General features: G+C 45.6%; 9 protein-coding genes and 2 long non-coding RNA genes across 21 annotated transcripts in view, besides 1 other annotated feature; 3 read left to right on the top strand and 8 right to left on the bottom strand.

Annotated features, from left to right (window-relative positions):
* The window catches only part of Pkg21D (Protein kinase, cGMP-dependent at 21D), a 4,646-nt gene extending 3,878 nt beyond the window's left edge, over window positions 1–768 (top strand). The window contains exons 3-5 of the mRNA NM_057865.4: window positions 1–188; window positions 257–442; window positions 499–768. The exon at window positions 1–188 is cut by the window's left edge and continues 1,258 nt beyond it. Of these exons, the coding sequence (NP_477213.1) occupies window positions 1–188; window positions 257–442; window positions 499–661 (537 nt within the window). The 3' untranslated portion in view covers window positions 662–768. The remainder of the gene's footprint in view (window positions 189–256; window positions 443–498) is intronic.
* The window catches only part of CG3544 (uncharacterized protein), a 4,441-nt gene extending 1,856 nt beyond the window's left edge, over window positions 1–2,585 (bottom strand). The window contains exons 1-2 of one of the 2 annotated variants that reach the window (NM_001272913.1): window positions 494–2,585; window positions 1–411 (exon numbers count right to left, since the gene is read on the bottom strand). The exon at window positions 1–411 is cut by the window's left edge and continues 1,856 nt beyond it. In NM_001272913.1, coding sequence (NP_001259842.1) covers window positions 782–2,500 — 1,719 coding nt within the window. In that variant the 5' untranslated portion in view covers window positions 2,501–2,585 and the 3' untranslated portion in view covers window positions 1–411; window positions 494–781. Of the gene's footprint in view, window positions 412–493 lie in introns of those variants that run through there. The other variant, NM_134699.3, reaches the window with a different exon arrangement.
* Window positions 2,586–4,035: 1,450 nt separating this feature from the next.
* Gr21a (Gustatory receptor 21a) lies at window positions 4,036–6,439 on the bottom strand. Of its 2 annotated transcripts, none has more exons than NM_078724.6 (4): window positions 4,873–6,439; window positions 4,740–4,797; window positions 4,480–4,683; window positions 4,036–4,426 (listed from the first exon to the last, which is right to left on the bottom strand). In NM_078724.6, exons 1-4 carry the CDS (start codon window positions 5,622–5,624, stop codon window positions 4,097–4,099), a joined length of 1,344 nt encoding a protein of 447 aa, NP_523448.2. In that variant the 5' UTR covers window positions 5,625–6,439; the 3' UTR covers window positions 4,036–4,096. The 2 variants fall into 2 exon arrangements, with proteins under 2 accessions (NP_523448.2, NP_001259841.1); NM_001272912.1 differs by having other exon boundaries at window positions 4,873–5,645.
* Window positions 6,440–7,265: 826 nt separating this feature from the next.
* On the bottom strand, window positions 7,266–7,748 carry CG13947 (uncharacterized protein). Its single transcript, NM_134698.3, has one exon. The coding sequence runs from the start codon at window positions 7,715–7,717 to the stop codon at window positions 7,358–7,360; it is 360 nt and encodes a 119-aa protein (NP_608542.1). The 5' UTR covers window positions 7,718–7,748; the 3' UTR covers window positions 7,266–7,357.
* Window positions 7,749–9,979: 2,231 nt separating this feature from the next.
* Window positions 9,980–10,385, bottom strand: CG13946 (uncharacterized protein). Its single transcript, NM_144103.2, has one exon. The coding sequence runs from the start codon at window positions 10,377–10,379 to the stop codon at window positions 10,080–10,082; it is 300 nt and encodes a 99-aa protein (NP_652360.1). The 5' UTR covers window positions 10,380–10,385; the 3' UTR covers window positions 9,980–10,079.
* Window positions 10,386–12,903: 2,518 nt separating this feature from the next.
* Window positions 12,904–13,374, bottom strand: CG12506 (uncharacterized protein). The gene has a single exon (NM_134697.2). It carries the CDS (start codon window positions 13,324–13,326, stop codon window positions 13,003–13,005), a length of 324 nt encoding a protein of 107 aa, NP_608541.1. The 5' UTR covers window positions 13,327–13,374; the 3' UTR covers window positions 12,904–13,002.
* A 453-nt stretch (window positions 13,375–13,827) lies between these two features.
* On the bottom strand, window positions 13,828–14,407 carry lncRNA:CR44614 (long non-coding RNA:CR44614). Its single transcript, NR_124008.1, has one exon. It is a non-coding gene; the product is annotated as a long non-coding RNA:CR44614 (long non-coding RNA).
* Window positions 14,408–14,677: 270 nt separating this feature from the next.
* Window positions 14,678–16,405: a mobile genetic element.
* Window positions 16,406–24,521: 8,116 nt separating this feature from the next.
* Window positions 24,522–36,976, bottom strand: GABA-B-R3 (metabotropic GABA-B receptor subtype 3). 7 transcript variants are annotated; one of them, NM_001298625.1, is made up of 11 exons: window positions 36,118–36,312; window positions 33,191–34,190; window positions 32,291–32,434; window positions 31,625–31,900; window positions 30,841–31,092; window positions 29,891–30,253; window positions 29,492–29,793; window positions 28,983–29,121; window positions 27,799–28,074; window positions 27,372–27,690; window positions 24,522–27,242 (listed from the first exon to the last, which is right to left on the bottom strand). In NM_001298625.1, the coding sequence occupies exons 2-11, from the start codon at window positions 33,800–33,802 to the stop codon at window positions 26,008–26,010; spliced, it is 3,918 nt and encodes a 1,305-aa protein (NP_001285554.1). In that variant the 5' UTR covers window positions 33,803–34,190; window positions 36,118–36,312; the 3' UTR covers window positions 24,522–26,007. The 7 variants fall into 7 exon arrangements, with proteins under 7 accessions (NP_001285554.1, NP_722648.2, NP_001245826.1 ...); NM_164387.2 differs by lacking the exon at window positions 36,118–36,312 and adding an exon at window positions 36,521–36,976 and having other exon boundaries at window positions 24,779–27,242; NM_001258897.1 differs by having other exon boundaries at window positions 24,779–27,242.
* A 5,549-nt stretch (window positions 36,977–42,525) lies between these two features.
* Eaat2 (Excitatory amino acid transporter 2) lies at window positions 42,526–49,709 on the top strand. Of its 3 annotated transcripts, none has more exons than NM_058079.3 (8): window positions 42,526–42,725; window positions 43,298–43,583; window positions 45,957–46,121; window positions 46,231–46,564; window positions 46,907–47,476; window positions 48,084–48,413; window positions 48,486–48,600; window positions 48,653–49,709. In NM_058079.3, exons 3-8 carry the CDS (start codon window positions 45,974–45,976, stop codon window positions 48,845–48,847), a joined length of 1,692 nt encoding a protein of 563 aa, NP_477427.1. In that variant the 5' UTR covers window positions 42,526–42,725; window positions 43,298–43,583; window positions 45,957–45,973; the 3' UTR covers window positions 48,848–49,709. The 3 variants fall into 3 exon arrangements, with proteins under 3 accessions (NP_477427.1, NP_001162845.1, NP_001162844.1); NM_001169374.2 differs by having other exon boundaries at window positions 42,526–42,837; NM_001169373.2 differs by lacking the exons at window positions 42,526–42,725; window positions 43,298–43,583 and having other exon boundaries at window positions 45,130–46,121.
* Window positions 49,710–56,356: 6,647 nt separating this feature from the next.
* Window positions 56,357–58,559, bottom strand: Hsp60B (Heat shock protein 60B). The gene has a single exon (NM_080186.4). The coding sequence runs from the start codon at window positions 58,411–58,413 to the stop codon at window positions 56,467–56,469; it is 1,947 nt and encodes a 648-aa protein (NP_524925.1). The 5' UTR covers window positions 58,414–58,559; the 3' UTR covers window positions 56,357–56,466.
* A 3,528-nt stretch (window positions 58,560–62,087) lies between these two features.
* Window positions 62,088–64,936, top strand: lncRNA:CR46260 (long non-coding RNA:CR46260). Its single transcript, NR_133064.1, has 2 exons — window positions 62,088–62,840; window positions 62,906–64,936. It is a non-coding gene; the product is annotated as a long non-coding RNA:CR46260 (long non-coding RNA).
* Window positions 64,937–67,992: the final 3,056 nt, after the last annotated feature.

The following is a 67,992-nucleotide window of genomic DNA, read 5'->3' as shown; positions in this document are numbered from 1 at the left end:
GATGAGCGCGGCTACGTCAAGATCGTGGACTTCGGCTTTGCCAAGCAGATCGGAACGAGCTCTAAGACGTGGACCTTCTGCGGCACCCCGGAGTACGTGGCACCCGAGATCATCCTGAACAAGGGTCACGATCGAGCCGTAGACTACTGGGCTTTGGGCATTCTCATTCATGAACTGCTCAACGGAACGTACGTAACTGACACCACCTCTTGATTTTTTTGAACTCCCCCAAATAATGGTTGTTTTTCGCTTGTAGGCCACCGTTCAGTGCTCCAGATCCCATGCAGACGTACAATCTCATCCTGAAGGGCATTGACATGATAGCCTTTCCCAAGCACATCTCCCGCTGGGCCGTGCAGCTCATCAAGCGACTGTGCCGCGATGTTCCATCGGAGCGCCTCGGCTACCAGACTGGTGGCATACAGGACATAAAGAAACATAAGTGAGTAAAACATATATGATAGAAAGATAGCTATTGATGATGTGTTTAAACCTTAGGTGGTTCCTGGGATTCGACTGGGACGGCTTGGCCAGCCAGCTGCTGATTCCGCCCTTCGTGAGACCCATCGCCCATCCGACGGATGTTCGCTACTTCGACCGCTTTCCGTGCGATTTGAACGAGCCACCGGACGAGCTCTCCGGCTGGGATGCGGATTTCTAGGCCCATTCCGTCGACCTCCTTGACTTAGTAATTGATCACTCTTTAGTTAAATATAGGTTACTTTACTGATTTTCCTAGAAACGTAGAAAGAAAGGAACATGGAAACTATCTTATTGAAGTTTATACATTTGGGTGGAAAAAGTACACACTAGATTTGGAGGCCAGCAGCTGGCAAATTTGGGAGCATCGTTCGATCAGGGGCTTGTAGATCTTATCGCAGCCAGGTGTTGGTTCCGCAGCCAGTTTCAAGCCGGAAGGCACGTCCCTGAAAAACTCGTCGAAGCTGAGTCTCGTCCTACGGCCCGTGGGCATCATGCAGGAATGGCAATTGCAGGCGGACTCTCGGTGTTCGTAGAAGGCGTACCTGGCACGAAAGGCGCATCCTAAAAGGCTGACCTCGACACCGGTTCGCTGGTAAACAGGAGCATTGAATATGTCCGCCACGATCTGCAGGACACTTTGACACCTGGAGTCCTCACCCACCACAATTATCTTTGTGTTCGGTGTGTGGTGGAAGCCCATCTCGTGGGCAATGGACCAGTGGTGCATGATCTGACCCTCGATTAGAGCCCGAACCTCAATCTCCGGTGTGGAGAAGCGGTGTAGGCCACGTATGCACTCCGCCGACATCGGGCTTATGTGCGCATCCCAGCGCAGAGTGCCCTTGGCAGTGGGTATAATCTCCCGGTCCCGGAAGTGCACAGCTACATTGCCATTGTTGCCCGATGGCGTGGCGTCTAGCATTTCGTAGAAGTGCCTCCAACTGCCGCCGGCGACATCCTCACAGATGGCTTTTCGCGTCAATCCTCCGTTTTGGAAGCATAGGAGGCCCATGTATTCGTCCCTTCTTGTCGGATGGCACATCACGTGGCCGTCCTCCAGCCGCGGAGCTTTCTTTAGAGGCATCACTACCACATCACTTGTATCCAGACTGAGCATGAGAAAGTCATTCTCTACCAGTAGCCCTGCCAGTTCCGAGGCTTTGCTCCCGGTGGAAGCGACCACCATGCAGTCCGGCCTGAAGTTCCAGCGTTTCACGTAGTAGTCCCCGATGCGTCCTTGCAGCCGGGACGAGGGAATGGGCTTCATCAAACGCCTGGCAAGGTCAGGAGCACAGGCGTCTAGGCACGCTGCAGACCACTTCTTTTTCCGGATGTCGAGCAGGTTCATCCCCGAGCCATCGCTGTAGTCTATGGAGGCAATGCCTCCGATAAGGAGAGAGGCCAAAAAGCTGCTGATCAGCGAAATCCTGGAAGTTCTCTCGTACTGCTCCGGGCACTGGGTATACACTTTCCGTATTTGGGGACCCGTGAATCTGGTGTACGCTCTGGAGCCCGTTATTTTCGACAGTTCAGCGGGACCCCCGACGGTGTGCTCCATTTCACGGACCTGCACGTCCGTCGAGCTATCCCGCCAAGTAGGCGTTCTGGTCAATTCGAAGGCGCTCTCCGTGATCTGCTCGTGGAGCCGCAGGTTAACGTTCAAATTGCATAGACGCCTCAAGCCCAACTCCGACCAGAAGACGCAACCGTGCTGCTGAGCAGCTCCGGCAATAGAGACCACCGTGTGCATATCCGCTCCCTGTTTCACTAAACAGTCCATCAGCATGTCCAGTGCCTTTACCCACATTACCGGATTGGCCAGGAACTCGCCAGGACCGCCATCTGATAGTATTCCATTCGTTGTCTTGAACTCTGGGAGATCAACGTCATAGCGGATCTGCGCCACATAGGTAACGTTCAATTTGGAGTCGAGGATCAGGGCGCGGAAGAGTTGGGTGCCCAAGTGGAGGCCCAGGTAGCTGTTGCCACTGTAGTCCTGCTTGATGCGGTGGCACATATTCCATCGGTGGAGCTGCAACCAAAATTTTGAAGGAACGAAATTTTTTTTTATAAAACTTCTAAGTTAGACGGGAAGGACGAAGCATGAAATACATTGATAAAGAAATTTGTAGTGCTTATAGGACAATTTTAAGTCAAGTTTCGCAAATTTTTGCCAATCCTAACTTTTTGTCATAGAAAAGTCATTATTATTCGCATAACATTCCAAAAAATGATCGGAGAAAACAGTGATATGCCTTGTTGAATTCGTAATAAAATTTCCAATCGAACTGCATTCCAACTTAGAAATTGTATTTTTTTTTAATTTTTCGCCAAAAATCATGATGTTATTTCCAAAATTTCAAAAATTGGTAAAAAATTTTTTTTTTATATCATTCAAAAAGTTTTTTGGGTGGTTAGTTTAGGTCAATAGCTATTCAAAACAGTAAGAATTTTGGTTGTGAGACAATTTTAAGCCTAGTTTCGAAAAATGATTGCAATGAAAATGTGGCACTTAAGCTAATACTAACTTTTTGTCATAGAAAAGTCATTATTTTTCGCATAACATTCCAAAAAATGATCGGAGAAAAAAGTGATATGCCTTGTTGAATTTGTAATAAAATTTCCAATCGAACTGCATTCCAACTTAGAAATTGTATTTTTTTCAATTTTTCGCCAAAAATCATGATGTTACCCCTTTCCAAAATTTCAAAAATTGGTAAAAAATTTTTTTTTTGATATCATTCAAAAAGTTTTTTGGGTGGTTAGTTTAGGTCAATAGCTATTCAAAACAGTAAGAATTTTGGTTGTGAGACAATTTTAAGCCTAGTTTCGAAAAATGATTGCAATGAAAATGTGGCACTTAAGCTAATACTAACTTTTTGTCATAGAAAAGTCATTATTTTTCGCATAACATTCCAAAAAATGATCGGAGAAAAAAGTGATATGCCTTGTTGAATTTGTAATAAAATTTCCAATCGAACTGCATTCCAACTTAGAAATTGTATTTTTTTCAATTTTTCGCCAAAAATCATGATGTTACCCCTTTCCAAAATTTCAAAAATTGGTAAAAAAATTTTTTTTTGATATCATTCAAAAAGTTTTTTGGGTGGTTAGTTTAGGTCAATAGCTATTCAAAACAGTAAGAATTTTGGTTGTGAGACAATTTTAAGCCTAGTTTCGAAAAATGATTGCAATGAAAATGTGGCACTTAAGCTAATACTAACTTTTTGTCATAGAAAAGTCATTATTTTTCGCATAACATTCCAAAAAATGATCGGAGAAAAAAGTGATATGCCTTGTTGAATTCGTAATAAACTTTCCAATCGAACTGCATTCCAACTTAGAAATTGTATTTTTTTCCATTTTTCGCCAAAAATCATGATGTTACCCCTTTCCAAAATTTCAAAATTTGTTAAAAAAAAATTTTTTTATATCATTCAAAAAGTGTTTTGGGTGGTTAGTTTAGGCCATTAGCGACTTAAAACTGTATAAAGTTTGGTGATGGGACAAATTTGAGGCAAAATCTAAGAAAAATCCTATTAATCTCGATATACATTGAAACCGAAAGCATATTATATTTGGCCCAGCTTGGCGAGAATCATTTTATAGGAAACTAGGCCTGCTGCTGACCAATGCGTCTCTGCTCCGTGATCTTAAACTGCAGCAGGACCACGAGGTAGGTGGCCATGAACGAGATGTTGGTCGTGATCAGCTCGCGGTTGATGTTTGCATACCCGTCCAGATTCATGATGGGCGGGTTCTTGTTTATGGCCACAAGCAGCATCTCCACTTCCTTCTGGGTGGCAGCGTCCACGGCAGTCAGGTTGATATTGAGCAGCTTCGTCTGGAAGTCAAGTCCGACCTTTCGGGAGGCGTAGTGCGCCTCGTTGCAGATAATGTACAGCAGACCCATGCAGTAGAACACGATGACGAACAGACCCACCTGGAAATGTCCTAATCAATATGAGTTATTCCCTGCGTGGCAAGCAATCGCACCTCCTTGTAGGTTGCCCCGTGGTCGATGATTTCGCTGATGCTGCCGTAAGTGGCGATGATCGTTGTGAAGAAGATGACTAGACAGTACATGCCGTACATGTTGGAGTAAGCTCGTCCCAGCTGCTGCATCATGTGGCTCAGATCCACCCATAGATGGCGGTACTCAGTGAGTTTTTGGGCGGGCTTCTCGCCCCGGATGGTTGTCTGGATGTTTCAGTTTAGTAATTTTGTAATTGAGCACTGATAATATGTTATTTTACCTGCAGAGCGTCGGAAAGAGCGCGACTTGCAGTTCCGAATGCATTGCAGTTGATGTACCTTTCGGATTTCAGAAAGGAAGTATTGTCTTTGTGGGGATTTTTCATTTGTTTTTGCCATAGGACAGCTACTCACCACAAGCTGCAGAAGCAGTTGAGCATGGCGATGATGGGGTAGTAGGCGAATGTGTACCACAGCCGGAAGTCCGGCTGCAGGAAGTACTGCGACAGGTTGATGGCGATGCTTAGGAGCCAGGAGAAGACGCACAGCGACCAGGTGAGTGGGTAGAGATTCGGAAAGACGATCGGCGAGCCGGTAGTTTTGAAGAACTTATACTGGTAGTTGGTCCACATGTTCTTGAAGATAGCCACCTGGGGACCGTGCCGCCAGCTGGCCACCGGGAGCAGAAAGTTGGTGAAGAGCAGACTGATGAAAATGACATTGTAGATGGCCTCATCGAAGCGCTTGTCCGGGCTGGTGACGAATTTTTTCACGCGCTCACGCAGCACCAGAACAACAATGGTCGTCTGGCAGCTGTAGATGAAGATGGCCCACATGACCTGCTTGGAGCCCCAGGAGTAGCCCGTTCTAGGCAGGTTCTTCTCGGGCGGATTGCGGTGAATGGGCATTACGCCCATTATCTGGAAAAGCACGAGGAGGCTCTTGGTGGTCTGGTAGAAGGAATCGTGCTTGTCCAGTTCCAGCGGATCGTCAACAGTTTCCTGCTTGCGCACGTACACCTCCTCCATGGCATCACCCCGAGCCATCAGCTTCAGTTTCTCCCGATAGCGCACCTCGTCCTCCAGAAACTGGCGTTGGTTGGGATTCAGCATCGGCACTACCTTCGAAGGCGGCGTTAGGCCACGACTCACTGCCCAAAACGACATCGTGCGATCGAGGAAAGTCATACGGCTTCCCAATGACGGACCTTTTATACTCCTCCACGCAGCCTTGCTATTGACTTTCGATTGAAAGACAAACAATGAAAGGGACACGCCCGGGGCGGCGCCCATTTGCTTGCCCTCCATTAAATATGCTTAAGTCCGGGACATCAGCACGAGCCTAGTCGGGCAGCTTTCCTGCACTCAGAAAAAATGGTAGGGAATGCATTGCAAACATGGTTTTAAACCTTCCCATTCTAGCAAGATTATATAGTGCTAATCAAAAGCTGTGTTCATTTTGTGTATTCACACGGCCTCTGATTTTCTCTCAGTGTCCGCTTGTTGTGGTCATTCTGCTGACACCGACCAACGGGTGACCCCAAACAGCAGGGTAGGATGAGGAGGAGGAGGAGGAGGAGGCGGTGGGCAGCTGAGGGCGACCGAACGGAGAAGGTACATAAAATGCGCTTAATTTGCCGGAAATGAAAGTTTAACGATGTGTAAATGCTTACGAATGCCGATAGAGGCTCGCACTAATGACCAATAAAAATGTGCCACCAACGGGACGGACTGCCAGCTCCATCGCCATCGCCATCTTCGCCTTTGTCCCAATCCTTGACCCTGTCCCAGTTCATCTGGTCCGTCGTGTGTGTGGGTCTGACTTTTGATCTATTTCTGCCTCAGATACCAAAAGGCCCGGCATTAATGGCTCTTAAGGCGCTTAAAGCCAGGCGAGAGTGGACAGGAAATCCATGGCAATGACAGCCGTTCTGGACTGCCAATCCCCTCATGCAACTCCACCGGGATAAGCGAGCTACAAATCTTCCCCGAAGAATGTTTGGAATTTGCGAGGCATATTTAAAGAGTTTCACAGCTTTCGGGGGACTCGCAGCCAACTGTTGCGAGTTCGACCCTGCTTTTTGGCCAGAGTTTTCCCTGTTTTGGCAGCGAAACTCATTTTCATTGCACACAGTTTGGCAAACTCAGCTCTTTTAATGCGAAAACTTTCAAGACAAACGACAAGGGGAAGTGCATAAATAAAGTGTTTAGCTGGTTTTTTATGCCCACGAAGTGTGTGCGCCATGTCACATAATTGCACCCAACTTGAGAGGGCGACTGCATGGTCCATTTAAAACGGGCTGGCTTCATCCACCAGGATGCGGCTTAAAGAACTGATGCAGCGCATCCTAGGATTTGTGGGCTCTTGTTGCTGCCGCGTCCCTTTCGAAGGACGTGCCTATTCCAAGTGTCACAGCAGCCGAGCGAATCTCTCATGGCCGCCGGCTGTCAGCCACCAGGCGGCCTCGGCGAACAAGTTACATTTCGATTTCCGAATCCCGTGGCTTGCATTCCTCCCTCTGCCCTTCCACCATCGCCTTGGTCTGCCATCCATCACGGGGCTGCACTGACAGGAAATCCCACTTTATCTGAATGCTTTATTACACTAGTAAAATTTTCGATCCCACAAATACTTAATTTATGTGCTGTTACAGCAAAAAGGGTGTTCAACACAAAACACTTTAGACTCAATTTGATCGCACTATTAATTTAATACTGCTTTTTCCCCTTGAATCAAACGATTTCTCTCTGTAGACGTAATGCAAGTATCTTGTGCGAAATGGTGCTGAGAAAATGTGAGAAAGATTTACTTTTTGCAGAAAAGACTTTTATTAATATCGAGGAAAGCGCGGAAGAGAACAAGCCAAAAATGGATTTTAGATTGGCTGGAGTCCTGCGCCTTAAGCAGGGGATGACTCGGTGCTGGCTTCCGTGGTTGTGCTGGTGCTGGATTCGGTGGTCGTTGAAGTGGTGGTGGTGGTAGTGCTGTTGCTGGGAAGAGTGGCATTTGGAGGCAGTCCCCACGGTCCCCCGGGTCCACCGGGTCCACCAGGACCACCCTGGGGTCCTCCCTGCGGTCCACCCTGGGGTCCTCCCTGAGGACCACCCTGGGGTCCACCTTGAGGTCCACCCTGGGGTCCGCCCTGTGGTCCACCTTGAGGTCCACCCTGAGGTCCACCCTGAGGTCCGCCCTGGGGTCCACCTTGAGCGGCAGCCACGGCAATCAGTGCGAAGAGGGCGATGATGATGAAGGAACGCATCTTATATCTGTCCGTGGAACTGGTGTTTGATACCTATTCACCAGTTCCACAAGCCTTTTATACTCTCACCTCGCCAGTTCCACCGACTTCGTTACCAGATGGTTTTCGGTGACGTCGTCGCCGATCAAATAAACGTCAGGTGTAATTTGGTAAAACCGGAGCCGGACAAAGAGACTTGAGCTGTTCCAAACGCTAGATGGATAGATGAATGAATATCTGTTTTTCCCCAGCGTCACAGACCAGCTGCTGTTGATTCGATTTCAATACTGCCGTCGTCGCTCTTGTCTGCGTTTGTGCTTGTGTTGGCAAACACAAAGTGTTTGTCCAGTCGACTATTTATCACCATAGAACGTGGTTTGGGTGGTTTTTATAGCTAATGGAGTTGTCGCCTTCTGATTCGATTCCATTGGGCTTGCGGCTAATTCATCAGTTCGACCAGCAGCGGATGCGATTTATGAGTTTGCATGGGTCCTTCAAATGCAGGACCAATAAATAAATGTTAATTTAATTTGCATTGGTCGGGGAAAATTGCAAGGTCTGAAATGCGCACTCGAAAGTGCACTTGAATAAATTCGAGCTGTGAAAATAGAGTTAAACTAGTGCATACTTTATGCAATCAACTCAGACAATAGTTTACTCCTTAGTGCAATTAATATAATAAAGAATAGTATACAATATATTTGAAAACTGGCCTAGTTTCAAGTTGAATTTAAATGAATCAAAGCAATCCAGCTTAACCACTTTCAGTTTAATCACATTTGCGAGCCGTGTAGGCGAGGATGGCACTCAGGCTAATGCAATTAAACATTAATCATACGCACTGTATGCCCGGGCGGACCAGCAGGATACATATGTCGATGTCCGAGAACCGTTGCCGGGTTACACTCACAGTTTTAGACCGAAGCATCCACAAATTAGCAAATTGGACATAAATTGACTAATTAGTGCTAAAAGCAAGTGGCCAATGTTTGCTCCAGCCACACCGAGCACAGGCTGCAATCTCTTCCTCCTCCACCCGCCCTCCTTGTTAATTCTGTGATACAGAAGGGAAAGTGATAATTCAATGTGCGTAAATGGAAACTAATTTCGTTTTATTGCGGGCCCCCTTTTACCCCTTCTCCTTGCCACGACCCTGCACTTTCCCACTTGGCTGGGGATATTAAAATGCAAATTTCATTTGCATTGAAAATTTATCGCTTTAATGAGCGCTGCAATTGCAATTAAAAAATCTGAACAACTGTGGAATGTTTCCCGTTCCCTGCCCCAACTTTTTGCCCATTTTCGGCCTCTGGCCATAATCCACGGCCCAATGCGTTCGCTTTCTATAATTTGCCGAGCTTAGTCCGACCAAGATCTTCAAATTTTAATTAAAAACGCTTTGCATATTTTGCGCAATTGATTTTTGTTTTCCGCCCAACCAAGTGCAGTTAAAGAGGGCGAAAAGTGGGGAAAATGTGGCTTGGGTGTTGGATCGAACGAATTGTGCCATTATTCCGGTCACGCTTTTGTTCTCGAGAATTGATGGTTTAATCAGCTGTCTATCCGATCCGTGGGAAGGAATCCATCTGCTCGGATTTGCCTCGCTGAGTCGTAGGTCCTTTTTTGGTGCCTGGTAATTGAAAAACACACAGGCGCCTAGTGCATCAATTAGCAAAGCAAACGCAGCCACTCAGCCGGCAAAGACAAAACGCAAACCACTCCGAAGGACCTTGCCCCGGAATCCTGAGAATCCTGGGCGTCCTGACTACTGCAAGTGCATTCTATTAGTTGCCCAAGCCCCAAACCGAGTTTTTATCTCTGGGCAAACAGTCGCAAGTGCCGCACAAAAGACAAAGAGGCGAGCTATTGTCCTCGATGGATCACCCATCCATTCCCAGCTCCACTGCGCCAAAGTCTATATTGCCATGCAAATGCTATGGCATTAAAGGATTTCCCAACTGCCTCGTTCTTACTTCCATTTGTTAGTATCGCCATCGCCATCGCCACCGCCATCGCCGTCGCCATGACCGGCTTTTATTGACTTTGCGCATTTAACTTTTAATTTTCACCATGTTAAAGAGTCGTTCTCCGTGGGTGGGTGGCAAAGCGTGGGTGGTGCCAAACTGAATGGCAAAACTTTTTCCGTTAAATGCTGAAACAACCCCGTGCGCTTTAAGCGGTTCTTCTTGTTCGGCGTTTGGGGCTTGTAACACCTTTTAGTCCACTAAATGTATTCACATACCCTGGGACCTGACGGGCATATTGCTTCGACGGCTGATTGAAATTTTCACTTTTAAAGTTTATATGTTTAATAGGACATTGTGATTAGGTACTCTTTAGTTATATACAGGATCGATTAATACAAGAGTTTTTGATTAGCTTCCTATGATGAGGAAACGTCAGTGGTGCTGGATTCAGTGGTGCTAGCCTCAGTGGTCGAAGTTGTGGTACTGTTGGAGAGTTCGGTTCCATTCGGAGGCAGACCCCATGGACCGCCAGGACCTCCCTGCTGCTGGCCTCCCTGTTGTCCACCCTGGGATCCTTCCTGGGAGCCTCCCTGCTGGCCTCCTTGCTGACCATTTTGAGGTCCTCCTTGGCCACCCTGCTGTCCACCTTGTGGTCCGCCTTGAGCAGCAGCCAGGGCAATCAGGGCGAAGAGGACAATCAGAATGTAGGAACGCATTTTCTCCCACAGCCAAAGCCCTTTTCTTGAAAAACAGCTGCTGCTGGGGCGCCGTCACAGAAATCAAACAAACGTCTGCGGTATTTTGGTAAAACCGAAAACCAGACACAAAGAGAGTTGAAAGCTTGGGGAAAATGTTTACTGTTTACCAGTGACTAATTTACCTAAAGTGCGTCACCTAGCAGTTACCTATATGTGTTTTGTGTGTTCTGTTTATGAAATTTTCATTTGTTATTTTGTAATAATCAAACGCTTTGGCCTTAAAATGTAAACATCAACTATAACTACGTCAAATAGTCAATTTGATTTGAAAATACTAAAGAATAATAAACATACTGCCATTAAATCGAATTTAATAGCATCCTCAAATGGGCTCAAAATGCAATAGCAAGCAGATTATACCTATTCAAAGTACTAGATAACTCAAAAGTCGTTAGACCTGCCTTTAGCCCCGTAACCTTGTTTTCCGCCGTGAAATTATTTTCACACGAAGCGCTTTAGAATATTCCTTGCCCGCGGCGGCATCGCCATAGAAGTGGAGTGCCGTGTAAATATGGCATCCTCACTCTCCGAACCGAAAGCCATCGCCAAGCCGACTCATTTCCATCCGGATCTGAGCCTGGAATGACATGAAGCGGCATTTGTGCGCATTTCGGGCTCAATTTTGCAGAGCCCACGCGGCGTATACTTAACCGGGCCGCTTGCATATTTTTACTTTACGCTGCTTAATCGGCAAAAAAAAGGGGAAAAGAGCAGCAAAATGAAAACGGCTAAAAAATAGATGGCAGTGAGCCCAACCAAGCTGCATGCAATATTTATGATTATTTTTTCAATTTTGCTTCGATCGCTTCGGCCTTGGAAAATTTCATTTGCTGCATTTCAGCGCCGCTGCTGCTCATCCTGATTTTTCCGCTTTTGTTGTTGCTGCTGCGCTGCTGCAGCCTTTTCAGGAAGCCAGGATGTGTTTTCCTTTCAATTTGTGCTCCTAGAGTGTATGAAAGCAAGCAGGCAAACTCAGTGAAGAAAGCGATGACTTGACTCAAGTTGAGCAAAGTTGGATAGAACTTCCTGCCTGCTGTGTGGCTAGTGCACACAGAAAATAATCTGGGATTTGAAGGTATAGGGATTATTGGTGAAGAGATTTCTCATTTTAAGACAAGAGCTCAATTTCAGGGACAACCATTTTCCTACCCATCGAGACATAAAGGCCAAGTGTGGGCTTGCATTTGATTTTCTCTCTGTGTTCCTCCGAGTAGGGGCAACTAATTCCACCTGAGGATAATATGATTTCCCTGCATCTTCCGCTCCGAATCCACGCGTTCTTTAGCCCCCTGCAGATTACATTTGCTACTTTCGCAAATCTGCGTGTGTTCCTGTACTTTTGCAGTTGCTTTCATTTTTCAAAAGCGCGAATTTAGTCGGCAGCCAGTTCATGTGTGTGAGTGTGCTGGTCCTCCGCTCCTCCCCGCATTTTTCCTCCTGATGAATGGTTCATGTGTTTCACTAACCAATTTGCGCTCTGCGCTCGACGTGATTTACAGTTCCCCAGCGAGCTGTTTTGCCTGCTCCACTCGCCTCAGTTGCCCAGCTTGCCCCACTTGCTCCAGTCGCATGTGGCAGTTGGCAGTTGGCAGCTAGCTTAACCCACTGGTGGCCACAACGACAGATCACTGGATCTAGGGGAAGCCAATTGAATAATTGAATCATTGGAATGCAAATAATTGGAACCTTTTAAATTGCAAAATTGTATTGATTTGGAAAGGTTGTTTCTGACCTCTTGCAATAATGGATTTAAGAATGTATGCTGCAAAAGATATTCATTTTCCAGTGGATACTATCCATTTGATGTTCAAGTTCCTATGGATACTTTCCGGCTCAAGTGGGTTAATCGCTTATGGATCTCAGTGGGTTTAAGCCCTGCCGCAGAGTCCAGTCAATGGCGAAGCTGGCTTGAAGCGCCTTTGCACTGCACTCTGGTGTCCGCTCTGCCCGGAGTGGGAAATGCAAATCAATTGATCACTTCGCCGGTCCACGACTGATGGCCTTCCACCCACCGACCACCGCCCAGCCAGTTCCGCCCCCTAAAAAGCCACCCCCTCTGCGACCAAACACTCCAGTGCACTAAAAGTGGCCGCTTCGCTGAGCAGCGAGTGGATGAGGAAGACGACTTTGTACTGCATTTCATGAGCCACCGCATATGCGTTTTCCCCTACACTTTTCCCACTGCCGTTTGCAACTGCTGTTTGTCGCTGATTTCGGTGCGGGGAGGGGGGAACTCTTTTAGTGGCAATTTTGCGGGATGCTCGGGGAAAGGAGGTTGCATTCCTGGGATTTGCTCGAAAGTGGTTTTTAGCAGCAGCACAAAAGTGTTGCACACTTTTTGGCGTCAATTGCTGCTTCAGAATAATTCCCAGCATTTTTTGTCATATGAGCACAGGCTTAATTAAACGATTTGCAGGCATTAGCTTTAATGACTCCATGACGCTTAAAAGCGGATTTTAACCGAATTTAGCTACAACACATTAGAGTACTGATATCAATTTATTTCAAGAACTTGTATTGATAAAGGGAATGGTAAGGAACTGAGCAAGCCTGTTCGCTTTCATTAGGATCAATCTATAAGTTACGAAGAGGAAACCTCTGTGCTGCTGGATTCAGTGCTGGTAGCCTCAGTGGTCGAAGTTGTGGTACTGTTGGAGAGTTCAGTTCCATTCGGAGGCAGACCCCATGGACCGCCAGGACCACCCTGCTGCTGACCTCCCTGCTGACCTCCCTGTTGTCCTTCCTGGGATCCTTCCTGGGATCCTTCCTGGGAGCCTCCCTGCTGGCCTCCTTGCTGACCATTTTGAGATCCTCCTTGCCCACCCTGCTGTCCACCTTGTGGTCCGCCTTGAGCAGCAGCCAGGGCAATCAGGGCGAAGAGGGCAATCAGAATGAAGGAACGCATTTTCTCTCTGGCAGTTCGGCTTTGCTTAGTGGAAATTCAGGTTGTGATGCTTTTTCCAAAAGCCTAAGCCTTTTTATATTCTCTAAGACTTCATATTTTCCCACAGAAGTCCCCTCAAAAACAGCTGCTGCCCGGTTACGTCACAGAAATCATATCAAAGAAACGTATGAGGTAAATGGAAAAAACCGAAGCACAATTTGTTCTTGAAAAAGTACAAATGTTTAGCATTGACTCATTCATTTATCGTCTTTGCATTAGAAGCAGCTGCTTTAGCTTCTAGATTTTCATTTCTAGTTCTGTTTTTGATTTACTACTTTAGTTTCCATTTATTTACTATTTGCGCTCAGCGTCTTGATCTGTTTGCATATTTACAAGTTTAAATTATAAATATTGGTAATAATTCAAGCAAAGTAATTTTTTGGCAAGCTCAATTTAAAATCCTTTCAGGTAAGTTTTGAAGACAACATGGAGCCGAGCTCAGTAGCCACTCAATTATATTTTAGTTACACATCAAGAAAATATTGACTTTGAGGAGCACGTGGGCGGTGGAGCTAAGAAGAAACAGTTGATCCCTCACGGCGAGAGCGTAATAAATTAGCCAGCAATGAACTCCAGCAGCGCTGGCGTCATAAATCATCTTCGGGACTAGGATTTTGAGTCCTAATTATCGCGCTACTCACTGGGCCAAAGCCTTTTTCTTCTGCTCCATCTACCGCCAGGAGCTCCCACATCCCTCTCCGACAACCATGACGAGTCCATCCATGACCAAAGCTAATCACGAGCACTGGCCTGTGCGAAACTGAAGCCAAGCGCAAAAAATGTTGCCACGCATAAAAATTTTGTGGGCCGCAATGGAAACTGAGGCGATTATCTCGTGTTTTTTTCCCAGAAGGGGCGTGAGTGGGCGGGGCTGGGGTTGCGATGGGTAGGGCCTGGGATTGGGAAATGATGGAATGATGCCCCGACGGCACCAGCAGCCGCTCAATTATTCCTGCCTATTTATCCTGGCTTCGATTTTGTGTGTGTTTTTGCGGAGTTAAAGCGTCGAAATTGTAACTGAAAATCCGTTTAAAGACGTCTCTGGGCGGCTGATGTTGAAAAAATTTGATTTTAATTGAATTTCTCATTTTCGGCGTGGCCTATTCAGGGGTTTTGTTGAGGGCCGTGACGTTGGCAAATTCAATTTGCCGCTAAATGAGCTAAATGCGATTAAACTCGGGCAGACAGACTGCACGGCTCCCCGTCCAGTTCGCCATATTAAAGCCGAGGTCGTCGAAGCCTCTTAGCTGGGCCAAATTGTATTTTGGCCAGGACCAGCAAGACAAGACCGCCTTTGCGGCATGTGTAACATACAGTCATGGTCAAAATTATTTTCACAAAGTGCATTTTTGTGCATGGGTCACAAACAGTTGCTTGTGCAGCAAGTGGGGGGAGGTGAAATGCAAAAAAACTTTTGCTTTTGCAAATTCAAACCTATGCAGAGTCAGATGAAAGAAGAATTGAAAAAATAACTGTTCCTATGCGCAAGGAAGAGGCAAATGAAGAGATCTTTATCAGTTGTCAGAAGTATTTGCACACGGTTTCGTCGCATCACAATTATTTTCACAACGCAATTTCTTCTTCAGTGATTGGTTTAGAGTGACAAGTGCCGGTTTGTTTGCTTAAATACATTTAAATTATTGAATAAAAATTAGATTTAATCATTTTCCTATTACAGTTATTAAATAAAATGCCCAAAACAAAAGAGTTAACAGTTGAGGCCCGGGCTGGTATTGTTGCTAGGTTTAAAGCCGGTACACCTGCGGCCAAAATAGCTGAAATATATCAAATTTCGCGTAGAACTGTCTACTACTTAATAAAAAAGTTTGATACAGTTGGCACATTAAAAAATAAAAAAAGATCAGGCCGAAAACCTGTGCTGGACCAAAGGCAATGCAGGCAAATACTTGGAGTTGTGGCGAAGAATCCTAGTGCCAGTCCGGTAAAAATTGCCTTAGAATCAAAAAATACAATTGGCAAACAAGTTAGTAGTTCTACAATTCGTCGCAGGCTAAAAGAAGCTGATTTTAAGACATACGTTGTTCGCAAAACGATTGAGATCACACCAACCAACAAAACAAAACGTCTTCGATTTGCGTTGGAATATGTTAAGAAGCCTCTTGACTTTTGGTTTAATATTTTATGGACTGATGAGTGTGCATTTCAGTACCAGGGGTCATACAGCAAGCATTTTATGCATTTGAAAAATAATCAAAAGCATTTGGCAGCCCAGCCAACCAATAGATTTGGTGGGGGCACAGTCATGTTTTGGGGATGTCTTTCCTATTATGGATTCGGAGACTTGGTACCGATAGAAGGAACTTTAAATCAGAACGGATACCTTCTTATCTTAAACAACCATGCTTTTACGTCTGGAAATAGACTTTTTCCAACTACTGAATGGATTCTTCAGCAGGACAATGCTCCATGCCATAAGGGTAGGATACCAACAAAATTTTTAAACGACCTTAATCTGGCGGTTCTTCCGTGGCCCCCCCAAAGCCCAGACCTTAATATCATTGAAAACGTTTGGGCTTTTATTAAAAACCAACGAACTATTGATAAAAATAGAAAACGAGAGGGAGCCATCATTGAAATAGCGGAGATTTGGTCCAAATTGACATTAGAATTTGCACAAACTTTGGTAAGGTCAATACCAAAAAGACTTCAAGCAGTTATTGATGCCAAAGGTGGTGTTACAAAATATTAGTATTGTATTTATATAAAATAAAGAAATTCTTATGTTGAAATTAGATGTTAAGCTGAAATTTACTAAATTAAGTTGAGTGAAAATACTTTTGAAGCGCAATAAACATGTGAAAATACTATTGACAACTTGCATGCATATTTTCTTTTGCTTTAAGCTTTGTACTATGAACCGTTATCTTTCGTATTTCTTTTCGACTACCTTCTGCATAGATCAAGCTAAGCGATAAGAACTATTTCAGGCAAATCGGACAACAACAAGAAGAAATATAACAAAAAGAAGTTGAAGTTTGCAAATATTGTGCGTTGTGAAAATACTTTTGACCACCTCTGTATGTCAGATGGCCGGACTTGGCCTAAATCAATACAATTGTTTGGACCCAGTTACCGCAGCTCCGCACTTGGTCCTTATTTTCCTTGTCCAAGGGACGATGTCAACAAGCGGCGAAATGAAGAAAACAATAAGCCGAAAACTTTTCTTCGTCCTCGAAGATTCGATGCCCTGAAAACTACGCTAGTGGGCAAAATATATTTTTATGCTGCGATATATTTTAATGGAATTCAGTTTGTGACAAGTACGAAAGTATTGTACAGATTTCACGTTTTATAGAATATACTAAGTTCGAATCAATTTCGTTACTATCGAGAGTCTCTTATTGGAATAGGGAAATTGTTATGAAAAGAGATTTCTCTGGAAGAAGAAGGGTTTCAATATCAGGGACATTGAATACCATAAAGATAAATGATTTTGGCAGCCTGTGTTTGTGTTTCCGCTTACACTCATATGAGAACAAAATGATCTATAAAATACGTTTAATAGGTATTTAAAAACAATGTTATTAGAAATTGTGATTCTTGCCAATTTATAGAGCTTAGTTTTAAAAGGCTGCACCATAAAATGAATGAAAACGTGAAAAGAAATGAGATTCTAATTAAAACTCTGAGATGACAAGCTCAAGAAATAGTTTACTTAAATTAAGAAATATCTCGCAATAATAAATGTAAATATCTTTAATTACTCTAACTACGTTAAACATTTGGTATGCTAGAGAATACACACAGTCCACTTGATTGTCGGCCGCCAAGGGTTCATCATTTAGTTGGCTTACCCTTTTTTGGGAGCCATCTCTGTGGGCCATGGATTTGCATCTGGCTCGAGAAACGACCGACAACAAGTTGTTGTACCCGCTCCTTAAGTCCTTTTTGTGTCTGCGCCTTGGGTTTTTGCCAATTGCCGCCGCAGGACAATGGGAAGCCCAGGCGGTCAGGAGGGAGTCGAGAGAGGAGCGGCAAGGAGCCAGCAAGCCAAAGAGTTAATAAAAAGTTGTCGTCGAGCAAGTTTTGCCTTGTATTTCCTCGGTCAGATCTCCCCTTCCTCATCCTTCGAATTCACTCTTCCATCGCTTCGTTGTTTTATGGGGCTTCCGAAGATTCAGATTCAGATTCAGATTCAGCGGCTGCAGCGTCAGCATTTCTATCGCTTCAGCTGTTTGTTGGTTTTCCACTTTTCACTTTAGTGAGTGGGTGGCCTGGGTGGCCTGGGTGTTCTGGGTGGCCTGGATGGCATCGCGTGCTGCTTGGCCTGTCTTGCGGCACTGCGTTTCGTTTCTGTTTTTATTTGCATACAATTTGCCAGTTTATGGCCGTCAAGAGCTGGCCCTGGTTTCGTCCGCATCGGGGTGTATATAGACACACATATACATCCCCTGCCCCAGCGCTTCGCAAATATATGTTATTTGTATTTATTGATTTCCAAGTGAAAACATTATTGAGGTTGGCCTCGGCTCCGTCATGAAAATTGTTGCGTACCCAAAGCAAATTTGCCCTTGCTGTAGCTGTATGTAGCTGTATGTAGAAAATGTCGAACAACAAAAGGACTTCATTATTATTGGCTTCATTGTGCGGCTGTGTATGTGTGTGTGTGTGAGTATGTGTGTGTGCGTGTGTCTGCCAGGATGCCAGGCCCATCGTGAGCTGGCAAACTGATTAAATTGAATTTCATATGCAAAAGGTGAAACTCAATCAAGAAAACATAAAGGCGCTGCACACACGAAATAAAACCTGGCCGTACGCATAATTTGTAATAGTCGAGAGTCTAAAAACACATCAGACTAATTGTGATTTTTCAATGAAAAGGCCATTAATTTATAAATAAATAATTGCAAACTACCTACCGTCAAAGACTCGGGTTAGAAAACGCATAAATCATTATTAGCAAGGAAATGCTTTTACCAGTTAGTAAGCCCATCTATTATTTTAATGGCATTCGGGCGGCAGACCTGATGCATTACTACATTATATACCAATCGAATATCGAATATTTAGCTCCGAAAAGGTCTGACGTTTTTCTCTCTCTGCAAGTATTAGTGGCCGGATCTATCTGGATGTGTGCGTATGTGCGAGTGCTCAGATTAACCAAAGCCAAGGCAGGGCTTTGCGGCTTTGTTGTGCGGCAGTGATATGCCCCACTCCTCGACCTTCCACCTTCCACCTTCCACGCTCCTCTGCCACCTTCGTAACCTTTGAGGTTGAAATTAATAGCAAAATGGAAATTAAAAGGCACTCGGCCAGAGCAAAAAGGAAAATGCTGCGAGTCAGGGGTGAAATTGAATGACTCGCACTCGCCTGACTGAAAAGCTGCAACTTTGGGGGGCATTTGGGGTTCTTCCCACAGCCATTACCAATTGTCCCCTTGCCCGCCCGCTGAATGCGGCATACTTAAAAGTGAAAGCCTTCTTCGCATGTCCGTTGTTGCTGGTTTTATGTTCATAGCTCGCATAGGTGATAATTTCATTTGGCCAAATCAAAACCTGAGACTCTCACACACTCGCAGCAGCCAAACTGAGCCTCATACATCGAGCTAATAAAATTTTAATGAAATTACGACGACCTTCACTTCCTCCTCTCGACCCTTCGTGTAATAATCACGGCCGAAAAATTTTATGCCGCCTACGTGGCAAAACACTGAACCACCGAAAAGCGGAACCGCCGAAAAGGGGAATTCAAGTGGAGCATAAAAGGAGCTATTAGCCGCCATATTTTCCCCCATTTTCCCACTCCAGGAAACCTTTTCCCACTTCCTCTTTACCACCGTTTTTCCCGTTCCTAGCCTATTTGCGACGTTGATGGCACGCACATTTCGCCAGGCATTTTGTAAGTGCACTGCTAAAAAATCAGGTGAACTTAGAGATTAGAATGATGTTAAAATGTAGTTTGTTACTTAAGGGACGCAAATTTACTAACCATCCAGTTATAAGGCGTAGTTTCCTTGAGAAACACATTCGTTTGATTGTTGCATTATCTCTTCATATTTGAGCCATTTTTCAGTGTGCGTATCTGTGTGAGTATGTATGTGTGCGGAGGCAGTGGGCGTGGCACCGTTGTGTGTGTGAGCGAGCCTGCATTAATGATGCATTGCATCTGCCATCCCGCGTGCCAGCTTAAAACGCTTCGCGTCGCTTAATTAGAGGTGAACTGGGGACGGGGCCAAAGGGAAGTTCGGGGCACGTGCATTTTAACTGACTTCTTGCCCCGTAATTGCAAAGGAACACAAGTTTTGATTAAAGTTTGTCCAAACTACACGGAGTTTACCAGCCAGCGATGAGCGGGAATTATTGACACTGCCATCATTTACTTAAAGATAGGAATGGAACTTTGGCGTGAAATGCAGACAGTGCTTTTAAATTGTATGAGGTATTTTGAAATTGTAAAAATTTTCAAAAGAAACTCATCATTATTTATCCATCAAATTTCTGGCATATTTGGTTTAGCTAATGCCTTTTGTCAGCTCGGCTCATCTCTGGCTGGAGCATTACGCATACGCCGCGTGAGCGACGGAAAACTTTTCCTGCAGTGACGTCTAATTAAAACTTATTTTTGCAGTTTGCAAGACAAAGGGATGACTTCTACACCCCGCCAACCATTTTACAGCCTGTGTTTTTGTTGATTATGTTGACGCCAATGGAAATATTTATCAAGTCATAGCGTTGCAGGTGCAATATGTGGCGAATATATGGCGTGATGCCGCTGCGGGCAAACAATGCAGATTACGCATACGCCATGTGTTGCATGTTTGGCTGTGGCAAGCGCGTGTCAAGTTGTCTTGCCAAAAAAAGTTAAATGAGGCGGAGCGCAGCGAAACTTTGACGCTGATTTTGACACGTTTGGCTTAGCTTTTCACCTGTGTTGTGGATGCCGCCTGTTCTAATTAAAATTTCACCAGCTGCTCGAAATTAATGTGTTTAAGTTGGGTTTAACGGACTGCATTTAGTGCTGCACTTTCTGGCTCGCTTAAATATCCGGCTCTCCAATGGATTCTTCCCTATCCTTCCGATCCAGAAGCTCCGAGGACAAACATTGCGGTGGCCAGGACTCGGACCGGGGCGACATCTAATGACCGCACGGCTCGTTTGCTTCATTTGCACTGAAATGGATGCACAACCGCAAATCAAACACAGTAAACTGGGCTGAGACCGGGTTGAATTGGCAGAGGGAGCCCAGGGCCCAGGGCCATGAGAATTGAGAAATTTCCAGGAAACATTTTGACAGTTGAACTCTCGGCCCGGTTATTTGATCTCCGTTTCTGGGCAGCTAGCTCTTGATTTTGGCCATTTCTTTTCGGAAGGCACAGTTTCGGTTTTCAATAGAAATGCAAATCGAATTCCGTTCCACTTCGACGAATCCTGACATTGGCAGGGTAATCCGATCATTAAGTGCGTGCGACAGATTGAAGGAGAAATACTTAAATAGTTGCACGAATGTGAAAAGCCTTGGACAGAAGTTAGGTGACTTTCTTAGAGGTGCCTGGTAAAATAATTGAACTCATCAAATGCAGAGTGCACGAAACCTGAGCGCATTCAAATTCCAAAGGCAGTGGATTATCTGTTATTCAAGACCAGATCGAGAGTAAAATATACTAAATCAAGTTGGCTGCCACATAGACGTGCCATCCAATCAAAATGTGGACGAGCAGATTGGACAGCAAATATTTCCAGCTTTTCGCCAGATTTGACGGAATTGCTAATGCTTAACCGAATCCTTGAATTTCTGTTATTTTGTGGTTCATTACGTTCTGGAGCGCAAAATCAACGCTGCCTCGCATCTTGGCATCGTCCCCGAAGTTTGCATTTGGCTCGATAAACTCGCACATACTCACATAGTCGATAAACTCGAGCGCAGACACGTACGACAGTTGTTGTCGCGCCTTCCCGAAGGACTCCCTTACCCTGAGATTTACCCGGCACCGTTCTGCCGGCTGCTCCATCAACAGTTTGTGGCAGCTTGTTGAAATTAATCATTTGGCTGCCAAGACGCAGTCTTTGCCTTGCTTTCATACTTTTTTCGGGGGTATTTTAGTTTGGCTAATAAGTTTGTCATGCATAAAGGTAACACAAGTTTCTCTCCTTTTTTTCTGCCTGTTTCATCCCCATAATTTGCTGTGCCAGGACCAGATGAAAAGTCATTTCCGGTATCGGTTTATCGGATTCAATTAAAATGCTTCACTAGGGTATTTGAATTTTGGGCTTTCGATCGTCCACCTCCCGATTTTCCTAACCAGTTTCGAACGCTTCGCTCCCCCTCATCAGAGCCATCCATAGCAATCAGTTGGCTGCCTCGACTTGCTCCTTCTCATCTGTCGCCATGTTGCTACTTCCGTTTCCGCTTCTAGTTGGCTTTACGTGTGTGCTGTACGCTGTGTGCAGTGTGTCAACAACATTATGTTATTTCTTCGTCAGACGTGCGCATGTGTGAGTGCTGGCGTGCCACTCGCGTAATTTCCCATGGTAACTGAACATGCGAGTGCATCCTCCTCTCCATTCACATCCACTCCTGGTGGCAGCTGTTTCCTGTCTCTTCCAGTTGTCGCGACAATAACTGCGAAGATTTCTCCTGCATTTGTTTACAGCTCGCTTATAATAAATTGCAATCACGACTTGAATGCCAACAGCTCACCACTCGCCATTCCGCTGACTCTGATTGTATCTAACGGCGGCATTTGCATGGAAGCACACTTATTTTCTCCTCCCTCCCCTCGTGAGGATTTTCAATCAGCAACTCACTGGGCCAGAAATCCGTTTTCTGCTACTCGTTTACCATTTGCCATTTCCCGCTTTCCCGTTGTCGCTCGGCTGTGATTCCTTCGCCGCGATTCCCTCGAGATAACCAATTAGAACGCTCATGGCCTGGCACCTTTTAATCCAACTTCACTGCAAACAAGACCAAATGAAAAACTAAGGAGAAGGCTGTGCAGCGAAAATATTTAATGGAAATCATTGTTATTATGGATATTTTCCATCAATTTGTAGCTCATCTCACTTGAAACTTAATTTTCCATCATGGAAATTGAATGAATAAAATCAAATAAATTTGTGATTGACTCAAACGATTTAAGAGCATGTGTTTTTTGCTCTCAGTGTTCGCATCTCAATTAAAAGTGCGAATTGTCATCAGTGCGGAAAATGTTTAACGTGAATGTTTTTATGCCTGATTAAGCAGAAGGTCCGGGGATGAGACCCATAAGAGATCTCAACCTGTGTGCGAGCATATTTTGTCATTTCCAGCGCTGACAGCAGCCACGTACCAAAAAGAAAAAAGGAAAGTTGAACGAAATGCCGGAGGAGGGAAAACTTTTTTGGCCAACATTTCGGCGGCGCCTGGCTCTGGCTCTGGTTCTGGTTCTGGCTTTCCCCAAATTCCTCATTTCGCCCCCGGTTTTTCCATCATGATGCTGTTGGCTTGTTATGTGTAGCTGTTTCAGTTCACTCGCTCCTTTGAATTACAGGCAGTGCATGGCAGGCAAATTTATTGGCAAATTGGGAGCACAGTGGTTTCCTTTCATTTCCCTTTTCTTTTCTTTTCCTTTTTTTTTTTGCAGAGGCTGACAGAGGGGCACGTGTGTGCCTCCGCACTTGAGTGTATTTTTTACAGCTTGCTCTTTGTTTATGTTGTTTTTATTGATTGAAAATAACTTAGTGCCGTTTTATGAGCCACCTTCTGAAGGGGATAGGGGAATAAACTTGAGCGCTTTACGCCAAAGGTAAATAAAGTGCAAGAGTTTGTGTGGGACTGCTGGCTCGTGGGAATCATTGCAGCCCCTCGAGCATTGTTGTTAGCCATACACTCGCCGCCTCCGATGATAATCCTGAATAATTAGCGCGAATTGGCGCGTGGCTCCGCAGAGACGCTATCACCGCCGCATCAGGAGAGATCTGCTCACTTAATGCACTTTGGCATATGCGTAAATTGCCTTTGGCGCGGGTGCTAATTAAGTGGGCTTTGTGCCCTCGGGCCCAACTTTAATGAACCGACCGCAGAGCCACCGAGGCGAGAGCCACCAAAGAGGGTGTCCGGACAATGTGCGTGAGGCCCTTTTTTTGCGCGGGGCTCAACCTGTTGACCCAGCTGCCCATTTGTCAATGCGGGAGAAAAGCTGAGCCAGTGGCGTAGGTAGCGATTGACTCGAGGGGTTACATTGCGGGAATAAGATCCTTAAATCCTTAAAAAGGTAATCAAGGGGAATGCTTAAAGAGAATGATTTGATAATGATAATGGTATTAATATATTTTTCTTCCGGGAACGAAACTTGTTTCCGACCAATTGCACCCCATATATGACCACTGCACATGTTCCCATTTTTACTCATTTTGGTCGCTCTGCCTTTTTTCGGGACCTGTCTCCGGCTCCAACTTGACCATATTAATTAGCTTGATTAAAATTAATATTTGCGCAACTTTTGCGACGCCACGAAATGTTGTCGTCGACGGAATGGACCAGAAGCAAATGGGGATGTGGATTGTGGAGGGCAGCAGCTGTGGCAAATATGTGCAATAAATAAACATTTCGCCGCTGTGACAGCCCTTCGGGCAAAAGGTACTCCAACTGTAATAAAGCAAATACAAAGACAGCAGCTCCGTTTTATTGAGCGGAAGCGGAGCACGACCTGCGACCCCTGATCCCTGACCACCAACAGTGAGCCAAGTGGCAACAAAGAGCGCGGGGATAAATTCTGGTGCGTCAGTTTGGGGCGATGGAAATTGGGGAGTGGAAGCCACTGAATGGAGCCATGAAAAATGTTGGCGTATTCATTCGTTTCGGCTACGAGTGTCACCATCACATCTATCCCGAGCCAATCTTGTGAACTGGGAAAAATATTTAGTCGAATGTAATCATTTAAAATTCAAAATAACACATAAATCATTTTATTAATCAGTTAAATAGTATTATCTTTTTAATAACTATTTACAACGATTCCAAGAGAACGACATAAAGAAAAAAAGTATTTCCTTTTTTGCATGCACTTTTTCGCTCCGTGTTGTCGTCACTGTTTATTTGGCCGATTTCGTTTCATGTGCTTTTTGTTTTACGAGCACAAAGATAAATTCATACGCCACCAAACTCGCGAGGATCTGCGGATAGAAAGTGCACGGAGCCAAAGGAGCCGGGCTCAGGTTAGGTGGACCGCCCGGCGATTCGGTCATCCGATTTATTTATTTATTTATTTATGGTAACAAATTGCAGCGTCAACTTAATCACCGAACTCTATTAGTCTCGGTGGCCATTGTGCAGGATCCAGATCCAACTCATTTCACGGCTTTGTACCAAGTCATTTCTCTTGGCCCGCCCGACATTTGTATCTGAATCCGAGAATCTGCGAATCTGCAGCGGTCCCGGTTCCCCCGAGGCGGCACTCAATAAAACAAGTTTAATTAATTAATCATTATTCTGGCTTGGCATTTCTGCTTAGACTTTTCTGTTTATTCAAGTTATCCGAGTGGGTGGGAAGGTGGACTTTGGATTGTTGGAGTGTGGCTCGAAGTCGATTGGGATTACAATGCTAAAACTTACGACTTAGTCTTGAGCAGTTCTCAAGTGTTCTGGCTCTCGCCCCAAACATCTCTGGACTCTTACATGATTCAAGGCTAGTCGGCGATGATTAATCATACTCACTGGCTGCCAACCCCTACTCTACTCTGACTACTTTGGTTCTGGTTTTGGATCTTGGCTGATGCTAGGTTCTAACTTTAAGTACGATTCTTAGTATTGCTCACTGGATACACTGTAGATACACCGCAGATACAGCCGTCCTGCGGCGGCACAACAACAAGAAAACAAACGCTAATGCAGCTACTTACGACTAGGAGGATGATTAGTGGCAAGGGGTTAAGGAGCGGGTTAATCACAACTGGCTGGGAAACTGAAAGTGGCCGACAAGCGCATCTACTTAACCTAGATGATGGTCCTACGCGGCCCAGGGTCAATCACATTGCGGAGTAGGTTCTACACAGAGAGATGCGATTTGGTCAAAAACTAAGCTTAAACGACCGCGATGTTATCTTATCAATTAAAACGAAAAAAATGGAATCAACATTTTTATAGACCCATTTAAAGAGCTATCATCTTTTTTCACCGAAATACTTAAGGAAATAATATGCATGCTTAGTAAAGGAACACTACACTAGGTCTTAAGAAATGATTATCAAGAAGTAAACATTTGGCACCCCGAGGCGAATACTGATACTGGTAGTTTTTAGAAAACTTTGCTGATACCGAAAACTCGCGAATTAAGATAAATTCTAACATTGCACAAATTTCTTAGTTTACATTGTAAATTTTGTCTACTTCTAGGCAGAGCACAATGTGCCTGCAATTTTCTCCGTGTTGTTGATTCTGCTAAGTTCAGGAAAATGACTAGCTATGTGAACTTGACTTGAGGAGGGAGGGGGAGGTTCGTATCGTGACTTATCTAGCGTTTTACCCTAATGCATTTGATTGCTTTAAGCTGATGATTGGTCAGTTGCACACGCGCTATTCTGGGGCAGATTTTGTGGGCGTGTCGTAAAATAATTGCTTGGTGTTTCGCTTCTAATTGACGAGGACTTGGACTTGGATTTGAAGTGTGGACCGTGTACAGAGTGGACAATGGACAGGGCATCTTATTTATTCGGTGCCATTCGCAGGCGCCTGCTGCTCCTCTTCCTGGGAATCGCCGAGGGAAAGCCTCGACTTGCCCGCTGTTTCCATCGATTTCCAGGTGCCTCCACTGGTGGCCTGCTGCAGCGAAATGCGAGGTATGGACTTGCAGCTGCCCAAGATAGAGGTGCTATCTCCGGGACGGTCCTCGGATTCGGCCAGGGCGCTGAGACTGCAAGTGGGCGGCAGGATGCGGTGTGGAAAGCGTGGCGAACCCCTTACCCTTTCCCTTAAACTGGGTGGCTGCTGCACCACCGAAGGTCTCCGGTTGCTGGGCAATTGGAAGTTCACCTTGGTCTCCAGCAGTTTCACATACTTTCCACCCAACGTTTGGTCCCCCTGTTCACCGCCAGAAATAGTGGGGATAGGCAGGAAATTCGGATCCTTGGTAAGGTGATCCAGGTGAGTACCGCTTTTGGTCAATGAACCCCTATGGATGGGCTTTAGGTGGTTACCATTCGGGTGGGAGGACGCCTCTGAGGGAATGGAATCCTGATTTGGATTATTGTATATGGCATTGCAGGACGCCGTTTGAGAGGAGGGAATCAGGCGGGTGAACAGTCCCATGTGCGATTTAAAGGCCGCCTTCAGACCCTTTTGGTCCGCCAAGCTGGCGGTGGATCCCTTGTTGCTCGAAGTGGTGCGAGAAAATATCCCTCGTAATCGGTTTATCAAGCCCGTCTTAGCCTCCGTGGCCTGCTGGTGGGCTAAACGGAGGTTAATCAAGTCCTGTGCAGGCAGGCAGGCCTCCTCTAATTGGGGCTGGGAGGCAAAGGTAACAGAACGCCTCATCGGGATCTGCATGTACTCTGCTGACGGCCAACTGGCCCGTGGAATCACAGGAGGCAGCACGGAAAGCAGGAGATTGGGCAGTATTCCCGAGATACTTGGAGTTCTGTTTTTACTTGCAGCCGGAGTCTGCGAGATGCCACTGGTTACCGTCAGTTCTGGCTTTAGATGACCTCCCCCAGTTAAGAGTGATGTGGACGACGAAGTTGTGGTGGAGGTGGTGGTTAGTCCCGACTCGAGTAGCCTCTCCAGCTTTCGAATCTCGGCGTCCAGAGCCTGGATTTCCTTCTTATAGACCCTGTTTTGCACCTCCACTCGATACTGCAGTTCTCGGCGATCATCGACCACGAATCGGCGTGTGTTGCACTCCATCTTAAGGCCCATACTGTGGATAACCGGATCGATAATATCGTCTGAGGGAGAAGGAGAGTTCCCAAAGGATTAGGACACAACTTTATAAAGGTTCTAGAAATTAGGAGACTAGAACTTAAAAGTATTTCCTAAGTGAGCAAGATCTTATTGCACCTTCAAGCGCTACTTACTTCTTGCCCAAATATCATGGAGTTTTGGGATGAAAAGCAGACAAAGGGTTGCAGTGGTGCTGGTTAAAATCAGAGCTGTGATTGTGATGAAGGCCAGGGTGACTCGCTCCGAAATCAAGTTGGCCAGCACCACGACGATGGCGCTGGTGATGACCACACTGTATACAGACACTCCGATGTACTGCGAGTCATTGAGAGCAGGTATTTTTACGTGGCGCGTCTCCCAGGCCATATAGACACCCACCACAAGAAGAAGGCCTTTGTAGGCGTACAGGACACTCAACCACGTTTGCGTGTGCTGCGAACGGCAAACTTCAACCTAAAATAGATAGATAGATAGATATTCATAGATTCTAAATGAATTAATACTTTTTCAACATAATTAAAAGTAATCTGATAATTTGAAGCATATTAATATTTTTCTTACCTGAGGCTGGTAAACGACACTTCTATCAGTCGCACTGATCTCGAGCGTCAGGTTGTGAAGATGGCGCTCCATTGGATCGGTGACCACCCAAAGGGTTACGAGCAGCGCATCCACCAGAAGCAATCCGCCGACGAGCAAGATCAGTTGAATGTCCTGCAGCATCTTGTCCTTGAAAACGCTGCCGGTACGAGTGAATATCCGATGCACTCTGTAGGTCTTGGCAAACATCGATCCAAAGGCCAACGAGAATCCGGCGGAGAGCAGATAGACGCGGGCCTGGTGAGCATGATAAGCGGATGACGGGGAAGTTCAGGTTAGGGAGAAAGTACTGTAGTAGCAGCAGCAAAGTAACACACTAAGTGTCATGTCAGGCAGACCCAAAGAAAACAAGCCGGCGGCAACAATGGGGGAAACAAGTCATCAATGGACCACAATTCTCAGAGTGCTTGAGACTTTGTTGTGCGTTTCAAATTTATGCAAATAAAGGAATATCACAAAAGTTGTAAATTTCCGTGTCATGTGTTTGCATTTCCCTGCCACAAGCCTCAACAAAACAAAAACAAGCAGGCAACTGGAAAAGCGGAACGACAGTAGAAGTGGTTACAGAAACAGAAACAACAGCGACCAGCAAATTTCCCAGGAGTGGCGTTCGAGGCAGTTGTTAAGGGGGTCAAAGTGGAAAGGCGCAGATCGGGATAGAAGAAAGCTCGTCAAACTTGACTTGACTTCTGGCTTAAAGAGCAGCAGATTTGCAGCGAAACCGAACGGCTATTTATAGCCAGCAGGGGCAGTCGTGTATCTTGAAAAGACACGCGGAATAATCAATATTCAGTTTATATAATCCACTTTAAAATAATAGAAATTAACAAAAAATTGCCACAATTATCAGTAATTTTTATACTTCGCAGGCTATTTTATCGCCATCTTCGTGTATACGAATACGACAATTAGTTCAAGCAATATTTCTTTCAGTGAATAAATAAAGCAAACACATGAGCGCGACTCGAAAGTTACCAGCCTGAAACTGAAAGTCATATTTGATGAGGACCCCACATGCTTGCTTACACACAGAAGCCCGTCAAAGTCAAACAAAGACGGCTGAGAGGAAAGGCGGATGAGAATGCGGATTCGGATAGGAATGGCGATAGGGATGGGGATGTCGGAGCCGAAGGATAACAACTCACCGTGCAGACCGTTGCGAAAGAGTCCTCCGCCGAGGGCAGCGTCGAGTGGTCCAAGCCCAAAAGGATGACGGTGGCGTACACAAAGATGCAGCCCACTGCGGTGATGTTGCTCAGCTTCGGGCTGGAAAGTTTAATTGCCCTGTGGAGTGAGAAGGGGGATGGTCATGGTTATAAGCTGAGGCGCCGCAATCCTTTGCAGAGAAAGTGCAGAGTAACCGTAGAATGCGAAACATATATACGAACTCAACTAACGATGGGTCAGAAATACAGCTGGAAAGCCAAGCAATTACTTCACTTCAAAAACCGAAACAAGTCACATGTGTAATGGGTTCAATGGGTTGAGCACCGAAAGCAGTTAACTCATCATGGAATATAAAGAAACAGCCCGCACAAATTCTCTTTTATATGGCCACTAAATATTTTATAGTCGTTTAATGAAAAATAATATATTCAAACAATCAGGGCCCATAAAAAGAGTAAGCCAATAATTTATGTACTTATCGCCTTACTTCAGCTTCCGAAAGTGCAGATTGAACGCCAGGAAGGCGATGGCCAGAGCGATTCCCACGCTGGAGAGGGTGGCGATGGTGTAGAAGGCCAGTGGAGCGATGGTCGCCACCCGCAGCTTGAACACCCGCTTGGCGATGGGTACCTGCCCGCTGTGCCACTTCACCGGCCGGCAGCGGGGACACCGGAAGTCCAGGGCATCCGTGGCCGGATAGTAGAGGGCCACCGGTTCCAGCAAACCGCGCTGGATTTGATAGAAGGCAGTGGTGCCAACGCGATCTGGGCCGCTGAAGGAAACGGGGCCCTACCAAAAAGAGAAATACTCGTGATGAACTAGATTTAAGAACCTTAGGATCAAAGTTAAATGGGTTGGATGATTTCAGTTGAAAGAGATAACTCACCGACACTCCCAGGAAGTGGAGCTTGCCCATTTGCTGCAGGAACTCCCAGGCCATGTCGCTGCGGGTGTAATCGAATCCGTCCAGCTTCGACTGCTCCTCGTTCCGCCGCCAGTGCTCCTCAGCGGCTCTCAAGGCCAGGGCGATGGCCCACACGGCGTCGTAGGTTTGCGGCGCGTACTGCGAGATCGCCTCCGGAAAGAGGTGCCCTCCGCTGGTGCCTCCCACGCCCCTTCTCCTCCGCCGACGAGAGTCAGATTGCGTTGCAGCGATACTGATCCTGGAACCATAACCGGAGCCAAATCCATCCTGGCCGTGGAACTGGGCGGATTGCTTGCGCAGCTGGGAGTTGAACATGTGATTGTTCTGCGAAGTGGAAACGCGATTAAACAAGCCTCGAATGCCGCAGAAATGTCGCCAGTAATGAGATTGCCTATGGCAGCTACCACTCCTGCCCCAATTTCATGACCAGCACTAAAAGAGCCATAAAAACGCGTCTGCGATGGTGAATGCGAATGCGATGACAGGCCGGACTTAGGGGGCTTCGCACTTGGCAATCACCATCGCCATCGCCATTGCTGAAACCATCGCGAAACGCAATCGCAGCCTCGGGATTGTCTAATCAAATAAATCATTTCATTTCGGACACGCACAGCAAGACGGACAAGACAGGACAACGAGAAGGACAAGATAGTCGTCTCTGAATAAAAAAAAAAAAAAAAAAAAACGGGGAATAAAAGTTTCGGCAATTCTGGAAAATGTTGCTTGAAGCTGCCTTTGAGAGTTGGGTTCAATCCAATTTGGATCCCGAAATTTATATGCATGTATAACTTAACAACAATCTATTCTTGAAATTCATCTTTACGTTAATCTCATACTGTCATGAAATTAATTTATTTATTTTCCCTTTAATATTGAATGATATTTTCTCGCAGTGCACCTCCTCAACTTACCAGTCCACTATAGCTGACGTTATTTCCAACGATGCTGTTGTGCGTTGAGACCACGATGAGGTTCTCGACGGCCAGCTGCAGTTCGTGGTTAGAGCAGGCGGTGCGCTGGTCCGGCCACCACGGAGCCCCCATGCTCTCGTGGAGGATCCAGGCGTAGTCCGCCCCGAACATTCGAAGCCTGTAGGCCTCGCACAGGATCTGGGGGGCCAGCTCCTGCGAGAAGCTGCCGATGATGATGCGCGTGTCCGTCTCCTGTGGCGATACGAACGAAACGGAACGGCATGTGCCCATTTGTCATTTGTCATCCTTCGATTAGCACAAGTGCCAATCCACACTCAAAAAAAATGGGTAACAATCATCATGCTGATAGAGGGTCTCTAGGCGATGTGGTCTGCTAATGAAACATTTATCCATGCGGACTGGACGAACAAAAAACTTGAAGATAAACTCAGAGAAATAAGTTAACGTAAAAAACGTAATTATAATCATACATATGAACCTTTTTTTTAAAAACTTACTAAATTAAGTTGCCAGGCAAATAAATTGGTCTATTTAAATATTCCCCAAATACGTTCATTTTCATATTTGTTCATGCATAAGCTTTTAATATAAACAGAACAGCGCTAGCACCATTTTAATTTAAACATTTTCGAAAATTGAAATTTAGTTAAATTTAATGTTGGTTTTTCAAACAAATATTCATAAATGTTTACGTTTATACGTTTGCGTATACGAGTATAAAATAAAACGAAAATGTGTATTTAAATGGCCATTTGTTGCTCACCCTAAGTAGCAGCAGCTGCTCCTTGAAGTCGGTGGCCGCAAAGGTGATGGTGGCGGCACAGGATATGTTGGCCGCCTCCAGTTCGGTGACCAGGTTGTTCACCGCCAGCGAGTGAACCTCCTCGTTCTGCGAGAAAGTGGTCACCGTGCCCCAGCCAAACTTCCGAATGAAAGCGATGCGCGCCGGATTGTGTGAGGAGTCCGGGGCCACCGTCCTGTAGAAGTAGGGGAACTCCCGCCTGTCGCTCAACGCCGGCGATGTGGAACCGAAGGATACCTTTCATCGAACGAAATCGTTAGACTATCTCTACCGTACATGGGGTCGCTTAAAATGCAAGACACGCATCAAGAAATCCAGCCCTCTAGGTCATGTGTCTTCCCAGTTTCCCCACTCATTTAACACACGCACCGCCGAAATGAAACTTCAAAGGCCAAATGCAAATGCTCTAAGTGAATTTGTGGACCTCATAATTTGTGGGCTGTGGAAATGTTTATGGCTCAAAGGTTTATGGGGTGCTGGAATCGGCTGGATTCCGCAGCATTTATGCTAATCGAGCTACGCACGTGAGTTGATTAGATTTTTGAGAAATTGCCCGATACGAGGAGTTGGTTGGATGAACCGAGCGAGCTGGATTATTTGCATTTTAATCAGTCGCAGATGACTCACCTGCACGATGTTCCAGTAGGGCACCACCTTCGCCAGGCTCTCGGTGACCTCCGAGCAGGCCGATCCCAGCAGCATCACCATCCTCGTCGAGGGCTGTGTGTAGATGGCGTGGAAGAAGCGATCCACGCCCACTCCAGGATCACACTGATTGTCGGAGAAGAAATGTGTGAAGAAACGGAGGAGCAAAGGACACCACATCAGAGATGAGTAATAGAGGGGGCAGGGAAAATAGCAGTGGCAGAGGCCGTTGCTCGCTGACTCGTTTCGACGCAATAAAAAGGCAACATGATGGCGCAATAAACATTTTTAAAATGTCGACTTTTAGAGAGGCACAGCCGGAGATGCGGCTCCAGATATGACAGTCTGTTTAAGGTCGATGTGCATATGCATACACTTAAAAAAATCGTTTGAAAACCTAGTTCACTAAGTGCTGACATCACAGTCGAGGTATTACGTATTGACGGTTTAATTTATCAGAAACTAAACTACTATTATGCATTTTCTTTTTTTTACCATCAATTAATTGTAGCTTTAATACACTACTGCACCAAGTTAAAAATGATTGCAGGTAAATAGTTTACATTGTTGGTAACTTAGTCAGTGGCATTGCTTTTCTTCAGTGACAGTGTTCTGTACATTTGCGTGCCCCATCAAAACCGGCAACGACTCATCGCAATAAAAGCGCGAAAGACGGAAGGTTGATGACATATTTGCCTCTCTTTTAGGGCCACAGCCGCAGCTGCTATCCGCACTGTTCTTGTTGTTGCAGATTTTCTTATTAAGTTTTAATGTTGCACGCGCTACTGAATGAAAATTCAATTTCGTAATGGAACAGCGACGCCTAGAAGTGGCGCCCAACGTGGGGCATACGGTTACGCCACGTAGAAATGACATTCTCACCTGAGTATCGTTGGTCACGAGCTCGAGGGTGTAGCCCGGCAGCAGGCGCTTGCGGTTGATGTGCTCCACGGCCATGGTGGCAGCTCCCAATTCGCTCAGACCATCCGGACGTGGTCCCCGCGATGTGGACAGCTCAAAGAGTCCGAGCAGCACGATTTTGCCATGATTGCGCTGCATTTCGGCCGGCGACATGCGGCGTTCGCTTTCGAACACCTGGTTGACCTTCAAGTATCGCTGCCTGGGGGGCAGATTGAGGAGGTGGTGGGCGTGGGAGGCATTGGTGCTTCCGGGCAGATTGCTGTGCGAATTGAGGCGCTGCTGCCGGCGTTTGACTTTCGTCCGTTTGTACTTCCAATCGGAGCGCGGTGGAATCGGAGTCCCCCCTGCAGTCACAGTCGATGCCGATTCTCCGGGTGGCGAGCTGGATGGGCTGGATGTGCTAATTGAGGCAGCACCTGGCCTAATTGCCTCGTAGCCCAGGGCCTGCAGCTCGGCTGATGACTCCATGGCAGCCGCTGCCGACGTTGCCCAGGCAAGGGCCAGGACTAGCCTCAGTCCCACGGCCGGCCATGGACCGTATCTGGTCCCTTGGACCGGTTGAATTATGCGCATCCCGTCGGCAATGGCCAATGGCCCATTAATCACCAAGGCATTTGAATCGTCGGCTATCAGAGGCTGCAGCAACAAACAAACACGAGCCACACAGCACAGGACACCGGAATATATATCGCCTTTTTATGCACTCTGCCGACAGGATACGCTTATCGTTTCTCTTCCGACGAGCGGCTCTTCCTTCTGCTCCCTCCTCTTGTATCGGCGTCAATTTTATCGCCTTTTTATTGGCCTCACTTTTGCTCGCATTTTGTATCTTTTTGCACATTCACTCTGCACAGCAGTCGACCATAAAAGTATGCAATGCAAAGGACTTTCTCGATAGGTCCGATTGACAGGATTGGGTAACACGGGAAAAAACTACACGCCATTCGCTAACTTTCAGTCACTTTTCGTAGAAAAAAATGCTTATTTTTATTATGCACTGTTTATTAAGGATTAACACAATTTAGGTGAATATTTATTAGTATTTTGCTGTAGTATGTGATTTTATTAAAATGTAATTTGAATCTACATATGTATATATATGTATATATGTGAAAACATTGATTTTTTCATGAGAATGTGAAAGGGAATGTTAATGGAAATACCGAAACAAATGTCTAGGGAGGCATAAAAAGGCATTTCACACCAATTTGGCAGTCGAAAGGATTATGACGAAGGCTTCGATGATATGGACACACCGCGCCGCTCACGTCTCGTCCCATGACTTGTTATGTGCCTGCCACTTGGCCATTATTTTTTATGCTAATGGCCAAACATTTTGCGCTTTCATTGCGGGCTTTTGGACTACTTTTTGTCGAGTCTCACGCGCCACAGATTTCTGTGGCGAACGTTTTTCTCTGTATGCGCGCGTATGCATAATTGTTTCAAGATTACCAACTTGCAGTCCCTTTGCCGCTTTCCCGCTTTTCCACCGCCCACTTGCCTGCACCTAAGCCCACTTCATAGACGCTTTCCTTCGCGCTTTCTGCTTTTCCCACAGCACGCTTTTCGCTGTTCGCCTAAAATAACTTTTTGGCACATTTCGCTGTGAAGCGCAGCCCGCTTTGTTTTGTTCTCAGAACAGTGGCGTGCCCCGAAGGGGGTTCCAGTCCCACTTAACCCCTCCTTGCCACTCCTTAACCCCTGGGTGCACCACCTACAGTTGACATTTGGCCTCTACTAACCCGTTTGCACAGGGCTACTCGTGCAACTAACAACTCATATTTGTACGTGCACTGGCGGAAAAATTATGGAGTTCGCCAGCTATTTATACCGGGTTCTATGAGACCTTTTTCATTTAACACAAATTGTTTGTTGTCATTTAAACAAGTTGTCTGGTGTGATTAAACATATAAGCTGTAAGGGCAATTTATAATTGCTTTAAATTAAACAAAACAACATGAGTGGTTGTTTAAGTTAAGCTAGCTTATCATATTATCAATATGGACAGCTTTGTTTAGAAATTAAGTTGCTAAGAGTAGCACTGCGTAGCACAATTTGGTCCATTGACTATGACCGAGCAATAACTATGCGAAAACACTTTAACAATCAAATCGAATTAATATATTTCATTCAGCAGCCTAATTTTTCAAGTACAAATATACTTGAGTGGCTATTATGTTCTTTAAATGGCTAATTCCCTTACATTTGTATGTTATACATTATTATGTAAGCCTACTTATGCAATAAATTTCACTCGACGCTTTTTTTTTTGCCAGTGCAGTGCACATTTGAGTGTATGAATATTTAGCTGCTGCTCTGCTCTAGTCCTTTCTATTATTCTGCCATATTTCACAATTGTTGCCGTGGTATTTAAACCTGCACTTATTTATGGCCATGTGTGTGTCGGCCCCCTTAGCTCCGCCCTGCCGCTTTTGGCCATCGCCCGCTTTAGTTGTTATTTTCATGCTTGACATAAATTATGCAAAATGCTGGCTGCATTTGTAATTCAGATTCCATACTTCGCTGTTCATCGTGTGTAAACTGCAAGCTGCAACTACTGGCAAGCTGGTGGCAAAAAAAAAAAAAAATGAAAAGCCAGAAGAGCTGATATGGAGTGTGCACTTTGCCCATTCAGAGATCCAGAGATGCCATCCGAGATGCGATGTCAGAATGCCTGATGCGATTTGTTATGCAGCCAATACTCAACTGCAGGCGGATGAGACGGGTGTGGGCAAAATAGCTTTGGGGATTTCCACAGGGATTACCACAGACAATGCAGATCCGCTTTTTCGGGTTCACTTAACTAAAACGAGTATTGTCTCTGCTCAGTCGTGGGAAATTACATTCATAAATATTGCGCATACGACACTGGGCACAAACACACTCACACTGGCACACAAATGACAATTTATTGGCATATCATACATATTCAAGCCATAATTTCATTTGTTTTATTTAATTTGCCATTTCGGCATCAAATCACGCACAACGACGACGATGGTTGCTTATATCTTTCGAGGGTTTTTATCCGGGTCTTATTTCACCGACTGCGAAGTGCAACCGACGAGCTCCAGACCGCAACTGTTGGCCGCCGTCCAAGTCGCGCTGCTTTTGTCTGACGAATCGCAGATTGAATGGGCATCCTCCACGGAGGCTGGCTTTCAACTTCCATCATCCACCTTCAACCGGCTTCTCGCTCTCTCCGGCGACATGGAGTGCGCCTGCGCGGCAGAAAGCGCGCCAAAATTTCATTCATGAAAAACAAAGTCGGAGTTGGGGGCGCTCGGCAACACAAGCAACAAGCTGTGGCAATTGAAAACTGTGCTGGCAAAGTTTATATTATGTAAATTAATGCCCAACATGAAACTAAATAATTTGCAACTGTTATAATGAAAAATTCATTTATCCCGCTGCCAGAAGATTTCGAGAAAAGAGGACAGCTGTCGATTCGCATTGCCTTTGCTCGAGGAACGAATAATACAGAACAATGGCGAACTGACTGACGAGGACACTCTTAATTATGGCTGCATTGAGTCAGTCAGGCCGTCTGAAATAGAAGTGTCCGCCTTGGCATTTGTTAAACGTTCCATTTCCAGCTGGGAGAAAGAGTCGATGGGAAGTTCTTTGGCGTTTCCCAGCTCAACTGGGCTTGCATAATGCGCCCGAGTTTATTTTCCCTTCCGTTTTCTGGCTGGCCTTTTGCTTGGGGTTTGCTTTTGTTTTCATTTCCCCTATTGAGCTGCAATGAAAAATAATTTGATTTGATTGCTATTCCTCATCATTCTCTCCATCCATTTCCACATCCATCCGCTTTCAATGACCTCCATTCAAAAAATTGTAATTAATTTTCTGGCCCTCAACTACCCGCCACCAAATTCATGTGGAGAGCTGCATGCGAGTGGAATGGTAAAGTTGATTTTATGAGCTGCCAAACTGCAGTTCGCACAAACTCACAGCCTGTTCAGTACTCTTTGCTCGCTCCACGGTCGGGCAATCCATTTGCAAAAATGATTCAATTCAATTCACTGTACACAGCAAGAAATGCTATTTAAACTCAAGTCGTATAATGTTATATATCAAATATATACATATATGGTAAGGTAGGGACATTGAATGAAGTTGGCAATCACCCTCAAAAAAGAACTTCAGGGAATTTGTCACTGTGTATGACCATGTAAGGTGACTCGATAGTGGAAATGGGGGGAGCAACGAAGATAACGGGCGAGCCAAAGATTGCGATTATCGCCACTTGACTTGAGTTCCAGCCTCCTCGGCGCCATCCATGCAAATTTGATGACACCTCCTCCTCCGCTGCCCACCTACCCGGCGGCTTCCCTGCTCGGGCGCCAAGTGACAGAAAGATACAGCATCCATTGGATTCCCGTGCTTTCAGCTACAATGGCAGTGCAGTGGGGATTGCGAATGGGAGTGGGATTGGATTGCGACTTTTGTTTGGTTCCCTTGGTTCAAGTTGGCAAATAAAATGCAATTACACCGCAAAACTCAATTTCAAGTGTCAAAAAGTTGCACTGCACTTAAGAAGTTAGTGATGTTGCGACTGTTGACTGCCCCGTAGCCCCCTTAACCCCTCTATGAAAGCGACGAAAGGCCAAAGTTGAAAGCTGGGGCACAAAGCGGATTATGGGCACAACGCCTGCTGGAGGAGCAGCCCGAAATAAATCCCGAATATGACATCCTCACCAAGGAAGGCCCGCTGCAGGATGGATATCCCTGATAATTTATGGTCCAAATGGGCGATATATAGGCCGTGTTTCGTTTATGTTTCTCTTTGCCTGCAAACTAATTTGCCACCGATGGAAGGGGGGCTGAAAGGTGGACGTAGCGATTGCCCGTGTACAAACGGCCTCCATTTGCATTTTAAATGAGCTGGCTGGAAAACTTTTTACAATGCCACTTGAAATGTCGGAGTAACTTCTCTCAGGCGGGTGCTTGGAATACGGCATGAAGATTGGACTACACCTACACCGTATTATAATAACAAATATTTGCTGAAGAGAGAAGGCATAACAAATAGGAAGTAATGCTTGCCTTCTCTACAGGAATTTAAAAGTGGTTTAAGCTGACGAAGTGCTCTGATTGTTGTACAAATCGAATCAAGATTAAGTGTCGTATGAAAGCAATCTAGGAATTTTAGCTGTGTGAGGCCGGATTAAGTGAACTGGATCTGTGTGTTGATAAAGGGTATTCACTGTTCACATTGACTGACCAACCGTTGGCTTGACAACTATCTGTTGTTTGCTCGTTTGTCTCGTTTGGTTCGTGTGTCTCGCTTTGTTTGCGGACACTTGGCAAATTGGCAGCTTCCCCAGTTTCAGGCTCCTGGAACCGAACTTTTGGGCAGGACGAGTCAAAACAGTTTACACGTTCCGCTTTCCACTGACACTGTCACAGCTGGAACACATGGCGTATGCGTAATTTAGTGCTGCATACTTTGCGGCGCAAATTTGCACTTTTGTGACTTGTTTAGCTACCCTCTGCCGATGTCTCCGCCTCGACAGCACTTAAAATCAGAAATTCAATTATCTCCCAAACACGCACTACCCCACATTCTGCTCATTTTCCACTTCTTCCACACAGGTCTCCCTTTGGAGCGAGCCTGCTTCCATTTCACACGCTCATTTCACACCTGCGCGCCTTTTCAAGGTTGACAAAGGAATCGGTAGGGCAAGGCAGTTGGCCGAGGAAGAGGGGCAATGTAGGGCACTCTCAACTTTATTGTCCCTCGGAGTGTTTAGTCAACAGTTGAAATAGCTGGGTTAAGCAATTTGATTCAGCCAAATCCCTTTCCACTGCGTACTAGTCAGGATTAAGACAATTCTAAGAGGTAAGTAATTTGAGGCAGTTTTATACAGAGTGAAAATATTCGAAATTCAGCTGGATTTCCCCAGTCAGATTTTCAATTGCAGTCAGTCATTTGAAAGATCAATAACATTGTATACGCTCGGAATCAGCATCAGCTAATACAGACCAATACGGACAAGTGTAACTTTTTTTTTTCGGTGTGTAGGTAAGACAGACTTAGGTAAAGTTCTCGAAATCCGCGTCGCTTTCAGGGCAATTTAATTATAATTTTCTTCTTTTGGGGCCTGGTCTGGCGAAAAATTCATTATCGCCGGGGCAAATTAGCTTGAAAACAATTAACACCTGTTCGCCGGCTGCTCGTGGCAGGCCACTTCAAAAACTAACACGGCCGAGCCATTTACCATTTACCTTTCGCAGGAGCAGGATGCCTCTTCCGCCTACGCCTCTCTCTCTTATTCTAATGAAAAAAGTTGTACAAAAAACTTTTCAAATTACAACGGAAATCCGTGAAAATCCTTTTAACAAAGCACAACATGACCAGTCGGCGAAAGGGAGAGGGCGAAAAAGGGAGGAGCAGGTCTCCCTCCAAGCTGATGCTGATGTTGATGATGATGATGCTGCTGATTATGATGGCGCTTTAAACAGACATCGGCCCACATCTGCTGTAAGCCGGTACCCCCATCACGTGCAACCACCGCCGTCACCACGATAAACCACCGCCAGTTCCACCGGCTGTCGTCCATTTTTGTGTCGCGGTTTTTCCAAAAGAGGAAACGAGAAGCTGCGACTGTGACTGAAGCTTGCAAATTGAGTTAGTCGCCAGTTGGCCAGGAGGCACGGCACATAGAAAAAAGATCAATAGCTGTTCGATATATATGATTAACATTGTTTGTGTAGAGTTCCTAACAATTTCATTTTAGGTATGAAATTGATGAAACATTTTAACAGAAAGGCATCAATAGATGCCCCCTATTACCCCTCATCACTTGGGTTCTCTTCGATTCCCAAATACATTTTCACGCTCTTTCCCAAGTTTATTTATTGACTCCGGTTGAGCCCATTTTCTGATTCTCCTGATGTTTCCACAACAGCCGCTGCCGTCGGAAAACTTTATACTTTTAATGAAATATATTCAATTTTTCAGGTGTTACAAATATTTAACATTTCGCAACTTTCTGAATATGCCTCTCAAAGAGGGTGAGACAACACCACCAAACCATCCAGCCACCAAACCATCCAGCCACCCAACAACCCAACCACCCAACGCACCACAACTGTGGTCGCTGAGTGGTTTTCGCGCAAAAAGGTTCAAGGCGAAAAAAAGTGAAACATTTTAAATGTTAATTAAGAACGGAACAGAATCGGATAATTTGCATGTGCTCCGGGTTCCTGCCGCTCCATCCCGGTTAATTGGATTAGGTTCCGTTTGAAAGTTAACGTTTTCGGGTTTTCGCACCAAATTGAATTAGCTGGCCCAAAAGCCGAACAAAAACAGCACAAAAATCCACACACAATATTTTCGGCGGGCTGTAAATTCAATATCACTTGATTTATTTTGAGATCGGATTTGGCTGCTGATTGACACAAGCCATTGATGCCATGCACTCGAAACTAATGTTGAATTTTTAAATTTTGAACTTATAAAATAATTATATATTTACGTTTATGCTGAACATATAAGTTAGTGTTTTGCGAAATAAAGTTCGACTTTTATGGGAAAAATTCACGTATTCCACGTACCGAGAGAACACTGTACTAATATTTTACCCGCTGCGGCCGCTTGGTCTGTGAGAAATACAGACTGTTAAGTGCTGACGGCGAAGAGTCTTCTTTTATACCGACCAGCATCAATGTTGGGCCTTCAACTCTGTTCAACCAAAGTGAGTAAGCTCAGTTCGCCGGTTGTAAACAAACGACAGCTGTTGCATGTGGCACCCTTTATGTGCGTTTCGCTTTCCCCAGACAGCTTTTCCTTAGCCGGGTCGCGAACCAGTTTATGGCACTGCCCCAGTATTCATACTGCCATAAATGAGTTAATAGCTAGTCCAATCGACGCAATCGTTCTCTCTGAAGAAATATTTCGGACTCAATGCTAATAAAATGATTAAGGAATTCCCAGAAATGCACACTATCTATTAGTAATACATCAGCATTGCCGGTTTTGTTTTATTTCATATAAATATCTAAATGTATTAGAATGAAGCATTGGTATTTCTTGATTTAGAAACAGTCCTAGCAGTTAGTAACTCTTAACGGTTAACTTTACAATATCTAGCGAAACAGGGATTAGAATGCATATGTGTGTGCAGTGCGTAGTCGGTGGTATTGTCGGCACTTGCGATGACGTCTCCTTTTGGTCCGCCGGGGTCAGGTGGCCGGGGGCAGGCTCCTTCACCTTTCGAACCCTAATTGGATTTTTGCGGCTCAACGGTCTGCTTATGTAAGGCAACCTTTGGCGGACTCCCCATCAACTATCGCTGATACAAGTTGGCACGCAATGTACCCATATCAGTGTTATTTTCCGTCTCCATTTATCTCTGCTTATGTATTATGTAAATTGGGCCTATAATGAGACCTATCATTTGAGGAAGCCAGATTGCGGTGGCCAATTTGTTTTTGAAAGCAATTCTCACACAGGTAGAATATTTCTATCTGCCCCTATCCCTTTTCCCCAAAAACAGTGCACCTGCAACACGCTCTAATTAAAATGACAAATAGAAACATACAAAAGTGTTTCATCTCGGTACCTTGGCATCGGGCAACGAGGCGTATGCGTAATTTTCTCAGCTTCGCTGCTTTCTCGCACCCTTCGGGTTGCAATTTTCCACTTTAGGCTGTATCTGAGATCCACGCAAGTTGAGCAATAACAGAATCGTTTACTTGATCATTTGAAATACCAGCAAGAGTATTAATGAGTGTGCTTGACTTGACAACATATTTAACATACAATGAAAAATTATAATAGAACGGGTATTTAATCATTCCACCTACTTTTAAGCAAATGTATCATATCCGGCTTTCTTTAAGGTGCTTGTTATTTGACTTAATATTTAATGGGTATCTTTTAGTCGTCTATTTGTTAGTTTTGGCATTCGTGTCTGTTTAAGGTAATTTTCCTAAAGATTTAAAGTGTGTCAAAGTGCATTAAACAATTGTCGTTTATTTTCGGGTGTTGGGAACGTTTGTTTTTGTTGAGGGGGGGGGGGGGAGGTGGTGCGGTGATATAAACATAGTGTATAGGCATATGCACAGACAGAACAGAGACAGATGAGGTCTCTTTGACGCGTTTTGCTGGCGTCACAAGCGGCTTTCTCGCTCTCTCGCTGTCGCATTAGGTGACCAGAGAATTAGAGAAATAACGTAGAGAACCCTTGCAGCAAAGTGAAAACAAAATGTGGCGAAAACAAAGCCAAAGAAATGTGCCTGGCGGTGGGCTCTTCTGGTCGCAACTGCTTAAATTAAATACATTGCTCACTTTCTGTTCAATTGGCGAGCCCAGCGGACATCGGAGGAGCCGCTTCAGATCGCGTTCAGTTCAGAGTGGATTCCGTTCAAGATTCCGTTCCGTTAGAGCGCTCAGCGTCCGTCGATCGCCAGGCAGTTAAGACCGCGACCTCGCGGCATTCCGGCTGCAGTCTCCGGTTCCGTGTCGCGTCGATCGTTTCGTCTTGAGGTACCCGGAGATCCTTCCCGATCCCTGCACGTCCAAAAACCTATTCCCTTCCGTGTAGGAAGCTAAGGAGCAATGTTTCCAGCTTGGGAATACATTTAGTTAGCAAGGTTCAGTAGGTCATCATTACTCGGCAATAATGTGTTATTAATTGGTTCTTAGCGAAACAAATTGTGTTGCCAAATAACATACAAGGACGGTGTAATTAAAGCCCAACGATATTTGTTTTTACATGGAAGCAGGGTGTCAACTAATTGTCGCCATTTCCCAGTTATGAGCGGTGTATATAACCCGCATAAGGGTCATACAAAAGTCGGTCGAAGAACAATTTAAGCCTTTCCTGCATACAACTTGCACTGTGAATCACCTAACAAAAAGCTGGGGCGTAATTTAATTTTGGTACTCTCACCATTCGTTCCTCGTTCCAATCAACACCCCCACCCACTTAGTCTTTCCTAGTAAACAAACCTTGAAGTCAAGCCCCCTCGAATCCAGACCAAAGCAGAGAAAAGCAAACATTGTCCCCTAACACCAAAGCCCCCTTGGGGTTGCCTACCATTTTGTGGTATCCGCAGGTAGAAGACAATCCTCTACAACGGCTACAGCAGTGCAACGCATTTTGAAACTGTTGATGCAACGGCAGCAGAAATTGCTGCGGAAAATATTCCAACTGACTGCATTGGCAAAACGTTAAGTATTCGCAGTGGTGTGCGCGCAAAAAAACCAAAAGGCGGTGATAAAGTGCCAAGCAAAATACCAACGAGTGAGTGGAAAGTGAGACATACAGCACAGAACAATAATTATCGCGGGGAGTGCCATCAACCAGCTCCATCCTGGGTAATCTGTGGTTAATCGTCCGAGGTGAGCTCATCCAAAAACAACACGGAAAATTACAGAGCGGTGGCGACAAGTGAAACCTGAAATATAGTTATTAAGTTGCCATTAACAGTTTGGTGTTTTAGCAGAACTCAGAGAACCGATCAAACATTTTCACTGCCAACCATTTTTTTGAAGTTCACAATTTTTACTATATATGCTAGTCGTATAAAAAATCTTCGTAAAGGGTATCACCTATTCGGCGTATTTCTGTTGCAAGTTTCAGTCCAGAAGAGAGTGAACTTTGGGGACGCAGGGTGACCTTCGATCGCTTTGAAAGTTTTTCGCTTTCGTGCCTGTCTATAATTTGCGTCAGCTAAGCGAAACCGAAATGAATGGGCCAAGTGACAGGTTGAATCGATTAGGTGCTCAAGAGCCTAACACACTAACCATTTATAATGGAAGCCAAGGAATTCTTCCTCTGTAGATATCGTTCTTTCTCCTAAGCATTCGAAGAAACCCCTGCCAAATGTCAAGTTCAAGTTCGACCATCTCGGCAATATCTATATATCTCAGATCTACATATGCTGAAAGTTTTGCGAAGAGGAAGTGCCAATAAATTTTCTGTCTTGCAGCAGGGCAAAAATCAAAACGACAGGCGAAACTCGTCGCTGCAATTATCTTAATTATCTGCCAGAGATTGGGGGATATGGCGAGGATGTTTCGCCACTGGGACTTGGGGAATGCAATGCGAATTGCAATATGACAACCGAATTCAGCCGGATCCCGGCGGACGCGGAACGATTTGTTTGTTGTGGCCAGGCCAAGAAGCTAAATATAGCACTGCCCTATTGATTTGGCCCACTGCCCAAGAGATGGCCAATAGGTTTTTGGTCTTCGGGGGCAAAGGTCCGGGGCTCTCACATGATTTATGAATGACAGCTAACAAGGCGCACTTTCTTACAGATCGATAAACGTCTTTTAGCGACGAACCCTCTCGCGGTGCTCTCTTTTATCCCCGAGGACATACGATGGCAATTGCCAAGTCACTTAAATCGATTAGCACCGCTATTAAATCAAATTACCTGGAATGGTTTGGAAAGTGGTTTTGCACTTAGAGCACAAAAGTAGTCTTTCCGCGGAAAAGAAAATTATATTACATGCTGACTTATGTTAGTATCATATTCAAGCTTTAATTAAAGAATTTAATTTACTAATAACAATGCTGCATAGAAGGATTTGTTGTTGTTCTCATAAGTGCTTACACTACTTTAAACACGATTTAATTTTACATATGATTATTGTGCTAATTTCTCTGCGTGGCTAATAATCAATTTTTGCGTTACCGCCAAGCGGAATTTTCCGCTTTATGATAATTATGGAGCGTCAATCAGCTTTTCGACGGTGCGTGATGTCTGCATCGCGTCTCCATTTCTCCATTTTAATTTCCATTTCGTTTTCATTTCCCTGCCGGCATTTGCCATAAATGCGCCGCGAGAAAGAGAGAGATTCGGTCGTATTTATGGCACACAGGACACTCGACTCCTGAGTGGCTTTTTTGGATAAAAAGCTGACCCAGCGAGAGAGTGGCACATTCGCAGGAGCAAGCTTGAAGTGAGCGGTTCGCATTCCGAGGAGCTGTGAATCAGGAGCAGAAAAAGGATAACCAGACACGGCTGAAAATAGTGAAAACGAAAGCGGAAGAAGGCTGAACCTAAGGCCACGCTGTGGGGCTTGGAAAAAGTAACCAGGAGCATATAATCACCTCCTATTTGAAAACGAATTTAAGGTCGAACAGGACCTGACACAGTGACAGACGACCGCTGACCCGGACTCTGAAAAATCGATTATCTGTGTGTGTGCACAACACAGGCCGCGAGTGCGAGTGCAGTTCAGCGTCTTGAAGAGAGCCAGCACCACCCTCCGCCCGCTTACGAAGGTCAGCCCCATCTGATTGCCTTTCCAGAGCGGTCAGTTGCCAAAAGCCACAACAACGGAGCCGTTAACAAACAATCGCCGCAGCAGCGAGGAAGGAACGAGGCTTAGAGGCGGAACGCAAACGCCGCCGAACAAAAGGAAGACAACGCCGCACCGGTAGAATGGCCTACCTAATCAACATCCTCAAGTTCAATGTGAAGTACTTAAAAAATCAATAACTGGACACCAGCACCGACCGAGCAACCAGCCAAACATCCATATATTCCGCAACAGGAGCAGTCGCATTCCAACTGAAACACAGCGGGGAATCCCCCACCAAGCGCTAGCTCTCTCTTTCTCTCGGTCGCCCTGTCTTGCTTGCTCCTCTCTTGGTTTTTGGTTATCGGTTTTGTCGCCACCGCTCCGCTGCGCCTTAATCTGCGCCACCCGGAAGCTTGGACATTTGGACAATGGAAATGGAAAAGTCTGGCAAATTTTCAGATTACCTCTTCGCCAAAATGGGTCCCCCCACCTCAACTGAGCTGCCTCCGAAGACCACGGAATGCAGCGATGCCCCCGTGGAGTTGACCGGTTACCGCAGGTGGCTCTCCGAGAATCTAATGCTCCTGGTCACCCTTTCCGGAGTTCTCCTTGGTGTAATACTAGGTAAGTACGATTAGTTCAACAGACAACCTAATTTTAGTGCATACACTTTGATTGCCAACGCAATATAGTTATGCTGAAATATTCCATTAATGTACTACTTTTCCGACAGGACTCTCCTTACGGCCGCTTAATTTACATGGGGACTCCATCATGCTGATTTCCTATCCTGGCGAACTGTTTATGCGCGTACTCAAGCTGATGATTTTGCCGCTAGTTATATCGAGCCTTATTGCCGGATCGGCCAGCCTTAACGCCAAAATGAACGGCAAGATAGCGCTGCGCACGTTGGTTTACTTTGCCAGCACTTCGTTCTTTAACGCTGCACTGGGAATCGCTCTCGTTCTGCTCATCCATCCTGGAAATCCGGATCTGCACAATGCGGACGATCGATCTACAGATCGGCGGGCAGTTAACCTTCTAGATAGTCTTTTGGATTTGGGCAGGTGAGTTACATTTAAGTAGCATACGAAAAGTAGCTCTTAGCAACATAAAAAGCTATAAAACCTGTTAGCATCCTCAGTGGCGCCCTCTACATGTGAGCTTAACGCTGCAACTAGTGTCTTAACCTGGCAAGCAGTCTGATTCTGTAGTACGACTAAGCAGTTTACGAATATAACTGCTTGAAGCAGTGCAACGAAAATTATTTTGTAGTTTGTAGTAGATCGACATTAAAAGTCGACCCAATTGTGATACAATCATACACATATTTATCTTTTATATGCTCCAAGAGTTGATTTTCATATTTCAATATTAGCTGTGTTTTCTTATTTTCTTCTTTTCTTCAGGAACGTATTCCCGGACAACCTGTTTCAGGCCTCCATTCAGCAGGCGCACACCGTCTACTTGCCCAAGCCGAGTATCCTGCACGTCTTCAACGAAACGATGAATGACACCTTGGCATCCGGATCGGAGGCCCAACGCTTGTCTGAAGACCTTACGGAGGATGTGGTGCTGGTGAGGGACATCCAGTACCGCAGTGGAACCAACACCCTGGGCATCGTCTTCTTCTGCCTGGTGTTTGGTACTTTTTTGGGAACCATCGGCCAGAAGGGTCAGGTCGTGGTTGACTTCTTTGCCGCCATTTTTGAGGTGATCATGAAGATGGTCACCTGCGTGATGTGGCTGACACCCGTGGGCATTAGTTCTGTGATCGCTGGGAAGATACTGAGCGTGGGCGATTTGGGCCTGGTGATGTCGCAACTCATGTGGTTCATCGTCACGGTGGCCATCGGCGTCTTTATCTACCAGTTTGTGGTGATGCAGGCCATATATTTCGTCGTCGTGCGTCGAAATCCGTTCAAGTTCTACGCCGGACTCATCCAGGCCATGCTTACCGCCTTCGCCACGGCCTCAACGTGAGTTCTGTGTTCATTCGGGATTTATAAGTCCTTGGGTCTATAATCTGATGAATCTGTTTGGCCTTTGATGAAAGTTAAGCTTCAGGAGATTTTCAAGTGAAATTTTTCGGCCCAACGACAGATGAAATAACCGTTGTTGATACGGCTTTGTCTTAAGCAATGGACAAATTTATAAACCATATTCAAAAAATATTGTATGACAAAATTTTGACCTAAATGAACTTGGAGTCCGCTCATAACATTGAAGTAAAGTAAATCAACGAAACGAAGTTATTGGAAAGTTTTTAAATAACAACATTCCCATTTTAACTGGCCAAGTTTCTGAACAACTTTTTTCTAGACAAGCCACAAAATTAGTTTACTAAAGTTTACATTTCTTTACTGTTTTCTTTAAGACTTAGCAATAGCCAATCAAAATTCCTTGAATTGTTTAAATGACTAGGAGCTCAGTTTCAGTTTCAGTAGGAGTGCGTTAAATGTGTATTTTTTCTTTCTTTCGGTATTTGCTACGACCTGATGTTGTATCCGAACCACCCACTAATACTCATTCACCAAAAAAAATCAACACACTCCTCGACAAAACTGTGACTGCCACGCCCCTTAGCGCCGCTGCCCTGCCCATTACATTCCGCTGCATGAACGAGAAACTCAAGGTGGATCCGCGGATCACGCGATTTGTCCTTCCAATCGGATGCAACATCAACATGGACGGAACGGCCCTATATATCGCAGTGGCATCGATATTCATTGCCCAGATGAGCGGCATGGTTCTGGGATTTGGAGAGCTCCTTACGGTCCTTCTGACCTCCACGGCTGCCTCCATGAGCTCGGCCAGCGTTCCGAGTGCTGCCCTGGTACTCCTTCTCGTGGTGCTGACCGCCATTGATGCGCCTGTTCAGGATGTCACGCTGCTCTTCGCCGTGGACTGGTTTGTGTGAGTATGGATCTAATTTGTAATGGCAGTTCCACTGCGAAAAAGCTTTATCGAAGATCCATCTCCTTGCAGGGATCGGATTCGCACCACCAATAATATGCTGGGTGACTGCTACACTGCTGCCGTAGTCGAGGAGTTGTCGCGAAAGGAGTTGATGGCTTTGGATGCCGCTTCCGTTAACTATCAGGTATGAATATCAACTTGGGGACATTTAACCAATCTGATGACTATCCCTTCAGGACATGCCCGCTGGCACCCCCAATGGACATGGACATGGACATGGACACCACGATGGAGGACTTCTCGAGGGGCAGACCGAGTTGGAGACGAGCAGCAAGTGCGTTATGACAATGACGGACTCGGTGGTGGTGGACATTAGTGCGGTGATGAATAACGTGAACCTGCAGCAGGAGCATTGTAACCGCAGGGTCTAGGATGTTTTGAACAGCCCAGATTCGATTTTAGTTCGTCAGCATCAGCTCTATAGTCCCAGTAGCGCCACCACCACAATTACAACACATATGATATTCACCACCAATAGACCGCAGTGTTCCCCAACAAACAAATTTTTGATATAGGATCTTTAAACAACAAATGATCGGATATATATCGAGAGACTGTCTGACGAACCCACCCGCATTGAATTTACTCCTCTTTTGGACCAGTGTCGATAGCAATTAATTAGCCTGAACACTTAAAGGACTCCGCATACGTAAATATGGAATATTCATCTTGTAGGACTCGCATAAGAATATTATATGCCACATGTAAGCAAAGGACGAAAAAACGCTGAGCGCGGGATTTTTTGGGATCCATCCTGGGAACTATGTGCATAATCTATGGGTATTATTTTGTAAGCTCGATTGTGATGGGGTCACCAAGCTGATTTGTTTTATAATGTTGTTTATTTATACGTTATATATGTGTTGTTTGGGAATATTATGAGAGATCAATGTTTAAGTTGATTGAGGAGGGATTGAAAGGTAGAATCGCAGGTTGTACAAGAAGCTGGCCTAGATTTAGTTTTAGTTGACCTCCTATTTTCCCGAAACTCACGTTTGGTTATACGCCCCTGATAAACAATTAACAACTAATGGCTATGGAATATCACTTACCAATTACTCATTTTCAGTTACTGATACCAAATATCACACATGCATTCGTAGACTGATAGCAGACTTAGTAGCGATAACTAATATGTATCTGCATATATGCAATACTTACTAACCAATATCCGACATTCGATTTGTACGCGGACGCATACGCTGAATACAATAAAGTTATTATATACCACCTACTTCAAAGTAATTTACAGTGTATACTTTCTGGGCCTTTTCTCAGATAACACCCAATGCAACGATGTGCCTACAATCAAATGATTACTCTTATATTTATGTTAATTGACACTTAAAAACGAAGCCAACATCTTGGCGTTGCATCATAATTTATTCCCATAAATTTAAACCTTGCTTTCATATATATGAGGATTATATTCAGAGGTCAGCTTTTGATTGGACTTCCAAACAATAATTTACGTCGAACATTTGTGCTAAGCGTGTGTATTATTCAGAGAATGAGTAGTTGTCTATTCATTGATCTACTAATTATGTGTCACTAGATTGAGTTTCTTCGAGTTCACACACTACATCTTAGTCTGTACCATTATTAACTGTGACTTAATTTCTGCGCTTCGGACGGGAACGGAAATTTGCCTATCAACATGCCCATAAATCTGCCGATCGATGGGTGAGTATTAACGATCGGTCGAATGAATGAAATGAATCATCATTGGGCTCAATAACTCAACGCCTGCACCACTCGGCCAGTGGTTTTGCACAAGTGAGCCAAATCGGGATTATATAATTATATGGATACATTCAAAAGTGCATGTGCATATGAATGAGTGAATAAATTACTCCGAACTGAGGGCCCGAAGATAAGGTACACGGTACTGAGATCTGCGAAGGCAACTGGATTATGGATTCGGTTATTTTTCACACTTTAACTACTACCATGACGAAGTACGATATATGATTGCCTTACCCATAAAAATACTACAAATATGCGAAAAATATCCATTAAACCACATGCTGCTCTATCTTAAATGCACTACTACTGCTACTCCATATATATTTTCTATGACGCTTTCATTATGTCGGGTGTAAGATCTGAAACCCCGAGATCCGCTTTGCTGTTCGATTCCGCCGCCATGTCAGGTGTCAATCCGCAGTGCAGACTTCTCGCAGACTGGAGAGCCCAACTGCACAGGTGAATGAAATCGGCGGCGGGTAAACGCAAACAATAAGCAAATGAGCTGTGAGCAAAGGTGGCAATATTTATATTTATGGAGATGCAAGATGCAAGTTGTAAGACGCGAATAATCGACCTCCGTGTGTGGTACAGAGTGCGTGCACAGTAAGAAACTAATGGGTGCTTAACTGATATACAAGATGGGTGCAAGAAATAATGAAAGTCAATGGCAATTGTTCCAATTTGCTATGCATTTTCGTTCAGTGTGTGCCAAGCAAGCAGATCAAAATTTGCGCCACGGCTTTCAGAAGTGCGCAATTGCAAACTCGAGCTGTCGAGCGTAAAGCTCTCTTGCCAGTCCAACTGTCTGCCCCTCTGGCACCTTGACCCCTCCGCCGACCCCCTCGGGGGCTCATGGGCCCCTTTGACCCCCCTTGCCACCTGTCCAACTGTCCCACTGACTGGCTGAATAATGCTGAATGCCGAATGAATGCTCTTGTGGCTGCGTTGGCTGCGACGTTGCTCCGCAACTTATGCGACTGAAGCTGGCGTTGGAGTGTTTGGCGTCTGAAGGTCTACTTGGCAGCGGCTTTGGAGTGTGTTGGCGTTACGTTGGCCCCCCGTTCCCCTACCCATCCCTTTCCTTATCATTTCCATTTTCCTCTGCCTCCAGCCCGCTAAAATGAAATACGAGTGCAAACAAACCGCACAACAGCAACAAAACACAAGGGTAAGCTGAAGGGAAAGATCGAAGCTGGTATACTCTGAAATTAAATGAAATTGCAAGCTTAGTTGATCTAACCAGGCCATACTTTATCACTAAGTTGAGTAGAGAAACAGTTGCTATCTCCCTACCTCCCTAAATGGCCAGATGACCTTGATTCATGGAGCATCGGTGGCACCCCGTTGCTGTTAACACCAGTGAACAGAGAACAATGTTCATAGCTCGATCACCGACCACCGGCACTAGCCATAAATGGGGTCTTTCCCCGCTTTCGTGACTCCTCCGGCCAATCGAAAAGCCCCCTTGCGTGTGACAAAGTTCGTGATCGACCCATTGGACCCTATATAGGGCATGGGTATTTCGTAGGGGGTATCGCAATGTGCAATTGTGTGAAGAAACAAACGGCGGCTGCTCGACTCAAGTTTTGAGCCCGGCTCGCGGCGCATTTTGAAGAATAATGGCCAAGGCACATGTGTGCCAGAACACAACTTAGCTCACGATATATTGACACTTGGCACATATGGCATGCAGAATATACGATATCTATGAAAAATGCATTATGCAGCTGTAGTTGGGGCCTTAAGCGGCGCATTTGCATAGGCGCAAGCTAATTAATTCAATTAAGAGGCGAGTCAAAGCAAATCTCCGCCGGGGCGGTTTCACTTTCTTGGCGCGATTTGATTCTCGATTTCCAGTGCTGCACTTCTCGATTCTACGGGCCCAGGAATGATTGAGTACTGGCGGAAGTGGTTCTCGTGTTGACAACGACAGCGCGCTTATCGCCACGACGATTGACTGGATTCAGATTGACTCTGATCGATGCGATCAGCAGGCAGGTACAGCTGCAGCAGACCCAGAACACAGATGCAGATGCAGATTCGGACTCGGTTTTGGATTCGGATTCTGGCGGAGATCCAAGCCACTCACCAAGCACGACTCACTGCCGCTGCTCGGACATGAGTTTATGGCCAATCTGCTCGTCTATAAATTTGCAATCAACTTTTATCAGCCAGCGTCCAGAACGTGCCTCCGCTAACGTTTCTATTCACACGCTGCCGGGCCGCGCGAAACGGGATTGTGCCAGTTCCAGTGCCAGTGCCAATCTATCTCAAGTTGTACTTGAACAAAAAGTATTGGGAAATGCATGAGATAGAAATGAATGCCACCAAATTAAACGAAATTCATAGAGCCAAGATAATTGCAAACTCAGAACAAGGGAATCTGCTTGTGTAGAAGTAGTATTCATTTAATATTCTATTAAATTAATTTCGCATATTCCTTTTTTTTCGCCAGTGTCTGCCCCACTCTGCTGCAGTCAATATTTTGTTGGTGTGACTTTGAGCGGTGATAGATTGGCCCACATTCGTCGCGTTGCAGTTGCTCTTGCAGATCATGCTGCTGCCTTTGCTAGTTTCCCTTGGCCAGTGGAAAATGCAGGTTCCCCGATGCAGTTGCAGTTGCATCATCCACATCATCCGCATCATTCGCATCATCATCATCATCGTCGTCGTCGTCGTCGTCGTCGCCAGCCTGGTAATCTAACCAAATTACTGTGCTGTTCACAAACACGTTCTCTAAACGGTTTCATAATAACAACGCGCTCCTCAAAAGAATTTCCAAAGCGGCCTTTCTTCTTGGCTTTCTTCCAGCTTCCTCTTCTCATGGATTACATATCTCGGTGTATATCTATATACGCCTGCTTTCGTTGTGTTGGTCTAATGCAAATTGCAGTAATAATTGGCCCATTATGCCACAGAACACAAGCGAGCGATACGGCGAGATGGAACAGGACGGGGAATGTGCAGTAGGTCGCCTCATCTCATCTGCCACGCCCACCCCAGCTCCACTACGCCCCCTTTCACACAACAGAAGGAAGCGGCGAAAACCATTTAATGCTGTGCTTTCATACTTAAAAGTTGGCATTAGATGCGCTTACACCAAACCAAATATGGTTATGAAATGGGCAAAGCGAGCGGAGAAGGGGTTAATGTGCCTTAACCCCGAAGGCGGAGGAAGAAGCAGGAGCCCCGGGAGTAGATTGCATTGAATATTGCGCTCATTAATTAGCCGACATTGCAAATTAATGCCTAATCAAATTTTATTGAATTATAAACCAGTCGGTCGGTCGGTAGTCGAAATGCCAAAATGCAGAGCCGAATACGCGATGGGCCCAAGGGTGGCAAGGGAGGCAAGCTCCGCTCTCGTCGTTGTTGGTAATTAATGTGCAGCAAAGCGGCCAACAGGCATTAAAATTAATTTGATTTTGTCAAAGGCAACAACATGGGAAGCGCAACTTACGAGGTCTCAGTCTCAGTCGTAGTCTCTCTATCCCAGTCCCTCCAAGCAGGCTGACAAGTGTCCGCTGTCTAGGTGCGCTACACAGTGAGAAATTGCGCACAACTATGATGGTAATCTTTTACGGAAATCGCATAATTTTGAAAAATAATAACCAGTGAAATTTTGTAGTGTATGCCCGCATCACAGGGTGCAACCATTAATGGTAGACTTTGCGAATGCCCTACCAGCAAAGCTTTCCTAGATTGATATCACATCGTTCGATGCCATCAACTAATGTTTCCAAATAGGAGCGCTGAGGGTGTGAGGAGACTCATTCTTCCCTTCTCTAATACGATAGAATCCATATGGGCACCCTGCCGGGTACCAAACTGAGAGTCAGCCCAACTCCAGAACCTGACCAACAGATCGTTGCTATTTTAATTAACTGCCCGGTCTGTGCATTAAAATTGTTTTGACTTTGTTAAATGCTTGCAAATCGCAAAGCGACATGAAAATTTACGCGCCAGGCAAAGCAGCGACTAGCAGACGGAGATGGAGATGCCATTGCTTAAAGACGAATAGGAATCGGGAGTCGGGATCCCAAGGAACTGAAAGAAGCGGTAGCCTGAAATCGATACTGCGAACATATACTCACTTTAGTCGCAGCATTCGATGCGGACATTTGCCATTTACCATATGCTATTTTCTGGCTGCTACTTCTGCCGATATGTTCTTCCACCACCCAGCTGACCGAAGCAAAATACCGCAATCAGGCAAATGGCCAAGTGGATGATGCACTGCCACATGACCAGTTACAATCCATCCCCGGTCCGTCCTCAGGCCAGCCCATCCCATTCTCAACGCCATCCCCTTTCCATCCGGACACACAGGAAAAAATCTACAGACTGCACTTCGAACACAATCACGAAATGCATTTTAATAATATGTCAAGAAAGTCATCTTTTGTTTGTTATAAAATCAGTGATTTATGGCTTCTTATTTCAACACAGAATATTTGACTATTTAGCCGAATATTTAAAGCTTTTAAAGATCTATGATCTCTGATTTCCTAACGAGATTTTCCCAGTGCAGTACCATTGTTCTTCACCACCCAAAGAACGCGAAAATGTTTGCCAATGTAATTAAAAATACATTTGTGGTAAAGAGCAGTGAGAAGTGAGCGTAGGCCGATCGACCAGAAGGAAGTCGATGCTGGAATACTGGGATGCTGGACACGGAAAGCCCCATCTGTAATCGGCGATCAGTGCAAATTGTCGTGAATTAGTCGGCCACTCAAATCTATGGCATTAGCCTCGAAGTCGGAACGCGAGTCACATTAAAGCACCGCCGCCCGTTTTTGAGGTCCCGATCGGGAAAGACCAAAACGGGAGAGAGCGAAAAGTATTATAGTACCACATCACACATACGCCGTGTATGACGGCGAAGACTGAGGAGCCATACGCGTGAAATGTCAAAAGCTAAAAATGCCATTTGCTGTGCTCCAATCACTCGTTGGCCTTTCGGCGTTGTGCACTTGCAAAAATTTTGGCACCTACGCTCCTACATGAAGTTCTCGCTTATCAGTTGTAAGCATCATTTAACAGCATAATAAATAAAAAAGAAAACAAATATTGAATAATTTAATTGAGCGTTTATAACGAGGTATCGCTTATGAATGCGGTGTTTAAATGTGATCATTAAGATAATCTAAAAAACGAGTTTGATGGCTTGTCAGGCCTTAACTCTGCAAGTGTAAATTAGATTGACTGGCTGATAACATTTTTTTTTTCTGAGTACTATAGAAATATTTTTTGTTTAGTAGACGTTCAAGAAAAGTCGACGACAAGAGGGGTTCCCAGGCAAAGTGCCCATGATTCGCTCATTGTTGTCATTGTTCGCAGTCTCACACGCAGTCAAAAAGAAGGAAAAACAAAAACAAGACTTGCCTGCACATGCAGATTGGCCAAGAGCGATAGCGATAGCCTTTTTATTTGCCTTTCGTCTGTTTTTGGTTTTTGGCTCAGAGTTTTCCGACTTGCCGAATGGAGTTGTTGCTGTGCCTTGGCGATGGTGCCCAATATGTTTGCCAGATGAACAATTTCCTTTTCGACGCGAAACGACCAGACCAAGCCACCTGACTAGGACCGATTCGCGAGGTCCAAGAGGCTGTGGCTTTTCCCTGGCCCACGCTCGATGCTCGATGGGTCCGTCCACCATTTTCGGTTCGTTTGCGGGCCTCGATGAAAAATTTGCAAATTGGAATTACTTATTTATTGATGCATGTTTGATGTGACGCTCTTGTGGAGGCTCCCAGCCTCAGGCCCCCCTTCTTGCGCACTCACTCTCATGTAACGAATCGCTTTTTTAGCTGCGGGCCACAAATGAAATCTGCAAACACAAACCATGCAAAGTACGGGGGAAAAAACCGAGGGTCGGCTCACATGTGTGAGAAATTGCTGTTTGTTTTATGCAAATGATCATCGCATTGCAGCTGGATTCGCTCTGCCGGTCGCCGTTCCAAATTTTCGGCTGCAATTAAAAACCGAAAGTGTGAAGGAAGTGTAGCTTTTTGCAGACCAGCATAATGAACCGGTTGAAAGATATTTGGCCAGAAAACTGCTGGTGTAGGGAAAAGGCCAATAATTCACTTTCTCAAGTCATTTGGAAGGGTTCCCGACTGTTTTATACAATTCGTTTTCGATTGTCAATTTATATTTTAGATGAACACATAAAATTTAGACACTCAACAGATATTTGAACTATAGAAACGATTTGAGCTGGAGCGGATAACGGAAGCGGGTTCTACATCATCCCACTGTCAATGTCACGCACCTCTACTTGCTCCATGCCGGGAATAGCCTTGACCATTTCATTCATCTCCTCGGCAGTGGGACCGTCATTGCTGGCAGAAGCGCTCATTCCGCCACCAGCGCCCATTCCGCCGAATCCACCTCCCATTCCTCCCATACCTCCCATACCACCCATGCCTCCCATACCACCCATGCCACCCAATCCACTTAAGGCTGCCAGCTCCTCTAAGCCACCCATGTTCATGTCCAGTCCATCATCCATTCCGCCGCCAGCTCCTGACAACTTGGACAAAAGATCATCGTTCCGGGAGTCGGTGATAACCACCTCGGTGGTGCTCAGAAGAGAGGCCACTCCAGCTGCATCCGTGATGGCGGTCCGCAGCACCTTTGTGGGATCAATAATGCCCTTCTCGACCAGCCGACAGTACTCATCGCCCATGGCATCGTAGCCGTAGTCTTCCGAGCCATTCAACACCTTGGCCACCACCATTGGGCCATCAACTCCGGCGTTTTGAGCTATGGTCTGGCAAGGCATCCTCAGGGCATTGCAGACGATATCGACGCCCTTCTGGAGATCTGCACTCTCCGTTTTGAGTTCCTGGAGGTAGGGAATGCAGCGCAAAAAGGCCGTACCGCCACCTGGGACAATTCCCTCTTCGATGGCCGCTCGAGTGGCATTCAAGGCGTCCACCACACGGTCCTTTTTCTCATTCACCTCAACTTCACTGCCTCCACCAATGTGCAGCACTGCCACGCCCTTCGTGAGGGCGGAGAGGCGTTGGCGCAGACGATCCCGCTGCTCTGGCTTGATTTGCTTTTCCGCCAGTTCATCTTGAATTTGCTGGATGCGCATTTCCAAAAGTCCTGTCTTGGGTTTGCCCTGCAGGAGCATGGTGCTGTCCTTGCTAATCACAGCCTCGCCAACCTGACCCAGATCCTCCAGCTTAGCCTCCTCCATTTTGGAATAGTTGATGTCATCGCCGAAAATAGTTGCTCCCGTGGCAGCGGATATATCGCCTATAAGCTCCTTGCGGTGGTGTCCATAGCTGGGCGATTTGACGGCGCACACCTGGAGGCCCAACCTGAGCTTGTTCAGGACCAAAGCATTGAGGGCTTCCCCGCTGATGTCCTCGGCTATGATGATCAGGGGACGACGCTGCCTCAGGGATTGCTCCAGACCTTTAACTATTTGCGAGAGTCCAGTGATCTTCTTCAGGGATATCATTACAAGGGCGTTGGCAAACTCCACCTTGGACCCCTTGGAGCTGTTTACGAAAAAGGGCGACACATAGCCGTTGTCGAAGCGCAGGCCCTGGATAATATTTAGCTCGTCCTTCAGGCGCTTGCCATCCTTTACAGTAATAGTTCCTCTTGGACCCACTTTGTCGGTGGCCTCACCAATGAGCCGCCCAATTTCAGTATCCCCGTTCGCGGAGAGGGTGGCTACTTGTTGGATCTCCTCACGCGTTTCCACTGCCTTGGACATTTCCTTCAGCTTGTCCTTTACGACGTCAACAGCTAACATGACACCTCGACGAATCTCCACGGGATTAGCCCCCATGGTAATCTGATTGAATCCTTCCTTGGCAATCGCTCGAGCCAAAACTGTTGCTGTGGTCGTGCCGTCACCCGCCGACTCATTCGTATTATCGGCCACATCCTGGACCAACTTGGCGCCCAGATTCATGTGCTGGTCCTTTAGGGCAATCGAGCGCGCGACCGTGAAGCCGTCCTTGGTGATCTTCGGCGAGGTCCATGGTCGCTCCACGATCACACTGCGACCCTTGGGCCCCATGGTCACAGCAACGGCATCAGCCAGAATATCAACGCCCCGGATCATCATTGCCCGTACTCCGGAGCCAAAGCGCACGTCCTTCGAGTACATCCGCGCGAAACAGCGACTAGAGGTAATCGCCTTGGGCACACACGACCGAAACATTTTGCACTTAAGTTTGAAACTATAATAAAAAAAAAACTTTCAAAACTTTTGGTTCTAATATTTTTTCGTTTGATCTCAGACACGAAGTGAGTGCAACTAATATGTAGGTTGTTGACTCGATACTGACGGACTAGACGGACTCGTTCAAGGCCTACTCCCATATTCAAATCCAAATTTTGTTTCCATTATCTTTAAGCTTCTCGTTTTATGTAACATGTGCAAGCCATTCTTCTTTATTTATATTGCTTTTCCTTGAGCACTTTTCTCTTTTTTCTTTTTTCTCTTTGCGGACAAGTTTCCAGGCAATCGCCAGATTTCACAACATTCATTTGTCTGGCGCCTGCCCGTCTGCGATCTGCGGCTCTGAAATCTTCGACAACAGAAGCCGTGCCTTCTGTTTGCCGGAATAAATTAGCGTGCAGCTAATAAGCCCCGACATTCTGGGTGGAGTCTGCCCATTTGCAGTTCTATTCGCCTCCATCGGCTGAGGCTGACCCACAAACAAGACCAGCGTGTGCAGATTTCCCAGAACTGCGGTGCGACTGTTCTGCACCGGAGGATGGATGCATTTTCCTCGGCTGACCGTTCCCATTTCGAAGGCAGCTGTCAAAAATTGTGTGCTGCCTACTGCAAACTAAAGAAATTCACACATTTTGCTGCAAGCCAAACGGCAAATGGAAATGGAAATGGGGAGTTTGAGGCGGAGATGGAAATGGAGATGGGATGAAAATGTTGGGTGCACAGCGCGCAAGAAGGCATTACTTTCGCACGATGAATTGCACTTAGGTATGAATGTTTAGAAATAGGTTTGCATATAAATTCAATGCGATTTATATGAGCTATCTCTCGTATTCTATACGTATAAAATAATGTCACATTTAGTTCAGTAGGTATAACTTTTTTCTGTGTGCCGCAGACGGGAATTGGAACTGGGGTCGGAATCGGGATCCGTTTCCTGGCCGCTTGACGCGTTGATTGCCATGTGCAAGCGGTAGCACAGTAGCCGGGTTTTGTGTCAAAAGCACGTCACCGATTTGAAGGGGAAGGGCGGAGGAGCTGATTGATGAGGCATTTGCATGTTCGACGACTCTTCTTCCTCTCGCAACCTTTCTCCCCATCTGCGCCAACTCTGCGACATGTGAAAGTGTCCATGGTGGGAAGACCACCTGGTGGGCTGTGCGATAATCGTAACTACAAGCGATCTGCAGGGTCTCTTGTCGGCTACAAATTACTTTCGCTGGATAGCGAATAAGCCTCAATCTATGATTAATTGCAGGCCATCTTCGGGGATTCTCCAATTCATTTCAGTATTTTTGGTGGGCCAAAATTAACCCACTGACCGTTGGCTGATGATTTCCTATTGGTTTTGGCAGATTTTTTGCCGGCTCTGTCATTACCCGCGGATGGATCCGTGGATCGAGCAGATGAAGTCGTTCGGGTAATTGTGGAGCAGACAGCAAAGAAAGTTTTAATGAGAAATGGATAGACTGCAGACGATAGACTGGCAGTTCAATCTGAGCATTTGCGTAAGTACCAGGCAGACGAAATTCCTGGATCTGGGATCTGGGGCAGCCAAGTGCAGATTGAGCTGATGGGAGCGATCTATCGATGAACTGCACTAAAATAAATAATTTGGTGGTCGTCATAGCAAATTATCAGGTTCAACAATTTTAAATGGCCAATAATTTTGATCTTGAATTACAGTAATTAACGGGCATATAAAATGTGTGTGTCATGTTTCAATTCTGGCCATACGCTAGCTGTTAGTGCATATTTCTGAGTGTAATGAGGCAGCTAAAGCTTAGCCTCAATTTAGCCTTTGCCCCCCTAGTTTTTTTGACCCAACTGTGGCCAACTCTGCGTCGCGGAATGAGTGCCTCTCATATTGTCACGTACCGGGCGGTGTCAAGAGTGCATGAAAATCGTTGGCCGCATTCACTGTAATTAACTTTTTGACTCGATTTGACTGAGGCTGGGAGCTGGGAGCTGGGAGCTGGGAGCTGGAGCCCACCAGTTCGACCGGCCACCGTGTCGTATAAGCAACTGGCACCGATCGAAAATCGCAGAGCAGGTGCTCCGTAGCTCGATTTCGGTGGCTGTGCAATTTAAATTCCTATACGGTTCAATGAAGCGGCCGGGGAATGCGTGCAGCGTACAATTCGATTTCGTTTCAGTTTGTGTTTGTTTATCAGTCCCCCCGAACAATGCACAAACATTCGCTGGCTAATAATTAAAACCATTTTAGCACGCCGCTTAAATGGCATCGCTCATACGCCACGTTAGCCGCGCTGTCCCCCGCGGTTGACTTGCCAAATTGGCTGTCAGTGGGCTCGAAACAACTAAAGCCACACAACGACTTAAACTTAAGCTAGACACAAACTGCAGCAAGCCAACGAAACGGCAGCCTTTGTGGCAGCAACGGTGGCAAAATAATTTGCATAACCCGCAATCTGTGTAATCTCCCAGGTTGGTGGCATAAATTAAAAGGAAAATGTCAGACTTAGCCAATAAAAGAAGAAGTCAAGAGGTAGGGTGGGCAGATCACGGCAAAGGTTGATCTAATTAATTATACCTACTATTGAACTTTAAACTAAACATCTTTGGTTTATCAATTCAGGACGTTCCCACTTCATCATTAGGCATACAAAAAAAAAAACTAAATAAAACAATCCTTCTTCTCTCGAAGATCTCTCCTGCCCATGACCACAAATCTGCAGCCACCCACTCGACCGGCGATTTGTAGTGCCACATCGGTACGAGTGTCGTACGAGTGTGGACAAAACAGTTGACCCGGAGTGTCAGAGTCGTCGGAATGGAGACGGCACTTCACACGGCGCCGTGGCAAAGACAACTTAATGCTTAATACTTATTGTCGCGCCTTAATCTAGATACACTCGGCACTAACAACCAGCAACCAGGAGGTTGGTGGAGGTTGGTAAGTGGGGGGCAGTGGATAGTCCAATCCAATCCCAGCCAATCTGCAGCTCGTGCTCGTCCGGCAAACACAAAATTGAGTGGCAAATGTTTTTCTGTGGTTTTTTGCTAAGCCTTTGAACATTTTGTTGTCACGGCTGTCGCCCCTGCTCCACGAACCACACATGCCAAAAGCCGCTGGCCGGTCTGTCAGTCTTCCTATGACTTCCACTCCCGCTTCCAAAAACCAGAAAAGCTAAAAAAACACACAGAAAAAATCCCAATCGCAGTCGGACTGTAAATCTGCATGCGCGTCGCGGTGTCAAAACTTTTTTAAACAAAATAATTAAATGTAGAGAAGAGGGAAGCCTCGGCAACAGCGCATAAATAGTTGCCTGCTTGGCACGGCCCCCCTAAAAAAACTCGTCTCAAAAACCCCCTCGATTTTCCGCAAAAGCTCATGCAAAGAAATCCGCTAGAAAGTCATGTTCGTGTGCTGCAACTTCGAATTGAAGCTGCAGAATCAGCCGAAAAATGTGCCTGCTCCTCATCCCCCTTACCAGCTCACCTCATCAGAGCTGAGTGCGCGTGCTCACTCCACTCACGCCAGATATTCAAAAAAGGATTTCTGACACGAAGTGGGCCTTTAAAAACTCACGAGCCGTTTTTTTTTTTTTAACGTTTTGGTACATCGTACTTACAAATGGTTTTCATTGTCAAATTTAGATTGGTTCGATCATTTCAATTTAAATTTATTTTGGAATACTTTTAGCGTACAAACCCCCCTTTTCGAGAGTCACGCGACCATCTCCTTCGGGGACTTCTGCCTGCTGCTTGCTGCCTGCTCCCAGCTGCATAATAATTTATGATCGCGTCCAAGATGTGGGTTAATCGTGTTTTGGGCTAGTTTCTTGCCCCAGCTTGTCTCTGCGCGGAGACTGCATCCCCGGCAGACTGCAGCATCATCTAAATACAATCCCAAGATTGCTGCTGGTTGGCTTTCTGCGCTGTGGCATGTTCTTCACATCCAATTACTGGGTCAGGGACCTGCAAGTCCTGATCTGCGCTCGGCAATTTCCACAACGAGAAACTCCCACTTCAGTACGCCCACCCACCCGCCTTCCTTCTAGCCATCATTTTCCCGCTCTCTGTCAGTCAGTCAATTGCAAATGGGGCATTTAATCTCGGGGAATGCGTAGCAGGCGTCTGCAGACCTCGCACGATTCCCAAGGCAATTAGCCATGCAAGATGCCTTGTATTCATTGCCAATGACCCCCTATTCAGTGCCATAGCCTTTTAGGAGTTCCATTCTGGCTGTGATGAGCCGCCAAAAAGCAATAAAATATCATTTTATTAGCATGCGGACTCGACTGAACTGCCAAGGTGGAGGCGTTCTCTATCTCCACAGCCCCCCTTCTCTCTTTCTGTAAATAGCTTCCATTGTGAGCAGCCACAAAAGCAAGACACGTGCACTTGCAACCAAACGAGGTGGGCTTAATTTTCAGGACAAACTCGTGAGTCTCTAATTCGAATAGCAAATACCCTGATGAGCCACTTTTACATATATATATTTCCACAGAATATTTACGCAAATTGAGTTGTGACTATTGCTGATTTCACCATCCTTATCCCTAATCCACTGGGCAGAGTAAATGCCGAAAAGCAGGGCAGACTGCCTGCAGTATTTAGTATGCAGTTACAGATTTCGTGCTCGTTCCAGGCTCTCTATGGGTCTCTGGGTCCCCGAGCTCGTTGCCCAATGTCCAACGTCCAGTGTCCAGCGTCCAGTGTCCCTGGCTGCTGGATCAGAATTTATGCATATGACCTTAGTTATTGACATAATTTCGTGGCTGGCGGATTGGGCACGAAACGAAAACGAAATGCGCATTAAATGCTGGTTGGGGCCCGAAAGGGAAAGAGAGATTCCGATTCCCCGATCCGCCGGCTTCTCGATTGTGCGAAATGTTCACGCTGCTTTGGACAAATGCGCAAATTTGTACGCAGGGAAGGGAAGGGGCCGCCGAGGCAGTGGATCCGCGGATCGGATCAGGTGATTATCACGGCCTCCTCCTCGCCGGTGCATTTGTCAAATTTTCCACTTAATCCGAAGTCAGCCGTGCTCACATGGAAAATTGTCACAGGCTCGCGTAAAGTTAAGGCTGGTAAAAGGCGCCCCACGGCGACTCAGCTCCATTGAGCTTCTCTGGACCGCGGCGCTTTAATTGGTCTTATGAAACGGACAAAGTGCGAAATGAGTTATGCGCACGCGCGCACCCGCAGTTGAGTCCCAGTCCCCCAGTGTCCATCCCCCAATCCGGTCTCCACCGCGAAGTCCAGCTCTACAGCCGATCTCTGAGTACGAATACGAATACGAATACGAATCCGAATCCGTGGCCGATAATGAACGCATGTGGGAATTCGAAAATTGGATTTGGGTATTGTGCAACCAGCTTGGAAGTTGGAAGCCAGTGACACGGGAAGAAAAAAAACTGAGGTGTTTGGCTTTGGACGCCACGAAGAAAATACCATTGACATCAGATAATAGTCAGAGTATATAAGAAAATGAAAAGTATTTCTCTGACTGCATCGAGTTTGCCCACTGCATTAGGATTTTCGCTGCTGCCGTTGCAGTTCCACAGATGCAAAAGTGCAAATACTACGAATGTGAGTGTAAGTGTGAGCACGCAAAGTATCTATTAGCGTCGCCTTTGCGCGCTGAAGTCAAACGGAATCTGTTTAGCAGTCGCTGTCTTTGGCGTTTCTGTTTCTGTTTTCCCCGTTCGGGTTTCGGCCATCGCGAATTATCTGTTAATTTGTGGCAATTTAGAGATTTGCAGATACGAAACTCACTCTGTGCATTCAACGGCAGCTGCTGATACGCGAAGTCATTGGACAGAAGTCAGCAAGTGGCTAACCGATATGGATGGTGGCTGATCATCACTTGCTGATCGAACAGGGGCTTGCTTTTCCAGTCGGAGAAAACCCGAGTTCCTGTCAATGGAAGTTATAAAATCTTTTTGTTTAGGGGATGGTAATTATCTTGGTATATAGCGAACAAATCAGCTTCCTTGTCTCGAGTTTCCACTGACATACTTTCCGTGGTTTCTAATCCCCCACAAATCGATTGACCGAACGCAGCATACTGTATACTCCAATGTCCAGAGGGGGCATCCATTTTGGCACAGACTGTTCCAGCATTAAACTTGGCCCAGACTAAGCCACGATAAATTCCTGACCAGCCGAACTGAACTGGGCGCAAGCAGCAAACCACAAACAAGATCCGGATGAAGGGGTGAGTTCGCAGACGAGCTCACTCGCTCCCAATACGCATGCGCAATTTTTCAAAAGCTTTTAACGTGAAGAGCCCAGAAAATTACGATGTAATTTTTGTAATTTCTGTAATTGCCTAATTCTGATTAATTTGAATTGCGAGAGGGGGGCAGATCACCAATTGGAGTCCGATGCCCAACACGACTATTTTTGCCAGTGCACTGGCATGTGGCTCCAATAAGCATTCCCTGGTTACCTTCGGTGATCTTCTCACATCCATTTCTAGGTGCAGATAAAAAAATTAGGTAATGTGCTAAGTTGTTAAATAAAATAAATCAATAAATTATATAGATGGTAAATGCGAGATCTTAAAGACCAGCTTGAAAAACTTAATGAGAAAATCAGGTATAGCACTCATTTTCGAAGGTGAAAATGTGTAGAATCCTTATTCCTTAATAGGTTTGATAATTTTTATCTGTGCACTTCTTTCGCACACTCACATCCCGTGGCCAGTGGCCCGCTTCAGTTTGCTGGTTAACTTCCTCCAACTGCTCCCTCGCCGGCGGATTGAGAGGTCAAAACTGAGAAGCTGAAAATTATGCGCCATTGTTGGCTCGTTGCCGCAATATACTCGAAAAGAGCCACAGAAGCAACCGCAGAATAGCAGTTGCGAATTTATCCCCACGTCGGAGTTGGGGATTTTTAAACCTGGCCTTCGCGTAATCCTTACTTATGCGTACTCCTGGATCGAGCTCAGCTTCAGTTTGAGCCTCGACAATCTTCAATTTATTTGAGGGCTGCCCGACTCAAAGTGGCATTCTTTAATTTGATTAAATTTATGGTGAACCATTGACGAGGAAGAACTACTGAAACAAACGTATATTCGAGCTCATCTAATGAACGAAAGATGATTGAACTGATGTTTATTTGGTGCCAACTATACCGAATTCATTTGAAGTCACTTAGTTAAGTGGGTTTTATTATCTGATCAAATCTGGAACTACTGAAACAAACGTATATTCGAGCTCATCTAATGAACGAAAGATGATTGAACTGATGTTTATTTGGTGCCAACTATACCGAATTCATTTGAAGTCACTTAGTTAAGTGGGTTTTATTATCTGATCAAATCTGGTGACAAGGTCGCTGGGTTAATCCGCAACCAGGGACCGATACTGGGCAACAATAACTCAATTAAATGCTGGCCCATAAATCATACGCCAAGTGGAACCGACGCAGTTGCTGCGGAGATGTTCCGGCGATTGGGGGATTGCAGACGATGTGTGAAAATCTCCCGTTGCGATGAAAAATTAAATGCAACTCTACGGATCCGTAGATCATCAATGAAATTTAATATGCAAAAGCAGCAAACGACCATCGGGAGCAGAGTTGGGAAGTTGCTCGGTTGGTAAGACAGAGAGGCGGCGATGTCATTGTGTAGCTTAATTAGCCCAAGTTGTTGGCGACCCGCTGATTAGAATGCCATCACAGAATCCGGCAGATGTAGGATCTGCGTACTATGATCTCCGGTCTGCGATACACTTTCCACCGGCTGGAGGCAATGGCTAATGAAGTCGTTGCTGCGGCTGTTGATGTTTGGGCAATTAATCAAAACTCGAATCAAAATGGAAATTTAATGGAAGACAAACCGATTCACCTAAACGATGGGAAATTGTTGAAATCAGATGAAATCTTATGAGCGGTACACAGAAAGAAAATGCGTGCATCATTTAAGGATTCTTGCTATAATTGGCCATGTTTAAATGATATGCGACTGTAATAACGAGAAGAAGCTGTAAGACATTAGTGAAATTTTTGATTTTTTTGTGGTCCATCGATATTACATGTTTTCTCTCTGCTTAAAAGAGAGAGAGTCATAGTCATAATCTTAAGTATAATCATGGACATGATCATGGCCAATCAAGCCGCACTCTCTCTTTCTATCTGCTAACTGCAACCGCAATTTCGCGGAATGCTCAATAGACTTTTGCTTAATGCTCGACGATAATTTATGCGACGACCACGAGATGCGGCAGAAAAAGTCTAGAGGAGGACCAGGTACCAAGCTGGTACCAAGAGCAAATGCGAGTTTTGGACATAATGCGCGAACTTATGCAAATGCAGGGATTGGCAATGGAGCTAGGGCCTTGTCTTTGCTGGCCTGACTTATGCCTGAAATTTGTCTAGTTGTCAGTAAATATGGGAAATCAGTTTGCAACATGCGTGCCACAGTGGGCAGAGGCCGGCCGGAGGAGGCGACATTGAGACTTAAGCGGAAGGCACAGCAGGAGCGTAGATAGCCAGCATCAGATACAGATACAGACGACTAGTAAATGGCGACAACATATAGTCGCTGAGAAATCCCACAAAGGCCGGGCAAAGCCTCCAAAAGGCAGGAAAGTCGGAGGGGAGAACGTTGAACATGCAACATCGTTTTTCCTGCCAGAGATTGATGCCTATTGACTATTGATGCGGCGGGGTCAGCTCCTCCGAATTCAGCTGCAGTTGTTGCCACAGTGAGTGGCATATGCATATGAGCAGCCACCGATATCCGCGGCTCCATAAGGATAATGCTCACAGAACGCAGAAGCTCGCAGGTTGCATCCAGACAGCGAGCAAATTTGCAATGCAAAGTAAGGAAAGATGTGGAAAGGAACTTAAGACCAAGTGTCTGGAAATTCTTCGCCCAACGCTTGAGACCAAAAGATATCACTGGCAAGAAGCAAATGAAATTATACCTTAAGATTAAAATACTGAATATTAGTTCCAACCACATTAAAAAAATATTAAAAATAATGCATGACCTGTAGGTACACGGTATAAATATGAGTAATTCTTTTGAGGTTCGATGAACCACTAGAACGCCTTTTTACACCACCACCATCACCATCTCGGCCTTGAGCTGAAGTTCGACTCAGGTTTCCCGCGTATTTATGCATAATTTGGGTTTATGAGAAACGTTTACAAATTTCGGCGACAATAATCGATCAGAGCTGGGCTTAAATCGGAGATACCAGCGCTTGCTCGCTCGCTCGCCTTCCCCATAAGTCATTTGACAAATCGATGAGATTTCAATAAATTTCGCATAAAATCGGCAAGTATTCAATTCGCTTGTTGTGTAACATAAATTCACCGCTAGAATTAATCCCCAGTTCAAGTCAATTAGTATTTTATGGCACTTTTATAGATTCTTTCTTTCTTTTTTTCGGGGAGGAACTCGCAGAAATTGAGCAAGATCAAAGGCCTAGCGCCACAGCCAAAGGTTAGCCAAATTTAGGAATTCATTTTCCTGTGCTATTATTTATACGAGCTGAGCGCAGCAGTCCGACTTCATTAGCACTGCCGGAGAACCCACCCAAGTTGTCCGCTTGCCACATGGCTCATGTAAGTGGAACG

Source organism: Drosophila melanogaster, chromosome 2L (genome assembly GCF_000001215.4).
Source record: "Drosophila melanogaster chromosome 2L".
Lineage (NCBI taxonomy): Eukaryota > Metazoa > Arthropoda > Insecta > Diptera > Drosophilidae > Drosophila > Drosophila melanogaster.
The sequence above is the reverse complement of the archived record's forward strand: the minus strand, read 5'-3'. Positions and strand labels throughout refer to the sequence as shown.

What these genes read in the sequence shown, in the direction of transcription:
- Gr21a (NM_078724.6), bottom strand. Translation starts at nt 5,624, where the DNA reads ATGTCGTTTTGGGCAGTGAGTCGTGGCCTAACGCCGCCTTCGAAGGTA. An exon ending in CTCTTTCCGACGCTCTGCAG is followed by an intron (nt 4,684 to 4,739) that starts GTAAAATAACAT and finishes TGAAACATCCAG; the next exon opens with ACAACCATCCGGGGCGAGAA. An exon ending in ACGGGGCAACCTACAAGGAG is followed by an intron (nt 4,427 to 4,479) that starts GTGCGATTGCTT and finishes GGACATTTCCAG; the next exon opens with GTGGGTCTGTTCGTCATCGT.
- CG13947 (NM_134698.3), bottom strand. Translation starts at nt 7,717, where the DNA reads ATGCGTTCCTTCATCATCATCGCCCTCTTCGCACTGATTGCCGTGGCT.
- CG13946 (NM_144103.2), bottom strand. Translation starts at nt 10,379, where the DNA reads ATGCGTTCCTACATTCTGATTGTCCTCTTCGCCCTGATTGCCCTGGCT.
- CG12506 (NM_134697.2), bottom strand. Translation starts at nt 13,326, where the DNA reads ATGCGTTCCTTCATTCTGATTGCCCTCTTCGCCCTGATTGCCCTGGCT.
- GABA-B-R3 (NM_164387.2), bottom strand. Translation starts at nt 33,802, where the DNA reads ATGCGCATAATTCAACCGGTCCAAGGGACCAGATACGGTCCATGGCCG. An exon ending in ACGTCAGCTATAGTGGACTG is followed by an intron (nt 30,254 to 30,840) that starts GTAAGTTGAGGA and finishes TCCACTTCGCAG; the next exon opens with AACAATCACATGTTCAACTC. An exon ending in TCCACTTCCTGGGAGTGTCG is followed by an intron (nt 29,794 to 29,890) that starts GTGAGTTATCTC and finishes TCTTTTTGGTAG; the next exon opens with GGCCCCGTTTCCTTCAGCGG.
- Eaat2 (NM_001169373.2), top strand. Translation starts at nt 45,926, where the DNA reads ATGGAAATGGAAAAGTCTGGCAAATTTTCAGATTACCTCTTCGCCAAA. An exon ending in GCCTTCGCCACGGCCTCAAC is followed by an intron (nt 47,477 to 48,083) that starts GTGAGTTCTGTG and finishes CACGCCCCTTAG; the next exon opens with CGCCGCTGCCCTGCCCATTA. An exon ending in TTCGCCGTGGACTGGTTTGT is followed by an intron (nt 48,414 to 48,485) that starts GTGAGTATGGAT and finishes ATCTCCTTGCAG; the next exon opens with GGATCGGATTCGCACCACCA.
- Hsp60B (NM_080186.4), bottom strand. Translation starts at nt 58,413, where the DNA reads ATGTTTCGGTCGTGTGTGCCCAAGGCGATTACCTCTAGTCGCTGTTTC.